This window comes from Dicentrarchus labrax, unplaced genomic scaffold, assembly GCF_905237075.1.
Source record: "Dicentrarchus labrax unplaced genomic scaffold, dlabrax2021, whole genome shotgun sequence".
NCBI classification, from domain to species: domain Eukaryota; kingdom Metazoa; phylum Chordata; class Actinopteri; family Moronidae; genus Dicentrarchus; species Dicentrarchus labrax.
The window spans coordinates 14068177-14139504 of record NW_026136719.1 but is presented as its reverse complement, the minus strand read 5'-3'; the positions used below and the strand labels follow the sequence as shown (position 1 = coordinate 14139504).

General features: G+C 38.6%; 6 protein-coding genes across 11 annotated transcripts in view; 3 read left to right on the top strand and 3 right to left on the bottom strand.

Moving 5' to 3' along the window:
• nae1 (nedd8 activating enzyme E1 subunit 1) overlaps nucleotides 1–1242 on the bottom strand; it is a 6180-nt gene extending 4938 nt beyond the window's left edge. The window contains exons 1-5 of the mRNA XM_051379846.1: nucleotides 1132–1242; nucleotides 608–711; nucleotides 462–522; nucleotides 331–361; nucleotides 98–169 (exon numbers count right to left, since the gene is read on the bottom strand). Coding sequence (XP_051235806.1) covers nucleotides 98–169; nucleotides 331–361; nucleotides 462–522; nucleotides 608–711; nucleotides 1132–1181 — 318 coding nt within the window. The 5' untranslated portion in view covers nucleotides 1182–1242. The remainder of the gene's footprint in view (nucleotides 1–97; nucleotides 170–330; nucleotides 362–461; nucleotides 523–607; nucleotides 712–1131) is intronic.
• A 636-nt stretch (nucleotides 1243–1878) lies between these two features.
• On the top strand, nucleotides 1879–8703 carry ca7 (carbonic anhydrase VII). The gene is made up of 7 exons (XM_051379854.1): nucleotides 1879–1993; nucleotides 2648–2845; nucleotides 4334–4452; nucleotides 4873–4968; nucleotides 5233–5295; nucleotides 5391–5546; nucleotides 7266–8703. The coding sequence occupies exons 1-7, from the start codon at nucleotides 1957–1959 to the stop codon at nucleotides 7383–7385; spliced, it is 789 nt and encodes a 262-aa protein (XP_051235814.1). The 5' UTR covers nucleotides 1879–1956; the 3' UTR covers nucleotides 7386–8703.
• A 15177-nt stretch (nucleotides 8704–23880) lies between these two features.
• cdh16 (cadherin 16, KSP-cadherin) lies at nucleotides 23881–59293 on the bottom strand. Of its 6 annotated transcripts, XM_051379839.1 has the most exons (20): nucleotides 59164–59257; nucleotides 58976–59063; nucleotides 49160–49189; nucleotides 48578–48628; nucleotides 48389–48487; nucleotides 46010–46144; nucleotides 45697–45826; nucleotides 44700–44858; nucleotides 43174–43370; nucleotides 37948–38073; nucleotides 36427–36577; nucleotides 35390–35602; nucleotides 34357–34433; nucleotides 32084–32275; nucleotides 28588–28829; nucleotides 28366–28496; nucleotides 27624–27863; nucleotides 25576–25692; nucleotides 24823–24939; nucleotides 23881–24576 (listed from the first exon to the last, which is right to left on the bottom strand). In XM_051379839.1, exons 2-20 carry the CDS (start codon nucleotides 59009–59011, stop codon nucleotides 24476–24478), a joined length of 2544 nt encoding a protein of 847 aa, XP_051235799.1. In that variant the 5' UTR covers nucleotides 59012–59063; nucleotides 59164–59257; the 3' UTR covers nucleotides 23881–24475. The 6 variants fall into 6 exon arrangements, with proteins under 6 accessions (XP_051235799.1, XP_051235798.1, XP_051235800.1 ...); XM_051379838.1 differs by having other exon boundaries at nucleotides 58976–59278; XM_051379840.1 differs by lacking the exon at nucleotides 49160–49189 and having other exon boundaries at nucleotides 58976–59278.
• Nucleotides 49438–54811, bottom strand: rrad (Ras-related associated with diabetes). Its single transcript, XM_051379852.1, has 5 exons — nucleotides 52581–54811; nucleotides 51923–52313; nucleotides 51116–51189; nucleotides 50803–51007; nucleotides 49438–50394 (listed from the first exon to the last, which is right to left on the bottom strand). The coding sequence occupies exons 2-5, from the start codon at nucleotides 52293–52295 to the stop codon at nucleotides 50117–50119; spliced, it is 930 nt and encodes a 309-aa protein (XP_051235812.1). The 5' UTR covers nucleotides 52296–52313; nucleotides 52581–54811; the 3' UTR covers nucleotides 49438–50116.
• LOC127351882 (ATP synthase F(0) complex subunit C3, mitochondrial) lies at nucleotides 55498–58299 on the top strand. The gene is made up of 5 exons (XM_051379859.1): nucleotides 55498–55589; nucleotides 55889–55988; nucleotides 56583–56654; nucleotides 57219–57418; nucleotides 57916–58299. The coding sequence occupies exons 2-5, from the start codon at nucleotides 55950–55952 to the stop codon at nucleotides 58028–58030; spliced, it is 426 nt and encodes a 141-aa protein (XP_051235819.1). The 5' UTR covers nucleotides 55498–55589; nucleotides 55889–55949; the 3' UTR covers nucleotides 58031–58299.
• Nucleotides 59294–59312: 19 nt separating the features above from the next.
• nsun3 (NOP2/Sun RNA methyltransferase 3) lies at nucleotides 59313–66111 on the top strand. The gene is made up of 6 exons (XM_051379851.1): nucleotides 59313–60343; nucleotides 61702–61805; nucleotides 61894–62411; nucleotides 62906–63060; nucleotides 63670–63791; nucleotides 64292–66111. The coding sequence occupies exons 1-6, from the start codon at nucleotides 60203–60205 to the stop codon at nucleotides 64626–64628; spliced, it is 1377 nt and encodes a 458-aa protein (XP_051235811.1). The 5' UTR covers nucleotides 59313–60202; the 3' UTR covers nucleotides 64629–66111.
• Nucleotides 66112–71328: the final 5217 nt, after the last annotated feature.

Here is a 71328-nt window from a genome sequence, read left to right as displayed (position 1 = left end):
ATCTTTTAACGTGTTTGAATGTGATGTAAATACTATTAAACATTATTATTGCTGTGAAAACATCTGTGGCACCATGTCAAACCTTGATCATACTAACCTCTTCAACATAGTTTCCAGAGACATCACTGTTCAGTTCTTGTAGCAGCTCAGTGGCAGCCTGTGCTCTGTTCTGCAACATAAAAACTAAGGTCAGGTCTCAAAAATATACAAATGATTTTCATTCAACAAGAAAAGTAACAATGACTATGAATAACTGAGGAGGAGTCATGCAGACGCAGGTGGAAAAAAAGAAAATTGTAACATAAATGCATTTATTTTGTGAAAGCATACCTTCCCAATGTTGTTGTTGCTTAGGAAAAAACTGCAAGACAGGATAAACAGGTCAGCCATGAATACACATAATAAAACTAACACATATTATTGTATGCTTAGATCAACTGTCAACAAAACTGTTGTCTTACTTGTTTCCAACATCTTCCCCTGACACTGTGTGTCCATCAACTATGGTGAATGCTCCAATACCTGACGAAGAGATCAATTCATTTAATCAGATGCTTTGATCAGCACCTGCTTCAGAGCAACACAACCCAGAGCCACATCTGTTTACCTGGAAGTACGAGGTTCTTCAGGATCTCTGTTCCAGTTGCTGTGGCGTTGATGAGGCAAACATGTGCATTCTCCAGTGCTTCTTGACCGTGGTCACCCCACAACCTGAAAGCACACAACGGAAAAATGGACATGTGTTACATACAAGTCATCCTCAACCACAACAAAGCACTTTGCAAGAATGAATTAGCTTGGCTTGTGGTATGATAGCTTCAATTACATTGACTGCCATGTATTGTTACACTGGTTTAACCATCAAAAGCAGTCAGGATAAATGATGCCAAGGTAACGGCAGTCATTAGAGCAGCTGGTAGTGTTGATGAACCGTATATCTGATGTGATAGCTCGCCGATGCTGTAATAACTATAAGGCACAGAGCAAGCTAACGCTAGCTGACGTTAGCAGTCCAGCCTCACCACTGTTTCTGCTGCGACCGCTCAGAAGAAATGCACAGAACATTTAGCTGAAGATATTTATGGGTTTTTTGTTTTTTCTGCGAAATGTAGAATTTAGTTTAAATTTTACCTGAGCTGTCTGTCGTATTTCTGTTCTTTGGAGGCGTTGGTGGCTGCCATTGTAGCTTTCTAATGAGTGACGTCTCTTGGCACAGTTTTATTTCCTCATCGACAGATTCGACGCAAACGTGCCCGCGAAATTTTAATTGCGCACTTTCGACACAAATTATCACCGCGATTTCCAAATTATTTTAGACCTTTCACCTGTCATACAATATCGTTAAATTGTGACATAAAATTGTGTTCGTAGTAAAATAAGTCAAGCGACCCTTTATGTGCACTGAACATATACAGTAAAAACATGGTCTAAATCTAAATCTTAAAGAAAATAGTGAAACATTTCCTAAAGCCCAACATGCCTTACAAACCCCAACCCATTTCAATGCATTTGTAGCTATTGTTTTTTCCTCTCTAAAAGGTAAAACTATAGACTATTTTTATAACATGGTCGGCAAATGTATAGTTTGTATAATGAGGAGACGCTTCTCATGAAACACATGGTCATAATATGCAAAAAATCCTTCATCATTTTAATATAGAAAAAGACATTGTTGCAGACTAATTATCGAATATCTTACTGAAAGCATTAAGTCATAAGAGGGCTGACCTAATGCAGCAACATTAGACAAGATTAGCTTTAAACCCTTGGACAGGTGGACAGGTGTGTGTGTGTGTGTGTGTGTGTGTGTGTGGGGGCGTGAAGGGGCGTGTCAAGAAAAGGGATAATTGTCCTTCCCCTTTGGCCACTACATAAACTTCATCAATAGCTGCACCGGCTCGTGTCTGTGCTCCGCGTGCGCACCGGAGCAGCTTGGTCAGACTTGAGACAGGGACAATGACAGGGAATCACTGGGGATATGGAAAAGAGGACGGTAAGACCTTACAGCAACCCAAGCTCCAGGAGCTCCTTATTGCTTTACAATCCAGAGTGGAGGCAATCAGCCAAACTCTCTATGCTACACTCATTTTTAGTTTAGTGTTTTTCCGATTTGCTGGTGGCGCTGCGCGTTATCCAGGAGAAGTAACGCAGATGAGTAACGCTGTTAATGCGAGATTAGCCACATGCTTAAAGGGAAGTCTGCTGTCACCTTCACCTTACCTCCACTTGATCTGTCCTGGGCTCTCGAGTCAGAAATATTACATTGCATCAGGGTTGTGGTCAATATATGTTGCTTTATGTAATGTGCTACATTGAGACAGTCTTGAGTGAATTTCCCAAATTTCTTTTTTTTTGGTTCTTTGGGTCCTAATTTCATGTTGATGGTCCCATATATTCCTTGACTGACCTTGATCAGTTAGTGGTTTGCAGTAGCTTTAACTAAATTAGTTGAGTTAAATCAAAAACCATAACTTTGTTTTATTACTGTGCTTTTTAAAGTATTTAATATTTGTCTTTGCAGGTGACTCAATTCATTATTTTGTTTTAATTTAAGGCACATTTGATCATCACACAAAATATAGCTGAAGGCATAAGTGCAAAAGCATTAAAATGATCTGTTTATTTAATGTTCTTCTTACATGATAAGGTCCCTCTGTATGGCACAAAAACTTCCCCGTTGCCGAGGGGAACCGGCAGTCTCCCATTGACATCGTCCCTCAACAGGCTTCCCATGACCCTGGTCTGGGCCCGATTGTCCTAAACTATGATCAGTGCACCTCCATCAACATTGCCAACAATGGACACTCTGTTGTTGTGGACTTTGATGACTCTGATGACCGTTCAGGTGAGAAAAAAAAACTTTATTTGCATTCACCTGTAATTTCAGCTGTAGTTTCTTGAGTTCAAGTTGATGATTTGAATGATAGTAATGTCTTGGCAGGAGCTATGATCACTGATATGACATGACCTATGGTTGTATTAAAAGATGACTGCCTTGCAGTTATTGACAGGGATCACAGTTCAGTGATAATCTGGGCACTGATATGTTTGTCAGCCACATGCAGTGGAAATCTGTGCTAAAAGTTGACTTTTCAACAATCATATGCTTGAAAGGTGGGATTACCTTGGTTTTTAGAAAGTGCAAACCATGTGCATAACTGGCCATAATCAAAGGTTACAAATAAGCCCCTGATTATGCTGCAAGGAAATGCAGCCAGCAGTTAACTGTATGAGTATCCGTCTGCTGGACAAGAGAAATAATAACCTTAGATGATCTTGGTGGTTATTATGACCCTGTTTGCTTCTATCGCTGGGTGGATCCACGTTAACCACCCCATCATTACCATGAATGATAACCTCAGAAATGTGGGGCGCTTTGGCTCAGACAGTTTCCACAGAGCAAGCAAGTAGCCATCACTGAAAATAATTAATGAAAGAGGAGACCTGTAGGAAAACAAATGCTCTTCCTCAGCATTTTTCCATAGTTCAAATGAGGTGCACAAATCCCCTAAACCTGCTGTTGTCAGTTTGCCATGTGTGGCTTGGTCTGGGTGCACCACATGCATACATTCACACCTGACTGCTTAAAGCGTCACTGTTTGTATGGTAAGAAAAAGGAGGATAGAATAAAATAAATCAAAGTTTATATGAGGACAGATTTGCACTATTCAAGTAATTCAAACTGATCATATTTATCATATCAAAGATCTGGCACTAAATGTCAAAATAAAAACATTATTTACATGATTTATTTATCATTTTCACCATACGGACCTGACCAGCATCAGTTATTTATAATTCTTCATACCTGTTACTATCACATTATTCCCCTTTCATCTATATTGCAAGATGGCAAGATAAGTGTTTTGCTTTTTTTCTCCCATTCATCCATAGCTAATCTGACCTGGACTGGAGTGGCCCGTTTTGTCAGAAGGATGTCAGCAGCATCACAATGAATAACAATCAGATTAGATACCCAGCGGTGCAAGCTGTAGGCTCTGAAAACAGGCTGTACTATCCTGATAATGGGCTGAGTGTCATTATTCAATGTACTGATGCTTGTTGGCCAATGGACCTGAACTGAAAGCTAAGCCAACCTAATTGTAGCTTTAACGTTCATATTTATCATGGACTTGACTATTTGTATACCAAACTAAAGCTTGTGCCATAGAGCTCTAATGATAGATTTCTTGATAAAGCAGACTGTCTGTCTGCTGGGTGTTACCAGGTTTACTATGGCTATGCAGTATTGGGCTAGAAAGCAGTTTTGACACCCACAGAGAGTAGGGTTGTGGGTGTGTGAATGTCTTTTAACATCTCTCATCTTCTACAGTGATCCAGGGAGGACCTCTTGACAACCCCTACAGACTGAAACAGTTTCACTTCCACTGGGGTGGAAAGGGCTGCCATGGCTCTGAGCACACTGTTGAAGGAATTAGCTATGCATCTGAGGTCAGTATGGATCTGTATACTTCAGTACATCAAAACATGGGATTAACCTATGGTTTATCCTATTTTTGGCAGGTATATTGCATGGGGTAACGCATTTTTCTATAAAATAAAATCAAAATACGGATTTGCTGCTAATTACTGGCCTTTTCCCTCTGTGTATGTGGACGTAGGCTTTATTTTTTACACTGATGTCAAAATAATGAATCTCCCAATATAATCATAGATATTTGAGCATTGGTGTGTCATTCCTACATTCAACCCAATTTTAAAAAGATAATGTGCACTATATGAAGAACAGGATGTAGATGTACTATAATGTAGTATGCATGACTTGAGTTACTTTATTTGACCATAAAAGCCCTTTTTTACCCCCATTCTGTTTCTTTCTATCTTTCTTTTTCCTTCTATGTCCTCCTTCAGCTTCATCTAGTGCACTGGAATGCTGTCAAGTATAAGGCTTTTGGGGAGGCTGCAGCAGCTCCAGACGGCCTCGCTGTCCTTGGAATCTTTTTGGAAGTAAGATGAGTCTCTTCAGCACAATACCATTTTCTGTGCCCCCCTTTTTTTCCGTCCATTTTGTATTAGTGTAACCGTTTTTGTCATGGTAAGCTGAACAGAAGCAAAGGCAGAATGAGTGTTGTTTCTGCACTCATTTTATGTTGTCTTCTACATTTTTTTGTGCCATTGATATTACATTTGTGAATTAAGAAATTATTTGATATGCATTCCCTTCAAAAGTCAAAAATTGAATTTCAAAAACAAACTTGTCTGTTGCGGAAGACAGGTGACGACCACAGATGGCTCCACATGATAACAGACGCTCTGTTCATGGTGAAGTTTAAGGTGAGTACTGTGATTGCTACTGGATGTAGTTTATTATGCTATCGGCATTACTGCACTAATAGCAAAAAACTGTTGTCTTTGTATTTCTGTTTCAGGCTAGTGTCACAGATTTCAAAGGTTTCAACCCAAAGTGCCTCCTACCCAGCAGCCTCCACTACTGGACATACCCGGGATCACTGACCACACCCCCCCTACATGAGAGCGTCATCTGGATCGTCCTTAAGGAGCCAATCATAGTGTCTGAAAAACAGGTTAGTATGTGATGCAAATATGTTCCTTTTGACTACAATAATTTGCCAGATTTCCATCATGTATAACTCTATATTTATTTACTCATTTAACAGTTAGTTTTCTTTATTATTATTATTTGTGGAACATTTACAGTAAACCAGATTATACTTTACACCACCAAAACAGATAAAGTACTACTTTATCTGTAGTACTTTATTAATTCCTACAAACAAAGCATTAAGCCCAATTCTGCTATCATGGCTGTAAGCCAGTAGTGGGCTACACCTATATCACATATTTTCCCATCACTGCTTAAAAAGAGCCAATTACAGTACCAGAAATATGCACCTCAAATTCATAATGAATGAATTGTGGCTCTTTTTAAACCGAGAAATCATCACTCAAATAGATATTCATGTCTAAAATAACATATGATATGATTTTAAACAAAACTGACTTTATATTTTCTTGATTTCCTACTGCATGTGCCTGTTCAACTCCAGTATTAATGATTGATTTTGTTGTAGTGTAGTGATCTTTTCTCCATGTGCAGTTTTTACCATCCATGTTTTCTTGCCTGCAAATCATTAGGCTGTGCTGTGATCCCCTGCCTCTTTTGTTGTCAAACCAAAGTTCAGCATCCCTGGATCACTATGCCAAGTTTGAATAGTTGTGGGGGTGGTGGTGGGGTTTACCTCTGTGCTGTAGCATGTCCAGAAATATACTGTTTGGCCTAAGTAAGATGCTATATTTAGAAAACAAAGCATGGGCGAGCATCATTCTTGGGGGATGCCGTGTGTTGGGTTGGCTTGTTTTTATCCACCCCTCTTCTTAGGACTGAATGTAATCAGAAAGTTTAGGTCTGATAACCCCAGGTTGTTGACAAGTTAAGCTGACTAACTGGATGTCTGCAGCACATGCCTTCCAGGTCCCCCCTGTGAGCTGGCCCTGTGTCGGCTGGATTATACACTTTGTTGATCTTTTCTAGTCAAATTTTTAACACCAAAACTACATGAGGAATCTGGATTTTTAGGGATGGTGGCACATGGAGTGTATTCATAAACAAGCTGCCTGTAAACCCATGTGTGTAACATAGCTGGGGGTGAGGTATAAGCTAGGCGACTGGCCCCACAACCTATGACTCCAGGCCACAAGCCTTTGATCCCCTTCAGCTGATTATCCTGATGGATGGATGACTGGATGGGTTCAGGGCTTTAATTGAGAAATGCTTGCATGGAGACTCGGCAGGGGAAAGCCCTTATATAACAGGGTATTATTTTGTTTTTCATTTCCCCTTTTAATGCTAGACATAGAGCTAAAGAGGAAAGACAAAAAAGATGGTGGGTTGTGTAAGTCTGGTAATAGTCAATGTTGGTCATTAAAATAACATAACGCCAAAAGTATTGTATGTGTAGCCAAAGCCTGATAATTCATCTGTGTGATAGAGCTCCATTGTCCAAAAACTGTTAATCCTATCAGTGAGTCACACAGTTGCACTGGAAGATGTGTTTCTTCATAACAAATAACATGGGCACTTTAATTTGTTCTGAGTCGATCTACGTGCACCTCCTGCTGCCATGAATACTCACTATCACACCAAAGCTGTCACTAAAATGACTCCCCAACAAATGCACTATTTATTCCTGTACACTACAGAATGGAAGTTTGGGTAAAACCCATTTTTTTTTGCAAAAATATTAAAGGGAAAACTGTGTCTTTCTGTCTCTCTTCAAATGCAGCTGGGAAAGTTTAGAATGCTCCAGTTCAATGGAGAGGAAGAGGATCAGAGGATGCGCATGGAAAACAACTTCAGGCCTCCCCAGCCTCTCAAGGGCAGGAAAGTGCGTTCTTCCAATTAATGTGACCTCAAGAGATGTGAAGTCGTAGATAACAAAAGCTCTTTTAGACAACAGTGAATGCATTAATTTGAGTGTCCTTTTTTTGCCTCATGGTAGCTTGTCCTGAGGATTTCTGATTTACTTTCTATAGAAGGAAAAAGTTCAAGGAGTAATTCTCATCACTGCCAGCACATTGAGATGCACGTTTCCCTTTACTGCTCATAAGCTTCAATGGCAGAAGGAGGAATCCGATTTTGAACAATTTAGGGAAAAATAAAAGGGATATTATGAAGCAATATAATTAGTTTGTTTAATATTTGACTACTATGTGCTATTCAGTGATATTATTAAAAGCAATATGTTAATTAAGATTAAAAGATTGGATGTTTAATTGTACCTCATTTGTTGTTCAAGGAAAACAAGTATTACTGAGGCAATAAGGTGCTACAATCATCAACTAGCAGCAAGCTCTTTTAAGGTGCTATTATATGTATCTTAAGTCCGTATAGCAGTGCAGTCTGTTGCTGTTTGTAGACTAGTATCGCACAACTCAGCTGTCTGCAGATTCACAGCCTCAGTCTCCTTACTGATCTCGATTGATCCCCCGTTCAGCCGGCCTATGGCTGGTGGATCCCCAGCCCTAGTGGCCATAGATCCCTTTTAGTCCAACAATGCCAACTGGAGGTGGAATTGGATTAGTGCTACGTTCGCTTAAACTGCTCTGTTTGGCCATGACGGAGGGCATGAAAGTCTCAGGTCCTTTTTAGAGCTCAAGAGAGAGATAATCACCCACAGCAGACTGATTTATCATTTTTAGCATGCTCTCCAGATTTAACAAAAACCTGTGTTCCCAACTATTTCTATTTCGAGGACCCAGTGAATTCAGTAGTTCAATCGAACTCTGAATCTTTGGTTTTATGCACATCATTCTTAGATTAAACTGCATCTTGACTGAAGTGTCACATTTCCTGGTCGAGTGTTTCTACTATGCAAGAGGTAATCTGCACTGTTATTAACAGCTCACTTCTGAAGCTGCACTTTTAAGAAAAACAGTCTAGTATGTAAATGCCTGATAGAGGCCCCGTTGTCGCACTAAGCTGAGTTATGGCAGCCTTGTCTAATGCTGGTCCTTATTTAGATGTACATGGATTTTACTAATTCAGAGGTATTAACTTATTTTGTTCCCATACAACAAAGCGCACACGAAGAACGGTTCCTCAGTTATGACTGTTTGTTGATGTGAAAGCACATTACAAATGTAATTTATGGGTGGTTTGAATATTTTTGTAATGCATTCAAAATCTTGTCATGTTTGCTCAATGAATACATTTCAAAATAACTTTGTTTTGCAGTGGTTTTTTTTCTATTTAAAGAGGTCCTTTCAGATGCATTAACTGAAATGTACATATACAGAAATACGGTTCTGCATTTGATGATTTAGGATATTCTAGCTTTTTCTTCTACTCTTACCAAAAAGCATTGTTCAGCTTTTTTGTTGAAGTAATTGAACCTTGCACCTGGTGTCTACAGTATATTCCTTCAAGCAAATGTTTAAACTGACTCTCACTAATCAGAAGTAGCAATACCGGGTTCAATGTAATAAGTAGCCAGGCTGTCGCCTAGAGGACTGAGGGACAAGAGAAGGAACATGGACTGTGATCACAGTCAATTATTTACCAAGCGTGTTCACTGAATGAGTGAACACTCATTCAGTGAACACCTTTTCAGCATGGTAGAGTGTTTATAGTTAATTTTGTCATTAAACTAATATATCATAAAGGTGTGGCTGTAATGTAGATTGATGTGGAGGGTGGCTACTGCATCTGTTGGCTATATGTGTGTTTCTTGGTTTTCTGAATGAGAAAATAATAATTTTATGTGCCAATAAAGTATTATATCCAGTATTGCAATAACGTAGATAAGTGGACTCTCATGTACTTCTGACCTTCCGGCCATTACGTAATCATCGAAAGAACCTCTCAAACAAGATACTGTATTATAAACGGAGAAACCCCTCATTGTTTCTTATTCACGCTGGAATTTGGAATTCATAAGGAAATTGCACCTTTAAATCAAGGTTGAATGTATTTCCCAAAGGAAAGGTTTAGACACCAAAAATCAAGATAATATTGAAAGTTCAGAGAGCATTTACAATTGGTGGGGATGCAACATACAATTTAATATTTTTTTTATTTTTATTTTATAGTTTTAAAATTACCATAGAATTAATGAAAGCACAATTTCTAAAAAAAAAAAAAAAATCAACTGACATTTTTACCATCAATTACAATTTTGAGTCATATCATTTGAATGCATAAAAAAAAATCTACATTCCTTCAACTATGTGGCTTCAACATGTAGCTACAATATTTGTCCAACAGATGGCAGGCTTGAGAGCTCTTTGCTGGCTAAAAACCTTGATTGTGTATTCTCATATTTGTGCTATTTGAATTAGATTTACCTGGTGAAAAGAGTAACTAAATCTTTAACTGAAAATGAGTTTATTAAATGTAATTAAATTTAATAGGTTAAATAGCAATGTGATCTGTCTGACGTTGGAAGTTAATGAAAAACAACAATGAGAGATTTAGTTTTTAAAATCTAGGCCCAAATGTTACACAAGGAAACCACATTCAAATTTACATGTACATAAGGCAGACACAAATTATTATTATAATTACACAATTTATTCAATTGCAGTTCAAACACATTTGAAGTTAAATCTATCTTCATGTCTATACCTGGCTTATTTTCTGTGCTGATGTTTTGACATTAATTTTCTTTAACAGACATATTCAAATTTTATTTTCATTCATCAATTTTCTTATGCTGTTTTTGTGTCACTGACACAATGTGTTCAGCTTGTTTAAGTTTCCCTGTAGGTGGCAGCATCTACTGTCTTTTGTATCACATGCAAAGTAAACTCTGGTTTGCCTTTCACCAGACAAAAAAGATTGAATTTTGAAAAAGTGCAAATAAACCACAGATATCTGTACAACATCTTGGATACACATTGAAATGACTTAATGTGGAAATTAAATAATGGCTGACTGCAGCAGAAACATATCTTACATCCAAGGAGACATCATATTTTTGTTTTTTTTTTTTTTCGCTATCAGTAACACTTGACCTTGTCTCTGTCCATCCTCCTTGTCACTGTGTTCCATTACAGCATCTGGTTTCATTTCCCTGTAACGGCTGATGGCTGTGGAAAAATGCAGTTTGCAGGTTGATGAATAAAGAATGAAAGTGGGTGTGTGTGAAGTATATTTAACACATATTCTCAAATAATCCTTCCAAAATAGCATCAGGGCGCTTTATTGAGACTGAGAATACCTGAGCGGGCACATCATCCTCAGCCACAATCGATGTGCCATGTAATAAGATATTACAGGCAGGCCTCAGAAATAGAGTCAGTCACATGTATTTTTAGCATCAGGGTATCTACTTGCCTGTTGTAGTGATTTTTGCCAGACACAGCAACATCTGAGCAACTTGTGAAATACAAACCTGCGGGACGAACGAGCTGCAGAAAAAGTTGCTGGTCAGACAGAACAATGAACTAAGTTTTTTTTGCTGAATGATCTGCATGTTGTCAAAGGGACACTCATTTTACATGTCCAAGTCAATTTAATAGTCATGAGGAAAAATGTCTTCTGTGGCTCTGGAGGACCTTAGAATTGTGAGAAAAATTGCCACATTCACTATTCAAACATAAAATTACAATTGTAACACGTTCATTTTACATTACGTAATATCAAAATTTACCAAAAGCATCAAAAGTGAAAGTACTTGTGCAGAAAAATAAATGACTCCTGTCAGTGTCATCATTATAGATAGATAGATAGATAGATAGATAGATAGATAGATAGATAGATAGATGTAGATCGATTGTATTTGAGTAAAAATACTTAGTTACATTCCACCACTGCTGAGGGCATGACGTTCGAAAGATGTAGGATAGAAGGGGATTAATATATTCAGTGTTTCTGGAGCATGGCCTACATTAAGGACTAAAAGTCAGAATATCCTGGCCTCTGCTGCTTTGATTTTGACCTTTAGGTTTTTAATTTGTCTCTTGAAAATCCCCCCAGCTTATGCAATGCAATACTAAATTGGTGTAGAGCCCTTTTAAGTGAGGTCTAATTGTCTGATTTCATTTTTACAAAATATAATAAACTTTTGTTGAGTTTAAAGAAAACATATTATGTTTGACAGTCAGAAAACTGCAAAGGCTCAAACCACATGTGTAACTAAACCACAATCACTACTTTATCTGGACCAAACTGCTGTGTCTAACCATGTAATCTCATAGCTTTTATGACTCTGCAGTCTACACAGACTGAGTCACTTCTTCTGTTTCCGAATTAAGGCCTAAAATGGGATGCTCCACTCTTAAATCATTTTAAGTTTCTCAATATTGTCAAGGGCAGCGACTCTATCTAGCAATCAGGGGACATGGCCATGGTGCAGTTGCCATGGATACAAACAGCACATGTACCACAACACAAATGCTTGGCCAGCTCATATCTCCCCTACTTGTCTATGAGCCAGTGATCCATCGCCATCACCCTGTCAGAAAATAAAACCATACTGCAAAAATATCTGATGCTTCTTTCCCCTAAAGACCCCTCTGGTGACACGTGTGTGTTTCTGTATTCATTAGAGAGCTATATTTAGCATCATGTTATCTATTTTGTGTGAAGGTTCAACGAACAGGCCTGTGATCTCCACCTTATTCCAGCCAAACCAACCGCACACACCACCTGTCTTTACTGGATGGCTGGTGTTTGGCCTTCACCCAGGTTCAGGGTCAGGTTTAAGGCACAACTATTACAGCTTGCCAAACAATATACACCTCTTATGGGTTGTGTATATACACCAAATTACATTAAGGTTAGTTGGCCTTGGTTCACAGAGTGGATTATAAATCACAGCAGAAGAGATGAGGTTCCCTCTCTTGGGCACTCTGTTGGTGGTCTGTTATGATAACTAAAGAAAACAGTGCTTTGCTGTCATGGGAGTGAGGTCATGATCAGTAATTCTATACATGGCTGTCAACTCATATGACATAAAGGCTTTGATCTATGGACTATTCTACAGAAAATATCTGCTAGCTTCCTCTGGCCTTGGTATGTGATTTTTGGGCTTATATTTTACTTGCAGTAAATGTTGATTGAGATTCTGATACTAACAGAAAGAGTCACACCCTGACCCCCGACATCTGATCCTGACAGTGTGAGGTTACCCAGCATTGCGCCAGGACATATTCTGAGTGGGCAACAGACACCTACGCGGCCTTCAGGGAACTCATCTGACTTTTACTCAGCAACCCTTAGAGTCAATCCAAGATCCACTGTTTGCACAGGGTGTCTATAGCAACACACACAGTCAGCACCGCATCACGGCTCAGTCAACCCCTATTTATTTCATACAAGTCTGTTTAAAATCAGTGTCATGCATTTGGCTTGCTGAGTAGATACGTACAACTAATTCCAGTAAAATTTGCCAAACTATTTTTTTGTTTTTGTTTTGCCTAATTTGTGTAATTTCCTTGGCGTGAATTTATAATAGACCAAATCATTTTCCAGGATTGAGTGTTGAAATTATGCATTTTAGAAGCATCTTTTCTGGCACTGTTGCAGATGATTTTATGGTGCACCATCAAGTTGACACACCGTATAAACTTCATTATGATGCCATCTTCTCAGCTTATAAGAGTTCCCAGAATTCTACCATTTGTTATGAATGACTGTTGATCATTAGACATCATGTTTTCATAAGTGTGACCTACTCAGTGACTTTTTAAGTAATAACAAGTGGAGTCTACAGCCAAGCTAGCAGCTCTGTGAGGCTGTACATAGGCCCAGTGATGCTTTGAGCTAATGTTAGCCTGATAACAAACAGGCTGACAATGACAATGCTAACATACTGATGTTTAGCAGGTATTATTCACCAGATTGACTTTATTTTATCTTATTTCATCCCAACATGTACTAATTAGCTCTGAACACAAAGTATAACTGATCGTCATGAACAGAAGTACTGGGCTAATTGAAATTCTGACCTGATAATGGTGGTAAAACACAAGGGGTCACTGCCATCATGAGGAGGGAATGAATATGCGTACCAAATTTCAGCAATCCATAGTAGTTCAGACATTTTACTCAAAATCACAAACATCAACCTCATGGTGGTGCAAGAGGAAAAGTCTGTAGATCTCTGAGGTCAGTACGATGCATCCTCTGGGTACCATGAATGTCCGTATAAAATATGACTATCCATCCAGTAGTTTTCTAGGTCCAGTCTGGACCAAAGAAAGCAGAAGAGGAACATCATATCAAAGACTGGACATAGACCAATTGGTTTAATATGAGGGCTGCCTATCTTAATAGAGATGTTTCTGGATGGTAATGATGAATGAACTCAGGTATATACAGTACTTGGTCCTTGAAATTCAGAACAAATCATATATTTAATTTCAATTCACGTGAAGCAGAGTGGATCAAAGTTTTATTTAAATTTCATCCCCAGACAGACCAATTAAAGAGTGATCTGATAACCTAATGGGTTTGACTGGGAAAGACCCATGTGATCATGTCTCTGTCTGTTTCTCTGGATTGTCTCCAAAAACATCACAGGCCTTTGGCCAGTTTGATCCCTCCCGCATCTGCTATCTGCTACAACTCCCACAACCAACCACCACCGACACATTCAAGTCAGTGGGGTCAGTCATGCACCCAGAAGTGTCACAAGTTTCCAAGATCCCTATCCCCCAAGCCCACTGGGTCAAAAATAGTCCCTGTTAGCCTTTTATAAATCAGAGTGTTACTATAAAAAGCATTTGGCTGACCAGAAACCTGGGCTGAAGCCACATCACCCTATCTTTAGCTTTATTTATGTCCTGGTGTTGACAGCACCACTTGCAAAGCTTTCCAGTCACCGTTCAATGGGTCACATGTGTGCCGAGCCCTCGGCCCGATGTTGGAAAGCACCGTCGAGTAAAAACGGTAATCAGTGGGCCTACAGTGCTGGTCAGCCTGCATCCCTTACAGAAACAAACCGCCTAACAGCTGCTGAGTTAACGGCTTGATGATTCTGGCCGTCAGATTCTTTCCATCCACTTAGTGTTTATGGAGCTCTCTTCTGATGACAGATAAGCATGTCCACTATTGTAAAATGATGATTGGCATTTTTACAACTGTCACATGACAAGAACTATTGTTGCATTAGAGCTGAAAAATAGAAAGATAACTCTGGTTTTATTTGACCAGTGTAGGTCAGGCTTCACTGTCTTACTTTTTTATTCATTGCATATAAACGCTCATCCCCAGCTTTAGCAGTGAGAGCCTCCCTCATACAGCCTTGTCATGGGAATAACATCTTAATCAGGAGTTCAAAAGAGCAGTCAGCATTATCAGGAAGCTATCAGATATGAAAAGAGGAATATATGCAGGATCAGTACAGACAAAGATGAAATACAGATGAATATAGGGTGAGTACAAAGGAATGTGTTTTACTTATACACTATTATGTGCACTTTAAGTTAGAAAATGTTAAACAGAGTAGTTAGATGAGTCATTCAGTATATCTCAGCATCGTTTTTCATCATGTTTAGATAAATTAAATGTGTTTTTTTGTTTTGTTTTGTTTTGTCTGGAGAAGAACATATGGACATATTTTCAGGAAATATGATTATGATCTGGCTGACTGGTTATATTTAGAATATAAGTCTTAATTCAGTGCCTTTATTGTGGCCTTGTGTGGTGAACTGGTGATCTGTCTGGGATGTATATCCCCTCTCACCCAATGCATGCTGGGTAGGCTGAAGTTCCCTGTAATCCGGAACAGGATAAGCACTTCAGAGAACGGACACCTTTTATTGTTCCACCCATCCATCCGTCAGTCCATCAATTTTTCTACCAGACTGCAACGGATGAAAGGCAGCAAAACACATTGGACACGTTTTAAAATCTATTAAAATGTACATCACATTGCCACAAAAATAGCAAATAGCCTAAGCAATTTTAATAAACTCCTTACATTATACCTGCAGATCCAAGCTAAAAAAAACAAGAATCTTCATGCTGGTGGTTCTAGTATTGAGGTGTTTTTCTTTGTAACTTGCTTCTAGAGATTTGACCCAGACAACCTACTTTCATTGAATGTGGTTGTATCAAGTGATCGCAACATCCTATTCTTCTGTCCAAATAGAGGTTGAGATATGAAAAGTTTGATCTTGTATGTATCATGCATTTTAATTATCAGTGTGGTATGATAAACTATCAAAGTTTACCTACAGGAGATTTCAAGACGTTTCAGATGAGTTTGAGCATTTTTGTGAATGGCCAGCAGTAGTCTTTACTGGCCAAGAGTGGTCTTAATGAGGCTAATAAGCATATTATGTTTTGTGTGTTTTTGTGTTGTAGCCCTTTAGTATATCTTCCTCTTTGTTTCTGTCTTTTTAAGGGAGGAGTTTCTGGGCTTGCTCTTGTTTTAGGTTGTGCAGGTGGGATGGTAAATATGGAATTTGTATTTGTATCCTTTGCATAAAATCTGTGTAATGTATTGTAGAAATTAGTACATGCTAAGGAGTATGTATACTTAACTTGATTATATGTATATGCTGCTTCTCACATATTTCAGTGAATCATCTGGGCAACTTAAAATCATTCATGGCAATACACTGTTTATGGACATACCGTATACAGTATATTGACATGAATGATTACACAACATCGAAATGTGAATGATGCAGCACTCTAAGAGCGGTGTCTGGCTTGCTTAAATTGAAACTGCTAAAAGTCTAACCCTTTTGGGAGTTGGGGATCAGTCAGCTTGTGCACTTCAAGTTAAAGGAAACTCTGAGGAGAAGGACACAGGACCTTCTTTGAAAAACTGAGTGTTACTCCTCCTCCTCAACTGTTTCTCTTCTTCCTCCCTCCCCCCAACCCTCTCTCTCAGGTGTTTTGCCGAGAATATTTCAGAGCAAGTTTGCCCACACAAGGACGATAGGTCTCATCCCACTAAAGCTTCAGTTCATGACTGATGGCAGAGGCCACATTCATAGTGAACAGAGCCGGTGTAGGTGGACTGTGTGTATGTGTGTCTGCATCTGTGTCTGTGTCTGTGTGTGTGGGCTTGCTACTCTCCTCTCAAGACGACAGCATTGTTACACTAAAACCTTAAAGCTTCCAAATGTGTGGGCTGCCATGTATTCATGTAGGAGCGGCTGTTGCTCTTTCAGTGTCTCCATGAAACAATAATTTCAACCATACAGGAGAAAGATGGTCATCATGTCTATTTTTAATCCCTTATTGAACCTTGCATTGATCTGTGTTGAGTCTGAGGAGTGCAATCATGCAAATGCTTGTGCCAAGATGGAGACGTGTCAGTGCTTGTAGATGATGTGTGTGGGAGGAGTGGGTCTGAGAGGAATGAATGATTGGAACATTTTCATGTAATTGTTTTGCTGCTAATTTGCAGTTTCTGCTGCTGTCACTTGTCAGGAGATGTAGGTCTGTGGGTGCTCTATATTGGTGTTCCTATTTATTACAAATACAAACTGAATAAACAAGTATTTTTATATGAAGATAAATGAGGACAGAACTAAATGGACTTAATGGATCTTGAAGTGAGATTTAAGCCGGAACTTTACATCTCAAAATTTAGGCCAATATGGACAAGAACATCTTCCATGGTTAATCTGAGATCATGTAGGCTAGAAAGCCAATTTTTCAATTGAAAATTTAATATTCTCACGAATGTTATTGAATATTCAGCAAGAAATAACGTTAAAATCATACAAAGTGGGATGCAGTTCTGCCCATAGCCTTTTCTGTTACCATAGAAACGGGTTGCTGGGTTATAAAAGAGAGGGAAGTATGATTAAAATGAATTAATGAAGATGATGGGAAGAAAGCTCATTTTGTGTGTCATCTCCCTTTGTTTCTTTTTCTCATCTCAGACTCATTAATGGTACATTAACAAGTGCTCTAATTTTTCTCACATAAGCTGCCCAGAATAACATGTATTCAGTCCTGCAGAATAGTTTTCATAATGCTTTCATTAGCACCTTCTGGATATTGTATCATTCAGCACCCTTTGTCCTGATCCCTGATGTGAGTCTTTTGTGATCTTCTCTTTCATGGTGCCCTCCAGTTATAGAGCACACTTTAGTGCACTTCTTAGTGCCTCTGTCACTCTTACATGTTTTTTCTTTTCAAAAGTTCCACATGTAATATATTAAAGCAAACATCATACTTAATGTGTTTCATCCTTCAGTTTGATGAATTGAGTTGTGAGCTTATTTTCCTGTGCCATAGTTTCAGTGGCTCACACAGTTGCACTGGGTGACATGTTTCTTGATTACAATGAACATGGGCACTTTAGTTTATTATGGGTCAGTCCAACATGTACAACTCTGCCGCTGTAAATACTCACTAGTGCAAGTCTGGGGCTGAAAATAGTGCAATTTCTACTCCTGTTTGAGTAACATTAGCTAAAAACTACAGTGCCCAACCGTTTTAAAAAAGCGACTGAGCCTAAAAAAAGGATATAAATATATACATTCATGACACATTTTTAAAGAAATGTCTTCAGTGGGAACTAATGGTCTTGGGCCACATACAGGAAATATTGTTGGTTTTGGTCTTTTTGTGTGATTTGTTGAAAAAAACAATACACAAGTAGAATATTGCCAGACTTCTACATGATGCAGTATGATTGCCAAGTATAAGTTGACTGAGAAATAAACACTGCATTCTAATATTTGTGTTGCTCTATTGTTGTGTTATGTCAGTTGTCTGAGACTGATAATTGCAGTGTAGGTAATTTCTGCTAATCATGTCACATCTAACAGCAAAAGGGATAGGACCCAAAGGCAGACAGAGGAGGCAGCAGGATAACTTCACTGATTTATTGATGATATAGCATACAGGCAGGCAGATGGAAATGAAAGGTAAACATAAAGAAAATAGACACTCAAACACAACGGCACAAAGCCAGAAACCAATAAAGCTACTAGGACTGACAAGGAGTGAAAAATGAGCTTATATGTGGAGGACTGATGAGGTAAGTGGGGACAGGTGAGCAGGTGGGCAGGGAAGGTCAGGTAACTGCAGAGCAGATGAGGAGAGTGGGAGCAGGTGTGTAGAAGGGTGGGGCAGTCAGGTGACGTGAAGAGAACCTATAGTCGGAGGGCATCTAGTAGATGGACGGACAAGGGCAATGAAAGGCCCTAGGTAACCGGTATCATGGCTGGTGAAGAGGACTGTGACCAATCAAATAAATGTATTTCATTAATACGCTGTGTCCATAATTGTAGATACAAGGAAGGGGGACAGTAGGAGTGCATTCTCCCTCAGTGATCAGATGGGACTGAATTGTGTTTAAATAAATCAAATGATAACATTTGCGAGAAATAAAGAGGAACACGTTAGAATATAAAAATTACATTGGTCTTGACAAAAACGTATAAACTGATGTTTGTCTGAACACCTAATCCCTCATGACTGTATGAAGAATATGAAAAAATCTAAACAAGCAAGGCATGACTGACAATTCTGCAATCTGTAATAATTGACTATACAGCTGTTCTACTGCTGAACGCTTTTCAAACCCCATATATTCGAGTCCGAGGGCAGCATTTTCACAGTGCAGTGTGGTAGAGTGTGGTTTGCTTTTGTGTGCGTATATTCCAGCTGCTTCTTGAATCAAATTGTTGATTTCCAGCTTCCTGTCTTGATAGTCTGAAATGTAAGAGTGATTACAGTCTCTGAAATACCATAAATAGCAGGAGTGACGCACATACTCTGTCAAATGTCCATATGACAAGCAGTTTAAACTGTTTTCCTGTTCAGAACATCAAATTACTGTGTTAAATGAATAACAGAAAATAGAAGGCAGAACTATGACCCTTTCTCTCTCAGGGCCTTCTGTCTAAACATTTAAATTCTCATGTGTCTTCTGCCGCACACAAAACCCTTCATCCTATTTATTTGGTGGTTGTTATGCTGTAAACATCATTAATAAGCTCTTTACAAGTGATACTGTTTCAAAAGAGCCTTGCAAGAGTTTAACAGGTTTTGAGAATGTAAATGAGTTAAGAATCTGCTTCTATTTAAAGAACAGGGGTGTAATATCAATACTGCAATATAATAAATACTCATACACAAATACATACAAGTATAAAAGTATGTAAGTACTGTTGCCAAAATGTAGGCCTGCTTAAAGTATCAAAAGTGAAAATTGTCATAGTTCAGAAAAATGTGAGTGTTAACATTATATGTAGCTGTTTGAGGTGAAGCTTATTTTAACTACTTTATATACTGTTTGGAAGTTTAATCTATAACAATGCATCATATTTTATAATATCATCATATGTTCTGTAACCAGTAACTATAAGCTGCAGTTTATTCTAGTTTATTTCTCTCCAAGTATAAAATATAAAGTATGTCAAATTTGTGCTTTATTTCAGGTTGAGTAAAAGTACTTATTTACATTCCACCACTGTTGGAACAGAACTGTAGCAAACAGGATTAACAGCTTCTCACGCTGCCAGTGACAGTGTTATGTGAAACAAGACAGCTTGGCAGCCTCCTACAATCACTGGTCAATTCCACTCAATCTAATTTTAAAGTTAAAGGAAGGCTGGATCATACATAATAGTTTATTTTCATTCATGATTCCCCTGCAAAAACGAACGCCATTTGTCAAAACTCCACAGTGAATCTGAAGTTTCTGCCAAATCGACTGTTAAAGTGAGGTTACAGTAAGAAAGGACAGCTGGAGCATATCAGTCACAATGATGCAACATAACGCACCAGTGAGTTGTGTTGCTGTGCAGCACCATTCCTGTCAGTGAATCAATTTATTGTGTAAATGGAAAACCCTAACAGCCCCTGACCTTTCTCAACTGCCAGTAATTGCAGACAATTTATGTTAGTCAAACATAATTTACTGAAAGAGCAGGAGATGCTGCAACAACTAGCAGCAAGTTTATTCCCACACTCTACGGGCCATTTATTGCAGCATTTCTGAGGTCATTTTAAAGGGAAAACGTTTTCAACCTTTTAAGATTTCAGATTCCATTAGTAAAATATTAACAGGAAGCAGATGTCCTACATACGCCACTACCTTTGTTGGTGGGAACTTTTATAGCTGGTATTCAAATGAAAACCTGTATGCTCTGAATGCAATCAGTGGTATTAAATAAGATGATAAAAATATATTTGGCTCCAGATTAAATGTAATCAAACATATCACAATCAAAATGCTAATGAGCACTGTATATGAATCTGCACCTGATCTCCACACCTCTGTAATGTTTGAAGATACGACAAATCACTCAAATGAACAAAGAACTGGTCTCTCACAGAGACGTCTTCCTCAAACTCTAAGGAGATCTGTATCACAACAAATACAAATTGGATTTCGTGCCTCAACTCTCCCAAACCCACAAGAGAGGGAGATACTCAAATCCATTAAATATGCACCATATCAGGACAGTTAGACGTTTCTAATATTGGAAAAGAGAGGTAGGCACTCTTGTTTTTTTTTATTGAACCTTCTGTTGATACAAATATAAAGTTTAATTGTTGCAGCCTTATTTAATTGATCAGGTTGTAGAGACCTCTTTAAATAGTATGGTTATGAATGGTGGTCATAGCATTGAAGTCCTTCCAAGGAGTCAGATTTATACTTTATCTTCAAAGTAATTTGGCAGCTGGAGTTAAGTTTTGTATTTTTATTGAATTAAAACAAAAGTGATCCACTTCTGGTATGACAGATGTATTAAATAATAAGATGACTATGTGCCTAGTGGTTATAGGAATATTCAGACATTTGGAAAAAATCTGCACATTTGCAGTCTAGCCAAAAGTTTGATGAAAAGATAGATACCACTGTTATGTCTGTACAGTCGGCAAGCCATTAAATACGTATATTTTTCACAAAATGTTGACCCTGAATATCTGCAATAACTTTGTCTCTAGTCATGGTAATGCAATGCTGGTAATGTAATATAGGTGTGGTAAGGTAATGTACAGCTTGTCTTTAGAGCTTTTTCATTGTAAACAGCTGCCTGCTGCAGCCAAAAATGACGATGATCAGAAAAAACAAAGACAATGAGCTGAAAGAAGCAAAAATACTAAAATAGAGAATAACTACTAATAATAAGAATAACTTCAGAGGTGATAGACATTTGTGAGTTCACATCAAGTAGTCATGTTATCCTTGTTAATAATATAATAATTTTTAATACAAAATATTGATTATAGCTGTTTTAATGGTTAAGCAAGATTCAGGTGGAAAATTTGATATTCAGGGTATTATAATGTTTATTAGTGTCATATTCACACTAATGGAACACTTATCAGAAATGTCAGAAGTACTGGACGCAAGCCTCTAACAGCTGGAGATGTGGAAACTGTCAAGTTTGGAGCCAGAGTGAAACTACTGGATCTTGAAACAAGCTTAAAATAGCCGAAGCTGTGGGGAAACACAGAACAGAGGGAGGAGGGATTGGGAAAAACACTTGTCTGTGCCGGTAACTGAGCAATGGAAAACCGGTTGGCCTCCTGGGGAAACCGGCCACTGCTCCACTGTTCCTCTCCCGGGATTGTCCGTCCATATGTGGTGAATTATCTCTCATTTCCCAAGCTACTTGATGTGATTGGAAATCTCACGCCCATTTCTCTCTGTGGCCTTGCACCCCATGTTGGCCAGCTGAACCATCCCTATCCTCGGATGATCTGTTGGGACACATCAAGGCTAAAGTTGGGGGCTCATTACCTCCCAAACGTAATGCTTGACCCCATGTCACAAGCTAATCCCTTCCCCTCTGCTCTCTCATCTCCCTCAGGGTCCTCTTCAGTGTACTTTCTTGTACTTGGAGCTATGCTGTGCTTTGATTGGAACCGATAGCTGGAGATAAAAATAGTCTAATATAAATGGGCAGTGGGTGCGTAGGCTAGCAGCAGCATTGTCTGTATATTTGGTGAGTCATTGCACATTGACAAATACACACATGTACAAGTGAATATGTAAATGTGGTTATTTTTAGATTTGCCATCTAAATTTTCCATTGCTGTTTTATTTTCCCCTCCGTTTCATACATGTAGGAACATTACAGATTGTTGGTTAACTCCCTAACAGTCTACTAACTCTAACCTGGGAGATAAAATACTGCCGCTAACCTTCACACAAATGAAGCCTGCTCCTGCGTAAGTGTGTACGTCATCATTATTTCCAATCTGTGATTCTTGACTCTATTTTTAAAAAAAGGCCTGAATATTTGTTGATAGTGTGCTATAAATTATGGAGAAAACATGAGCACATTCTGTCTATTACTGACACTAAAGTACAATGTGTACCTAAAAAAACAGTTGTTCTTCCAGTGATGGTCATAACATTAATATAGCTGTCTCTAGATATTTAGTTTGGGTTAATAGGCCTTTTTCCGTGGAGTATATTTCATGACGCAACAGAAAAAAACACAGATGTAAATAATAAAATTAATAATGTCTGAGTTCCATTTAGCTTTAGTTTCAAGGTCCTGGTATTATGAATGCTGGCTCACCGTCAGACAGTCGTGACTTACATTGGGGCACTTGAATAGAACAGAGTCATTGTTAGTGTTATTAGTTACACCTGTGCTTTTATTCTTTAGAGGGGAATATGATTTAAAAAAATAAATCTGATACAACAACACAGTCCTGGCAAATAATCATGTTATCAAGTTTTAAGGGTAATGTGTTCGCAAACAGTTACATCCAGCAGACACGTAGAAACTATTAATTGGAGTTATATTTCTGTTAATCAAATATTCCGCCCATCTTGTAGCTCTGGTTTCATCTCCACCACCTCCTGAGAGACACATCTGGGTCTTTATCCTTCCTGATGCTTAGTTTTCTTCACAGTTAGTTGCTCACTTTTTTGTGTAGTCTGCCCTTTTATATTGATTTGTTGAATTTTATATGTTGGATTCATTTCAATTCTAAAGCAAACAGCTGGCAACAAAAATATCAGACAGTCAAATATGAGCGAGTATCCAATATTAATTAAAGTTGTCAACCTGTCACAGCAGGCTAATGGATGAGCATGTAGCATCTATTCAATTTGTAAAGCTTTGTCTTGTGAATGAGATGTGACTAGTTTGTTGGACACTGGTGGGTGAGTGTCATTTAGTGGACCTTCAATTGTTGAGCTATTCATAGCAACACTTTGGTCTGAATATAGCTTTGCTTGCCTGTTAGGTCGTCTGGGTCAGCATTTATGAAGCCTTAATCAGAGACTGGAGCGTGCTGCTAATGCAATTATAAACACAGGACAATTTCAGGCTGTCTCATTAGATTAAAAGTGTTCTGGTTTATAATGTGGAAGCTAGTTAGAAAAGAAAATATTTTGTGCAGGGAAATGTTGATACAGGTATGAGAGGCTCAGATGTACAGTGCAATTTATACACATATAAGACATACTTTTGAAGATACTTTTGAATTTAAATGAAATTATGCAGTTACAATGCTTGCAAGATGTTTTAATTTTTTTGATGTATTAAATCACGTCAGCATTTACAAGCATGTTACTTCTGATATATGGTTTTACAACAATCTTCTCGTGTCAATTTATCTTAATTAGGAATCAGTGTGATAGCAATGAGCAGATGTGTTTAACATAAATTAATAACAGGTACATGCAGTGTAAATTACGACGAGTACTGAAGCCAAGGTTAGAAAAAAATAAATCTAAAATTTACAGGAAAGAAGTCTGCTTTTTTTAAGTTATGACTTGAAACTTGAAATATTAAGACTTGAATCTAAATTACAGCTTTTCTTGTAAAATGACAACTTTTTCTGTTCATGGCCCTACTGCTGTTGAAATAAATAGGCACCATTTTGCAACAAATAAACAGGTCTACAGCAATAAAAAAAATTACAAACATCATGTACCAGACACAGGCCTACACATGTATTTAACATCTGAAAGTTGATCCAATGACTGAAATATACATTCATTTTTAGACATTCATGGTCACTCAATGAATTCAGTGCCCTACATTGGTCCATTTGGCCAGGGCAGTAAGCAGGACAGACATCACAGTATCGTCCTGATTAGATTGAAATCTTCAGGGGAACTCTCTCCTGGTTAGTTTTGCTCGGCTGTTTGGGGTTCTGGTAGGACAGTCTCACAAATACAACAATGAGGATGGTTCCTGGAATTAAAAAAAGAAAACAAAAACATTGCTATATTCAACAACATCACTATGTCAGTGCTTATTTCTTTGTAAAATATAGTGAATAGGCACAGTATGACAACGCCTAGAAAGATCTAATGCAATCCAGTACAATGGCCGTGCTACAAAGACTACCAAATACTACTTTTGTAAAGCTTGTAATAAAGCTTGTAATGCATATGCATATGATGCATTAATACAGTACCCACCAACCTCTCTGCTTACCTATGACTGCAAAGGTGCCCAGCAGAATGCCCACTGCAGATTGAATAGTTGGCATGCCCTGCAACTGCTTGGCAGCCATTTTGCAGTTGCCTCTGACGTTGCAGGGACACACTGTCACTAACAGGACAGGAAAAGAGCAAAACAACTCACAGATCAGTGCTTTTTATCATCACACAACAGAGAGGTTCTGACTGAACAGGAAATACAATTTATAGAATTGATTTAGGATTGATGTTTGGTGCAGAGATTCTTCACAACAATTTAAGTTATAACCCTTTCCTCCAACCAAAAACACTGTTCAGCTTATAATGAATGAAACATTTATAATAATTCATATAAACTCTGTACAGTGATGTGAAAGGCATAACATTTTTAACTGCCCGTATAATGACTATTTGTTATATTTGATTGTCATATAGAAAATTACCTAATTTAACTGTAAAATTGCAGGCAGGGAAAACCAAAGGACAACACCTTTTTGACACCCCTCATTGTAATTAACCATACAGTTTATCGAAATGTTTTATTCATATATGGTGTCAGCAGGCTGTACTGGGCAGAACACATTCTTAAGAGAGCTGTGTAATCACAAGCCTGGAAAAATCATTTGTAAAGCCCCATTGCATCAGTATCAAACAAGAACAGTGCTAGGACAAGCTGGCACACAGGGGTTGATCCCTATTGATTGTTCCTATGCTCTTGCCCCATAACCTCCCTGTGCTCTCTTTAGCAAATCTGCATTAAAGTCATTACCTGGCAAGTTTATGAAGGTGCTCCTGGGAGGAGAGCTGCTGTCAGAGATGGTGAAGGGCACAGTGTAGACCTCAGGAGCCAGGTATGGGATGTTTAATGACAGGTTGGTGTGAGTATCTGAAGGACAAAGCACTTGACACTTAAAAATGTAGCTGCTATTAATTAAAAAAGTAAATAAATAAAATTACACACACAATTTACAGTTTTCTACTACAAAAGGAGGAAAAATCAAGCAAAACCACATCCATACAACTGCATAACTACACAGCACAGAGAATGAGAGAGACTGATGGAGTTGTGTATGCAGAGGTCTGGAGTCTGTGACTCTTTATCTTATCTCTGTAAATCGGTGTAAGATACACGCCTGGCTGCATGACGTAAAAGCCCTGTCCTGAAAAGAGAAGTGTTTTATCAAGCTGTTTGAACCCTTATCTGAGAGTCTTAAACTCACTTGTACCTCACCATCATTCCCCTTCATGTTTCTTTTGTCATTCAGGAAAACACAAGCTGTGCAGCACTTCTGTAGAGGCTGTTAATGCATTTTATCCACTATTTGCACTGCTTCACCTCTTATGTGACATTTTTCACAGGTTGGATCTGTGACCACCTGCCTACCCAAAGCTATTTTGGATGATTGTGACACCAGAAAATGTAAATGGGTAACAGTAAGACAGGATGTATCACATTTCTCTCCTCAATGCTGTGAACAGCCATTGAGAGTGGACGTAAAAGGAATAAGAGTGTGCTGCCTCATTAACTGAATTTCTGAATTGAAAAGAACTCAGTTATTATAACATGGTAGATTTGAGAGTCTCTGAATGACTTGGGATGAATAGCCATGACACAGACACAGACACACACACACACACACACACACACACACACACACACACACACACACACACACACACACACACACAGGTGTTCTTTTTTTCATGAGAGGTTGTGGTTGGTGGTGCATGCAAACGGTGCAACTCTACAGCAGACATTATACTGGCACAAGTACACATTATTGGTACAACCATTACTGGCTGCGACCAGGTGCAAAGCATTCTGGGAGATTCCTTTTTTTAGCCTCCATTAAGTGGTGACGCCAAAGAAATTACACACAAGATATAATTACAACTGGGCTCAATCAATACCGACAGGAACAGGAGAGTGAAAGAGGGAGATTAAAAAAGACCTGAGAGGGAAGTGGTTGAACTGTTTGAATGACTTAATGACAGACGTCATAGCAGTGAATTGTTTGCATTAAATGAGCCCAACACTAGCAGTTTACAGCTGCAAAAAAGGATAATTACATTGTATCATGCCAGATAGGACTGTAGAAATTATGCTGAAAGAAAATAGAACAGGGCAATTTGCACATCTTCAGGACCAGATCACTCTGTTTCTTTGGCTGTCTGTACTCATGGATGGCATACTGCCTTTTTTAATTCATACAAGTCAAAGTAACTAAAACACTTAGCACACTGTGACAAACTCAGTGCCCACTCACTCTATTTAAAAATCTATTTATCAGTAATGTCACATTGCACCGCCTTGTGTTTGGATGACTTCACTTGTCTGATAATGTAATGTAATGTAATGGCTCCAGTCTGACGCTTAAATAAGAGGTAACCTAGGTCAAGATTCACCACAACTTGCTGTTTTCTGGCATTTGGGTACCAAATGTAAGCCACACTGTACCTGCATATGGTTGTCAGATTTGGTCATGATTTGTGGGCTGATTTGGGCTAATACCTACATCCATTTAGCAGCACTCTGGTTGGCTTTGAGGCTACATTGGCCCCCAGAATCAGACCAGAGTACTTAGGCATAATTGATACTTGAAAGACCTGATTGAGAATCCCAAATGATAATCAAAAGACCCAATAAATGTATGTAAAAGATTGGCTACAATTAATCTCATCTTTTTTAGCCTGTAAAATCAATGTAGAAAAGTAACTTAAGATAACTTCTCCTAACAATGTGCCCTTAAGTCACTGTCCTCTCTTTTCACCTCTGCTATGGATTGACTGGGTTTATCTAGATTGCATTCACCTCACCATTAATAGGTGTTAGCTTCCAGTTACGTCGGACTGTGGCATCACTGCGCAGAGAGAAGTTCAGTCGTCCTCCATGCTGTGGCCCATCACTGTCCCGTGAAGCAAGCACCAGAGCTTGGTCCTCCCAGCGAGGTGTACACAGGTATTTCCAGGAATAGTCTCCAACCAGCACCGGACTATTATCATTCACGTCCAGTATTTGGACAGTCACCAAGGTGGACGCAGATAAGGAAGAGTTTCCTAAGGGGAACAAAAGAGACAAACACAAATAGGCTACAGCTGAGGTGCTGCATCTTCATTGCCATCTTCATCTTTTTGAATCTTTTGTGCAGCACTTTGGAAACCTTTGTTAAAATAAATATATGCTATATAAATAAAGTGGATTGGACTGGATTGGATCTTAATGTTGTATTTTTTTCTTGATGATGATACTCCAGCATCACAGTTCTTGTAGCCTAACCTTTTGCTGGTTGTTTTCAGTTTGTATTGCACTTAAACTGCTTTGTCTTGAGCTTTTCTGTAACTTTGTCTCTTCTTCTGTACTGTATTCTTTAGACACTAAGTTTATCTGTATAGATGTGCACGGACTTACAGTATGTGTGTAAAGATAATTCAATAGAAAAAAATTAATAAATGGGACTAATGACCTATTACATTTAAGATAATGTGTATAAAATACAAAGATCAAATCATACAACATCTTTTATGCTTAGTATTTATGAAATAATGAAAGGGATCTTACGTCCATCTACTGCAATGACCTCCATGGTGTATGTGCTGTTCTCCTCTCTATCCAAGGCCTGCACAGTCTTTAGTTCACCAGAATACTTCCCTATTGAAAAGTATTTCTTGGTGTCCCCTTGAAGAGAATATCTGCAAGAAAACAAGTGCAACCCTGTAAATATGAACTGTGATACTTCACGAAGTAGAGATTCTTGCAGCATTCATCAGTTCTTAGGCTTACCTGATTGGGTGAGAATCAGGGTCATAACCTCGAATAGTAGCAATAACCCGTCCTGGTTCCTCGCCCTCTCTGACAGTCACCTCGTAATGGCTTTGAGACAAGATTGGACCTTCATTCACATCATCAACATAGATGGAGACGGTTGCTGTGGAGGCAGGTCCATATCGGCCACGGACCAAAGCCACTGGGTTCTGAGCACTGAGCACGAGGATGTACTCACTTTCCCGCTCAAAGTCCAAGACCTATAAGAACATACATACACAAAAGTACACAAACACACGTTTTAACAGTTCACAGTGTTAACATCCTTCAGAGTTTACAGAGTTTTGTTGATCTTGTAAAATACGATATATGAATTATGTGTAATGTGTAAAAAGAATGCCACAAAGTGCAGGAATTGCATTAAAGGGCAAGTTCACCCCAATTGTAGATAACATTTTTATCCCTGACACTTTTGACAATTCTGATGACATTTTAAAGCCCCAATACAATAAAAGAATATTTATATCCCCAATTTCCCCCTATACTTTCTTTGATGGTTATTTATTATTATATTACTATATACAATGTTTAACTTAACTTAACTACAGGAAAGTGGGTGGGACTAAGGAAGGTTAAATTGAAATAAATTTAAGGGAGTAGTTGAATTTCTATGGATTATAGTTAAATATGGGCACTCAAAGTCAACACTCACACGTTAAATTAAACAGCATATTGTCTGTAGACACAGTATAGTCCCGTGTCCCTCCATCTTACTCGAAGTAAACTGGATTTACTGGCAGAGTTTTGCTGTATTTCCAATATGAACCAGACACTGGTCACTGGGAAATGAGCCGATTGATTCGCTGTGTCACTAATGACAGACTTTCCATGATGATATACTGAGAGTAATTGCTATGTGTCAGTGCAATAAATACCCCTATATGTTGTAAAACACATTTGACTTCTCTAGGCTGTACAGTATTATATTAGGCTCCAAAGTTTTGCAGCAAAATTGGGAGTAACAGATTTCAAGTGTTAGGATTACTGTAATCTGGACACTAAAAATAGTAACTGTGACCTGTTGACTTTGTTTGAAGGATTAAAAATGTTGTTTCACAGTGGAGGTATGAAAAGATTAACCACTGTTAAATGATAGTAAAGTGCAGTCAGTGATTTAAATACAAATATTTCACAGATTTTAGAGGCAGAAGAATCCAACATAAAGCAAAGGAATCACATCATATTGTAATCTTTAATCAAATGTATTTGATCATTTTATTGCAATCTTCTGAATCCTGCACTGTATTTGCTATCAGGCTTTAACCCTAACCCTTAAACGTGTTCTTTCTGCCCATGAAACAAGACATTATTAAACCAGTGTTGCCTGACATTGTGTTGCTCAGGCTGAGTACGTCTCTGTTGCCAGGGAGAAGAAACGCAGACCTTGGGGTGTACATGAGTACTGCGGTTAAGTGAAAGTGACGCATCAAACTACTCAATGTGTTCTCAGTGCAGCAGAACATGTGCATGGACTCTTTTGGGGCCACAGTCATCTGAACCACTATATCATTACTCAAAGTCCTCACATGATGATACAACTAATTCACTAATAAAAGCATCAGTGAAATGTTATTATCAACCTTCACTATCTTCTCTACCTTCGTTATGTTTTCGTTATCTTAGAATGAGCCTTTTATATCTACAGACACTCGCTTTTCTCGTGTTTCACAGCCACAGATGCCATTCGACATTTCAACTTTCTTTCGAATAGGACTTATTTGACCATATACTGTAGAATATTTTAGCCTCCTAATGATAGTGAATAATCTTCATTCTAGATATATAAAATATATTAAATCGAATATCTCCAGTCTTGCCATTGTTTTCTATGGTGGGCATGGTGAATAACCCCAGTTAAATTCACAAACTCAGTGAACCATTTTGTTCGTAACATTTTTGCTTACCTGCCTTCTTACAAAACAACTTGTCCTGTGCAGCCTCCATTATAAATGCAGCAATTCAATTTCCTCACTCAATGCATTATTATGTGAGCAGCTTTAAAGCCTTTGCATAAAGTAGTCAACGATATAACAAATCTTTTCTGCCATTGAAGTTACACCATTCTGACATCATTCTGATTCTTTAAACTGATGACTCATGCATTCAGTTAATCATGGATTAGTGTGTATGAAGGAGGATTTATCACTTTAAATTAATTAATTAATGGTAACTATTACATTGGCACAATTAATTAAACTGTTACAACCAGCTCCAAGTAACATAAACTACAAATTAAGTTTCCTTTCATTTTCTTCTTTAACAAAATGCTTTTACATTTGATGTGATGTCGTATTTCTCCTGTTCTCTTCATCATGATTAGATTCCCCTCCCTTCCCCATGTTCATTATACATTTACCTCAGTCGGCAGCCTCAAGCCTGTGTGGTAAACTGCCATTAGTGTCTGCTCATACAATCTAATTATTCACTTGGGCTGTGAGCAGTGTGTAATTTCTAATAATGAAATGTGTCTGCCTACTGGCACTGACCTCACACTGTAACACGATGAATTAAGGGATTTGCTCAAGTGCATTTTAATCCACTGGGATTTTACTTGTGAAGGATTTACTTTTACTAAAGAAAGCTTAATAAACAACAGCATCCCTTCTAGCGATACAAAGTTAGTTACAGTGAAATCTCACTGAGCTTTAAAAACAGCTGTTCAAAGAGGCAATAAAAAAAATTAAGCTGTATCATTTCTAAAAAAAAAACAGAAGTTCTTATGTGTTAATCTGAAATAATACAAGATCCATTTTTAGCCTCTCGACATCTCCTGCTTTATGTCAGCGGAGCGTGTGCAAATAACAGTTCAATCACATTTATCAACTCCCACAGAGAGGTTGAAAATAATAGACTGTCTCCTGCCTGGCCCACTTAGAGAGAGCAGACCATTAGCGTATACACACACAAACATGCACACATAGATAGACACACACTCATTCCCCCACGCCTCCCTAAAACGCCCTGCTGGATTATACGAGGCTGGCGAAGGGTGATGAGCCCTGGGGACAGGAGAGATTATTTGGCTAAAACATTCCATTGTCATCTGAACTCTTTTTTTTTCTTTTTTGAGGCATGTGGGACTTAAGTATTGACGTATTGGAATATTATTTCTAACCTTACTGTCGGTGCCTCACATATACACACTGGGATATTAAAATCGTGTCCTCATAAAAATGACTTGAGGTACATGTGCCTGCTATTTTGATACGTACTGCTACTAATGATCTCTTAGGACTGCACAGACACCAAGGACACACACAAGCCATCATGCCAAAAATTGTCCTTGACATTTGTGCTCCTGAGGGGAGAAATATGTTTGTACTCTCTCATACCCTGAACAGGATAAAGAAAACACAGCGTGCCAGTTTAATTTGTAATGTTCTCATCTGTATCTAATCAATAAGGTGGTCAAATGTGTGTGTACAGAGGTTGCAGGATGGTTTGTGTTGTTTACCTTTGAAAGTACGAGTGTAACCTCATTGGTCTGCTTGTCTGTCACTAATGTGAAGACCTCCTCCTCGTTTCCAGACTCTAAGCGGTAGTCCACCTGCCAGCTGTCTCCTCCTCGAACATCTGCATCCCCTGCCAGCACAGCTGTAACTGTGGTGCCCACTGGAGCGTTCTCTGGGATGTGAAAGGGCCCATACTGAGGAACAGATGGAAAATGTATAATTACCTGGCAGGAACCATTCATTTGTTGACAAGATGCAAAATGCACTTAAATGTATAGTAAATATAAATATATGTAAATGACATGCTCACACCAAGCCCAACTGACTGATTTTCCAGAAAGATCTTTAAAACGCAATTATAAGGTTGTTCTAAAGATATACTGGAGGAAAGATAATTTAAAGTCAAACAATAAACATATTATTCTCAACTGACTTTGATGCAAAATTGCAACGTCATCAACAGGTTTTTTGTTCTGTTGTTGTGACAGTATGTGACAGTATGTGAATATAAGTTTGCCCCCTCTTGCCCTCCCGGTGTTAGCTAACCTTTATTCACACACTTCTGTGTGTTTAGACAGCCGTTTAATCTGCCACTCACAGATGTCCTCTAGTGAAGCAGCCATGCCTCTGATCTGGCTGCCCCATCCACAGGGTCGCTGAACCCAGCCCTGTCACCACTCGCCTCCCACATCACCCCCTATAGCGCTGCCTTCACATCGCCATGGAAAAAGCTGCACTACTCAGGCGTGACCTGTTCAAGAGTATTTTCCACCTCTGTGTTTGTGTGTGTGTATGTGTGTGCGCGCACACACATATTTGCTTGTAACTGCTTGAAAATGAGCATTCGGCAATGTTTGAAAGGTTAAAATCCTAGAGTGTCAACTGGAGCAAGAGCATGAAGAATACCATAATGAAAGATGCTACATAAACAAATACATATTATTTGATCTTTTTTAAATCTGTATTCAACAATACTGTCTCCTGTTATTGGTCTGTATAACCATGCCAATTTCATCTGTTAATTCTCCCAATCCATGCATCCTTTTATTTTGTCACTATGGTCTGACAGACAGAACAGCCAGTCACTGGTTTCCCATTATCACAGCATAATGACTCTCCTGCATAAATCCCAATCCTCATGGCTTTTCTCTCCTCTATTATGCGGCACATGTGGGTGAAAAGTGTGAGTATTTTCTCTAACTGCCTATCTTTAGCCTATTTTTCTTTCATACCAGCACCTACGCCAAAATGAGGGGAACCACTGTCCCATTTCATGCTGGGCCTGTGACTATAGCAGCGATGATTGCTCAACTAGATCATACAGGATAAAAATAGACATTGGAGGTAGTTCCCAAAGAAATTTTACTATCACAAATACTCTATGTGTACAGTAGGAAAAAAAAGTAAATAATTGTGGGATTTACTTAATTGCTAATCTTTTTTTATTATGTTTTTGTGCATTTTATGCCTTTATTAGACAACTCAAAGTAGTGGGACAACAGGAAATGAGGGGTGTGGGGCCATGGTCGGCGCCTTAACCCACCGGGGGACCCCACAATTGTTTATCATATAACACTTTTTTTTTTTCTGTATAGACTAGAATTGAGAAATGTCTTTTGATGTTTACGTTTTTGTTTTCCTTTGTCAGCTGAGAAAAGACTGTGCTGGAATCTATTCTAACTAACATGGATACGCTAATGAAAGAAAGAAAAAAACTTTGTACAGCAACTTTTAAAACAGGGAGTGTATATTTAAAATATTTTGGCTGGAGAGTCCCTTTAAGTGTTCTCTTGTGTGGATTCATACCAGTAAGAATTAAAGAACCACCTGATACAGACATTTTTGTGAGAGTGTAATACCTATCACAACATCGATTCTTATGTCATTTCTAACAAGTTAATGGTATCATTGTGTGGTTGTGATGTAGATTTGACCATAAATAAATGAGTGGAAACTACTCTTAAAGAAAGCTTTATCAGATTAAACTCTAAAAACACAGTCCACTTAGAGTACAAAGAACTGAATAAAACTCCTCTAGTAACATGGTGCCATCGCTATAAGCCTAAGATTAGAGGGCATATCTAGTTCCCCGCCAGGAAAATTAGATCAGCAACCTGCTGAGCGGATTCACAGTCCACTGTCCAATAGCCACCAATGATGGCCTGCCTTTTTTCCCCCCAAAGGTATTGTTTATCATGCCCTGAGCAGACTGTTGTAATCAGAAGTGTTTGTGTTTGTGTGGGATGTGTGTCCATTTTAACATGTGCTTTCGTACCTCATGTTGGGAGAAGACTGGTGGGTTGTTGTTCTCATCCTGCACTGTCACGACCACAGTGCAGGAACTGTTTAGACCTGCCAGGGACATCATCATAGCTTCTGTTAGTGACTCAGGGTCAGCCCATCACACAAATAAACTATGCTGAAGGAACGGCAAGTACCTCATCTTGCCTCCATCCCACCCTGATCCATGAGTCAGACAGATCACATCATCTGTAGCATACATACATCTCCTGGATGCTATAGAGGCAACAAAGCCACTGACGCACAAGCTTACAAAGCTAATATGTCATGCTACTTCCTGGCACAGTAACTGCTTTATAATTGTTTTATCACTGCTTCCTTTTCTCTCTCTCTCCTCTAGATGCACCTTAAAAATAATGTCCTTAGAACAACTTGCAACTCAATTGCCACCTATTTCTTCATTATGACTAACACTGTGATTGGCCATGCAGTCCACACCATCACCAGTAAAATAACAGGGATGATGATGGGAAATCTGGTAATGTAATGTCTATTTTAGGGATGCTATTTTTAAACTGGATTACTTAATTTAGCTTTCTTCCATAACTTGGATTTGTGCTAGCTCCAAATGTAAGCCAGGAGAACCAAAGCACAACTACTGTATCTGCCTCCAGACTGTGTAAATATGTGCCTACATAATATAAGTAAATGGGGTGGAAGGAGGGGAAATAAGTAAGTATAAATAAGCTTTCAGCCTTATTTGTTTTTGTGTACAAAGATATCATCTAACTGATTTCCTTTACTTAAGGGGATTATTTTAAAATAACATTTGTGGGAAAGCAACATAGATATTAAAGTAAATGAATCATCTTTTTGCTAATAGTATTTTATAAATACTATAAAAACTAATAAAAACTATTCCAATCACTTGATCAAATTATCTGATTCAACAACAGGAAATACTAGCACCAGTACTCTACATTCCTTAAATAAGTGAAAATTGCATTTGTGCCTTTTTGTGAGACCTTGTGAGGTTGCAAAAGAAAAAAATCATGAATTGAATGAACCTTTGGCATCCTCAGCAGTGATTGTGAGGGTGTATTGAGGAGCTGTACCCTCCATACTGTCTGCCTGGACAGAGATGACCCCTGAGTCACGGTCCACTCTGAAGAGGGCACGAGGACTCTCTGGAATTTGTCCAACTAAACGGTAGAAGATTCGCACATTGTCCGTCTTGGGATCATCGTTGTCGGCTGCTTGCACTGTCAGGATTTCTGTCCCTAGGGAAAGACACCAGTAAAGAACAGTAAAGGTAGGCTGAAAGGCAAGAATATCTAACTGATTTACTGTGATAACATCTTGGAAGATACAACAATTTTTTTCTCCAATAATCTTTTTTTTAAATGAAAATCTCAGCTTTACAAAACACTTCAGGCAGATTTCTGTTATACAGCCAAAGAACATGAAATCTTTTTTCTCTTCAATATGTTATAGCCACATAGCACAGTAAATGGGAATAAGGGGGAGGAAGGATAAAACAATGGCTCTCTCATTTAATCCTCACTCAGTGATCCCATTTAGATTAACAGATTGTCCTGTCTAATGCATTTCCCAGAATCAACCGTTTTAAAGCATCAACAAAAAACCTTTTATGCCGGGACCTGATATGTCACAGCACACCATGTGCTTTTTATGAGCACGGATAGAAGTGAGGGTGCTTTTCCCCCTGTGTCCTGGCAAAAATCCCAATCTGCTTTCACAAAAGGTATCTGGCACTCTCGACCCTTTCATCACTGTAACATCCCTTCCAGCCAGTGTTTCCTCTACCTTGTTGTGAAACAATATTCCCATTATAGTGTAAATGTGACAATGGGTTATTCAGTGGTCTCATTGTGTTGTATTATGATGATCCCTAACTTCACAAGCACATATAATTGTCATACATAGTAGAGTATATTAAGTATATGGTGGTTTTATGGTTTTTGGTCAATATTTTCTCATACATTGCAGTAGCAAAAGTGAGATTATTTATGCATTTTTTTTTACAAGAAAGTTCCCAAATATTCTTTGACATCGCTAAAATATATAAAAAGCTGTCAGCTACCTCGGGCAGCCAGTTCCTTGACCACGGTATGGTACTGTGCCTGTGGAAAGGTGGGTCTGTTATCATTGGCGTCGCCTACCATCACCCTCAACTCCACAGGTTTGGCAATCTCTCTGCCATCTGGACGCTCAACCACAATGCTGATCTGGAACTGACCAAGCAAAAATAGAAACACAATATTTGCCTGAAGAGTTTTAAAGAAACAGAGTGGTTCGACATGCATATCTAGCCCTGCAGGTGACTGGTAGACCAGTGCAGGATGTGATGGGATAGGATCCTGCAATACTGGTAAACTAGTAAACAAAATGATGGATGGATGGATGGAAATGATAAACAAGCTGCCTGAATCTTAATGTTTATTATTCTGCACCTCTGACAGGTGAAGGCACAACGCTGACAATGTGAAAAGGCTCCACCATCACTCATGCAGAATACAGACTGATTGATGAAGCCAATCCAGACAAGAGACATTTGGCATTTAACACTTCTACAGATTATCAATCGTTTTTTTGAAGTGATGGTAAGTATGCATCTATAATCTTTCAATCACTATGGGTAGCAGAATAGCGTATGTCAGCTCCCTGCTTTTTCTTCACAGCGCGTTTCGATCAACATTATGTACCCTTTAAAACTACTAATACATTTCAATGTCTTGAATAGTGTTGTAGCACTAATAAGAAGTTGAGGTTTTCCCATCTCTTATTCCTTTCAGCTAAGAGTAAACTAAGACATAATATGTCATTTTCAACCTTCCATTAAATGATCACTACAGAAGACAGAAAATACAATATGCTAGAGGCATGTGTTTAAACACTAATCAGGTCCACTGTTATAGCTCAGTCTGTCTGTGTTGTTCTTTGGCTACTTGAACATTTGTGCCAGAATCTATCTCTGTTCAGTGAGCCGTTCAAAGCTCACTCACACCGTTCAAAGGAGATTAAGCTGTGTGTAAAATCCAAACAAATGACCTTTAATTTGTAATCCTATCGTGAATAATGATCCTTCTCTTAGCCTAAAGTGAACAAAGCTTTATAGTGCTTTATTATTATTTTTGCCACGTTCAAGGAACATACTAGAGCTGTGCTTTTCAGGTTTTGGGACTGTGCTCAGTGCTGTAACAATAATGTACACCAGGGTGCGTTTAACTAAAAGATAATTAAGCTTTAAGTAATATTACAAAATTTAATTAAAACAGGAGCTTCCTTTCAATTACCTACATGAGAAATTGTTTAGTGCCATGACAACATATCACGTGTGGTTCTGTTGGTTTTAATACTGAGAATCTTTTGAGAATGATAACACAATGAGCTTTTAAATCAGATCAAACTTTATAAAGATTATAACTGCACTCATTTACTGTCACGTGTGAAACAAACAAAATATAAACACAGACATAAAGGCTTCTGTCTTTCATAAAGGAACAAAGTGGCACCTACCTAGTGTTTACAAGCTTTCAACAGTAATCATAAACTCACATTTATTATTAGGGGCTTGAGATGTTTAGCTTGCAGTTATACAGACCTGGTCTTGTGTCTCTCTGTCCAGTGGGGCGTTGAGATAAATGACTCCTTCTCTGCTGATGGTGAAAAGCATCTCTGGAAACTCTCCCTCCAGACTGTACTCTGCCTGACTTCCACTCCATTTGACCTACATAAACACACAAATAGGCACACACATGCAACAAAAGTTTTCCAAATACAAAGTTTAAAGTAGATACATTTCAGTGTCTTGGTTTTTTTCCTGTTTTTTTATCTGGGTGCAACAGGAAAATGATCATGCAGTATAAACCTAAAAAGCTATTCAGCAGGGCCTGCCTCATGTATGAGTACAAAGCTAAGCTACCATTTATTTAAATGATAAGGAGCTGACCAAATGCACTGACAATGATGTGGAACAGAGAGCACAGCCAAAACTAACTATGCAGGCTGAAGGGGATTTTCCACTCTGCTTTACAGTCCTTGACAGAGGGCTTGTGCAGTGAGGCTGAAAGGGCCCTAGTAGCCATCAAACAGCACCCAACAAGGAGAGGGGCCCAGCCACAGCACAGCTGATGCACACCCAGGGCATGTGTATCTCCTCAACACACTGTCACACACTCCTCCCTTGTTTTGGAGATGGCTGCCCAAACACTATGCTTTTGTATACACAAAACCGCTTTCACACAGCTGGCTGCCTCTCTGTGTTATGGTGTGTTTCTAGACCTCAGAACTTTAAAGAGATATGTTTAAAGAGCTGATTAATAATCATAACTGCTCTATATAAAGTTCTACACAAAATGATCAATGAAGTCATCTGTTTTGCCTCTGTCAGTGTTTGAGCTTGCAGAGCACGTTCTGTCTCCCCCAATATCTTGTGTTTGAGCTACGTCAAGAGGGCCTCATGTCTGCGCCTGTTTTTCTCCCAGTCACTGTGGACTGGAGAGTAATCAGTTGCTGAATTACAGGAAAGAGTACAATGGCCTGCATTAAACACAAACTCAGTAAGTACAAAAATATCTGAGATGAAACAAGAGGCATTTTTATTGAGATTTTATAAGATCATCAGTACCCAAATCTAGAAATAACAAAGTATGTCAACTTTACCAGGTGACAGATAAAATTACAGTGTGTATTTTGGGATGGAATACAAAGTATTAAAAAGACAGAAGCAAAAGGTTTTCTCTTTGGGCCACTTGGGGGCAGCTCAAACAAGCGAGCAGATATGGAACAACCTTAGCATTTATTTGGAGTTATTCACTCTCCTTTAAGCTGTTTTGTCTCCATCAACTCCAGAGGGAAATATCTGTCTCTTTAGCTGCTAAATGCTAAACTTTCCTCACCATGTTGCCAACTTTATTTCACCCTACCCTTCAAAGTGCCGAGGAGAAATTATGGTGGCCGCAAAACACGCCAAAACAGCAAACAGCAAACAGCCCTATCTAGAGCCAGTGATTGGTTTGTCCATTATTGGCTACTATAGAAACGTGGCGGTTCAACATGGCAGTCTCCATAAATGGTAAACTGTGGTGTCTGTAGATATATCAAAGGCTCAGGTGATTATACACTAATGAAAACAAAGTTCTGCATATTATATATTTTTTTGTTAATAGATCCTCCTGGATTTAATGGTGGTGTTATTCACCTTAATATGAGATCACCTCTGATGACTAACGTTGGCTGAAGCACCGTTGATACAAGTGTCATGTAATATTGTACATTGATTATGAGGCCATGACGAAGGTCTAGTGGGGCTCAAACTAATTCTGCAACAAATAATCAGATTTCATTTGACTGTGAAAACTGACAATTCAATGCAGTTAAGAGCCTTGACTCATTCATTCTCAGGCTCTGAGGCCCCTATTCCACTCCAAAGTCTCAATAGATTGCATTACTAAGTTCAAGTAGTTCTACTGATTGCATTACATAATCAAAGTTTTAGGCAGGCAATCAGAAACATGAAATAGATAACAGTTTGAAATTAACCTCCCTCGCCCCAATGACGCAAAAGTACTGATAACAAATGCCTGGATTTTATATTTAAAATTAGACCTAGAGCTTGTTTTGATCTGATTGGAGAATCAGTCAAATTGATCACAACAGCCAGTCTCGACTTAGTGTTATAACTGACTTTTACACAGATGAAGACAGAAATTCATGAAGTACTCCAAGCAGCAGAGGGAATTCAGCGTTTTGTCAAAATGTTGTCACACCATGGACAATGTCAGCACAAGTAAAAGACAACATTTGTTACAGATGAGTGGATTTGGATATGACTGCTCCATTTATCGAAGACAGTAGGGGAGGTGAGATCTATAGAGTGGGTCCTTCAGCATGACTATCTCTGTATGTGTCATAACAGTGGTTAGTCCCACCACCGACTGAGCACAGCAGTGCTATCACACAGCGTGGGAGAAAGGAGGCTTCCCCAAAGTAAACAGCCGTGTTAAACTAATCCAGTTTTGTGTGATATATATTCTGGTTGGGAACAAATGTGATACTGTAACTAAGTGGCTTTCACGTGGAGTGATGGAGGCTTCATTTATCACTCTCTTCACACATTTTTCATTAGAAATTAAAGTGGATTCACTGAGGAAATCTGCTCAGTGAAATATTTTCATTGCCTCATTTACATATTGAGGCACAGATGCTATTTGTTGAAAATTATGGAAATTAATTATCCTTTCAAAGTTACCATGATGTGTATTATAGCACTGATTATTAGGTATTAAACCTAAGAGACAAAAAAGATAGATTTCTTTGTAGATTTGAAGTGGCGTTTGAAAATATGACCAAAAAAATATAAAAAATCAAATGTGCCTACACTTGTGAATCCACACGTTTTCAGTGGGTGGAAGGGGCTGTTAGAACAGGAGAGATGAGAGGCTGAGGGCGAGTGTGGGGGAGGTGGGAGAAAACAGGAGGAGGGGGGAGGTATTGTGATGTACCTACTGGCCACAGCGACTCTCAGCAGAACAATGCATTTAATTCAGCTACAAGCCTCTTTGTTTCCACAGTTCTCAGTAGTGAATGAATAAAGTTTATTTTTTACCGTGCAGGCGTACAAAATTTCCTCACAAATGATTGCTAGCTGTTTTTTTTTCCCGTGTTACAAAACCTCCAAGGGCTTTTGAGTTATTTATAGACATGTAACTGATATGGCTAATATTATAACAACCAAAAGGTTAAACAAGTCCAGGGACATGACATGATATGTTACGAGAATCTGAGGAAAACTTTAAAACTGTATTATGGTACGACAATGATGTAGGACAGTTAACGCCTATAAAAATTATGTCTGTCTCTTTTAACCAGCACTCAGTGTTGATTGATGATCAGATGTTATCAGGTGACACTTTTTGGAGTTGGTCCACAGTGGAATGCTGACTGACTCTTGGGGCTCATAGGCTTTTACTGAGGGAGAAACTAAATCGTTAATTGTATCTGAACGTAGGATTTCCAGCTTTAGATCTGAAAATGTGCCTATATCCTCATAAAACCACCTTAAGACTGTTCTGTCATGTTCAGTTCGAATGTTCAGTTTCAAAAATCTTTATTGGCATGTAGGGCTTCAACTAACGATTTTCTTTTTCAACTGATCTAGCAAATTATTTTCTCAATAATTAAATCATTTTCCATTTGCTGTATAATTACAGAAACTAGTGACAAATGTTCATCACAGTTTTCCACAGTCCACAATAATGTCTTGTGTTTTTTTTTTTTTTTTACTGTTTTAGATATGACACAGCAAAAAGCAGCGAATCCTCACAACTTTAGATCACTTGAATTATTGATTGATTATCAAAATAGCTGTCAATTTGTTTTCTATTGATGCTTTAGTAGATATTTTTTGATGAAGCTGGACTTCACTCTTTTTAAATGAATTGCAGACCACATTTAATTTACTTTCATAATTATTTTTACCTCCAACTTCATTCCTCCACGAAGGCCTGTGGGGTACCTTGAACCACAACACTTACTATTAACAAGTTACATAAACTACTAAATAAACAAGGTCGGACGAAGAGCTTAGTGTCAGAACTTTACGCACTACTGTTAATTGCCACCTACAAGCCCCTGCACATTTGGCAGGTGTTGTCTATGGACTTAGGGGTACCCTTGGAAGATGGAAGTTGGTAAAAATTCAGGAAATACTGTTGAATTATCTAGGAACCCAAACCATCAGCAAATACACTTCAACTTCATTCATAGAACTTATCTTACATCTAAAAAATGATATCTTATGAAACTTAATACCTCTCCTCGGGTGATCAAGTTGACTTATTTATGCAGATGTTCTGGGACTGTAGAGAAGTCACCCAATGTTGGAGCAAGTTTGTCTTATTTTGTCAGAGATACTAAATGTTGATACACCTTGTTCCCCTACTACTGTACTTCTAAATGACATGTCATCTCCAACATTGACATACAAAGACGTATAATGTTAGCTGGTCTGACTGCTGCAAAAAAAGAGGTTGGCCCTTTGCTCGCAACCACCACAAGTGCTTAATATGTCACAGTTAATTAATATTTACCTTGAAGTTATTAATATGGAGCTCTCAGTTGCTGTGGACGTTTTGGTGTAATACTACCATACCCTATATAACACAATAAAAAATAAAAAGAATGGCCAAATGGCCAGACTTTAATGTATGTCAAAAATGCCAAGAAGGCTACCGAGTCTACTGAGTTGTTCCAGGATTTTTCTCTGTTTGACATGAAATGCTAAAATTTTTATATTGAGCTGTACAATATGATTATTATGATTAAAATAACACATATGGAGCCTATTTTTGGGTGGATTATGCCTTCAAGCTGTTGTATAATACCCCTCAGAGTGGTGATTGGTGGTGGGTGGTGGTGGTTAGTGGGTGGGAGAGTGAGTGATTATGGGAGTTAAAGTGACTCAGTCAGGAGGTAGCCTGAAAGGATCCATGGCATTTGAACAGCATCAATAATTCAGTATTTGGTCACTTAGAAGGACCCAAGAGACACTAAAACAGCAACTGGCAATATGATGCCACTTTACTCAGCCCGGGCTATTGACAGAGTTTGTTTTTTATTGTAATATGATAGTTGGCCATTGAGAGTTGGAACTGCGTTAACAATAAAGTCAGCACTTACCCCAAGTTGTTTGCATGATTTATGGTTAAAAAAAAATCTAATAAGTTTTAGTTCTACACTTTAATCTAGACTTAAACACTTTACATGCTAAAGTGATGTTTAAGTGTTTCAGAGTGAATATGTGCTGATCAAAGTTTTGCTGCCTCACCTGTGAGATGGGGATAGGATACGGGCCTGGGAGGTTCTCCTGAAGTCGCACAGGGTCAGGTGATGCCCAGGTGTTTCCGGTCACCTCAACAGTAACGATGCCGGTGGTGAAGAAAGCGTTTGCCTTCCCAGCCATATCCTTCACCATCACAGAGAGCTTATAACGGCCGCACATCTCTGGGTCCAGAGTGGAGGCTCCTGGTGTTCACAGTGGGACAGATGAACAGTTTTTCAAAATTATTCTTTCAGTTTCATTTCAGAATGAATCAAGAACAATAAAGATGTCTACAGTATATATTATGCTTCATTTAATGACATGATACTGTATATGCAAGTGACACAAAGAAAAATAACACATTTAAAGACACACGAAAAAGGAAAAAGTATGTATACCGTATAATTATGTGACATAGAAACACATAATGGACTAATGGACTATATTTCCCCTGAGATAACGGAGACATTAAACACGCTGCCTGTTAAATTTAACATGTCCATGCTTTTCTACGTCATCTCAGTGCTGTATTCATCACTTAATTTTCAATTTCTTGCTAAAATGGAAAAGAAATGACATAAACACCCCACTAGAAAGGTAATCATAACCATCAGTTACAGCTAGTCTGAAAATAAAGTAGAAAATCAAGGAGGTAATTGTCAATTTTCACTGCTCCTACGAAGCTTTGTGGAAACCAGGAGCAGCAGTGTGGGCCGGAGGGGACCGACAACCGTGAAAGTCATCTAGCTGCTGCTGAGCCGTAACAAAGGACAATACCAGAGCTACAGAAATAGCACTAGCATGCAGGACTGCATCTGTATGTGTGTGTATGTCTGCCTAAAAGAAGTATTATTGGCAAACCTATTTGCATCCATTTTGTATTGTATCTTAATTATTTGTATTTAATTCCATATATAATAACAATAACATTCAGTAAGGGTTAATGTCAATTAACTCTACCCTAACAAGACAAATGCTAGTTTTTCTATATCTTATGTTTGGCTTTTACAGGATATATTGATGCATGTTTGTCGTTTTCATAAAGTTTTTCCTATTTTGATCCTATTTTAACAACTGCAAAAAACATAACTAATAAGTATTAGACCATTTAAAGTGGGGGTTCACATCTCTGTGTAGCTTCTCTTTGGGACCACCAGTCACTGCTTCTCTTCAAAACACACATTCAAAAACTCAATTTGAGCCAGAGCTTGTTTCCAAATGATTACACTAGATTTATTAGCCCAACCAATACTGAATTTCTTTAAGCAGATACCTGTAAAGACATTTTAGATTTTAAACACATCAGCAAACTATACTTTGTAGAATTCCTTAATGGCTTGTTCAAACATTCAAACAACATGCAGCAAAGAAATGAGAAAGTATTCTTGAGTGTATGTAAAGAATAGTAATAAAGAGTTAAGCCTAAACTAAAAAAAGTTTGTTCTTAAAAGTAGCTGACCCTGCATTGTTAGCTCAAAAAATCATGAATACGAAAACAAATACTTTCCCTACAGTCACTAGTTGGGACTGACCTTCATCAGTGAGGGAAACCTCTCCACTGATGGAGTCGATGAAGAACATTTGGCTGGAGGGAATCCTGGGTGTCTGTTCCATCAGTCTGAACCGCAGCTCAGCGTGGGCAGTGTTGCGGTCATCACGATCCAGAGCCTCCACCTGCATGAATGGGATCCCTGGAGACACACGTGATGCAGAGTCAAAAATGTTACATTCTGTATCACAGACGTCTCTCCCCACCACTCAAAGCACATTCATTTTCTAAATGTAGACAAAAAAGGATAGAACATGGGTTGTACAAATCAAGAGGACCAATACCAAAGACACACAAGCAATTAAAGTATGTGTTTTTGTACCCATGTTAAAAGATCATACAGCTAAAAACTGATCTGATTTACATGTAAAAAAAAACATACAGTGCAATAACATCGTCAGCCATTATTAAAAAGTTTGAGAACTGGATTAAGGAAATGACTCTGGTGAGCAATCAATCACTTTTTTTTAATTAAGTAGCACATAAAAACATGATGAGGTTGTTAATGTTAGCTTCAATAAGCTAGTAGTATAGTAGTTCACTGTTATGAACTCATCTTCAAGTCAGATGATATTTCTCTAACCACACAAAGGATGTTTTGTTGGGGGTTTTGTGTGAGTTCTGCCATCCCAGTTTTCATGTTTTTCTAAGTAAAGGGAAAATTAATGAATTAGAATAAAATGCATTTGGAATATTGTACCAGACTCAATGTAATTGCTAAGCCTTGTGATAGTTTGTGAAAACGTTTTTTTTTTAGCATTATCAAAATCTAACTGAGCCAGTTTGCCACGTCATTAATTCTATTAATACTAAGGTTAAAGGTAAATTGCAGTTTCCACAGAAACATTAGGCATGTTTTCCACTATTTACGCAAAATTGAATGAGTTTTTGCATTCATTGTAACAGGACTGGCAAATGTGATCCAGACTGAAAGAAGAGGTTGTGCATCACAATGACATCAGTGCTCAAGGTCCTTGTACCTTTGAGAAGCCCAAGCTGCACGCTGCCCCTCATGCTCTCCTCTATAAAAGTGGGCACATTGTCATTCTTGTCGATGACACACACTTCAACGGTGAAGCTTTGGCGGTGCACTGATGTTCTGAAGGACACCTGCAGTACACACACAAACACACTCTGTAAGTTAGTGCATACATTTCTAGACTAAAGCACATAAAGAATGTTCAAACCTAATTTCTTATGCAAATATGCGCATAACAGAATAAAGGAATTTGTGACAACCATTCATCAGCTAAGACATGTATGGGAAATTGCTATCATGATGTGATATGCTACCTGCAGAGAGTAAGACGGCTGTTTCTCTCTGTCCAGCGGTTTCAGAGCATACAGAAACTGAGCGTCGACTCCGAATATTCCTTCATCATCCCCTGTTACCACCAGGTCACTGTAATTACCTGGCAGACTATGGAGCTGAACAAAACAGAACAAAATACATAAAACATCAATTTGTGTTACTCTTTAAAAGCAAGCCACGTGCACACACAATTAAGTATAAGGGGGACTGGAGCAGGAGGGTAGTTACTGTAGCCGTCAGTGATTTGATTTCAAGTCCAATTCAGACTTAAGAAGAAAATACTTAATAAATTAACTAATTACAGTAAACAGAGCATGAATGAAACATAAAATGAAACATAAATGTGTACTTTTTATGTGTACTGGTAATATTTGCTTACAAAATTAAAATACAAGCAAGACTGTTTCATATAATACCTATTTTGTGGTTTTGTGGTGAAAAGTCACATGTTCAGTTAAAACACTCAGTGTGGTGAAGTGTTGACTAAGAGACACAATAATACAGCGCCTATAATAGCTGCAGCTTATCTCCACTTGTCTCACGCCTTAAAGGATGAGTCTGGTGATATTTTATATACAGTAGTTCTTACTTTAGTCTTTTTAAGGGATTTGTTGACAGTAAAAAAAATATATAGGGTGGTGTCATCTTCATCCTTTGAAGTCCCCCTCCATTCAAAAATATGTTTTTGGTTTTGTTCCTAAAGTTGTGGTAAATGTTTGAGCTTCACTGTGCAGAATGATTTGTCTGCAGAGTTTAACACTAGAAGGATGTTTTACATTCATCTGCTGAAAGTGGAAAGTTTCTCTGTGTGGATTTTAAGGGGGCAGGATTTCTGACTTGATAAATAGGCTAATTTAGAAGTCAATCCCAGTCCAATTTACAACTCATACAAGTGTGATGTAGAAACCTGACTCAGCCAGTGCACATACACTGAGAGTGGACTTTAATGTGGGAATGATACTTTTTGGAGAAGAAATCAGACACACATTATTGTTCCAAGCAGATGATTTGTATATATCATAATTCATGTCAGAAGGGGATCTTAAAAGTTTGCCAGCATCCTACCACACAACTTATCTGATGCCAAAATTAGAATTATAACAATCCTACGATTCTATATTACTTTTCAGAAAGGCTCAGCCTAGAAAAGTAGACATAAGGTTCAAATGTTTTTAATCCCTAAATCAAGGTCCTTTTCAAGGGCCAGTGTGTCTAGCAGTGAAGTTGCAAGCTAGTCGGAAAAACGATGATGGCCGTGAAAGGCCCTAACTGCAGCCAGTGTTTGTCTGTTCTGGGCCACTATAGACACATGGCGGTTCAACATGGCGGACTCTATAAAAGAGGGCCCACTCCCTCTGTGAATAAAAATGGCTCATTCTGAGGTTACGGAAACACAATGATTCTCATTTTCAGGTCATTATAGTCCAATAGAAACATAACTATGAATATCATATTCAATTTCTGCCAATAGATCCTCCTAAATGTTGGACACCGCTCGAGCTTTAAAGCAAAAATATCTCAGGATCCAAAATGTCTACCTTTAGAGCCAGTGGTGTGTCTGGGCTGGCCATTTACAGTATTCACAGAAAGATGATAGAATAACTGACAAGTACAGCCCTCTCTCATGAACAGACCATAATGAAGCACTTTTACCTTGAACAAATCTGGAGCAATTAGTATGTCTTTTCCATTTATAACAGAAAGTGGGGTTATTATCCAACTCCTCCATTCTGGCCATTAACCTGCTATTTGAAAAGTGTTAATGGCACCAATTTCAGCACAAAGACTGAAAATATGACTATGTGTCATACAAGATGTGCTGACGTCACAATACAACCAATTAAAGTGCCAGATACTCATGCTGTAGCACAATCCAGAGGATGTCTGAATGACATGTATGAACAAAACACCCTGCCTGCTACCCAGCTGGACTGAATGCAGAGGCTGGGTCTGATGCATGAAAAGCATTGTGAGCACTCTAATTATAGTCTAGTGATGACGGCAGCGTGTTCATACACATCACATCTTCAAACTTAAGAGAAGATGGGAAAGAGAAAAAAAGAGACTGGTGAAATTATGGCTTACTATCTACCTTCATGTTTCACAGAGCAATCATGGTCTTTTCACCACTTTAATCTAGAAGGAAATTTAGTAATTAAATGAGAGAAAGATCACTCTCATGAGCAAGATTTTAGACCTTTCCAACTGTTGTTGATGCTCGTTGAGTTGCTGTCTGCATCTCAAATGACTATATGTATTACTGTGTATAAGAAGACTTTCACCTCTAATGTCTTATCAGAAGGCTGTGAGAGTAAGAAGAACACTTGTTTGGTGAATTGAAGTAAATTGAAAAGCCTTACCTTGGCTAGATACCATGGGAAAATACCATCATAGTTTTCAGGGACACCAATTTTAACATTTACCCCAGAGCATGGTGCAAATGTGTGAAGTATCACCAACTGCAAAGACATTTAGTGACACTGTTGAGGCAGTTTGCTCTCGTACATGAACAAAGTATGACGCTTTAAGACTAATAAAAAACATCTTACTGTAAGAGCTATGATGAGCATTCGTGTAGTTCCTGTGTCAGCCATGTGTCCCTGTAAATGTGGCATATTCACAGCATTTCAAACCACATGGCCTCAGCCCAACAATCAACACAATTTCTGTCTTGTTACTGATTCACTAACATAGAATTCCTTCATACACTCATATTTCACAGTTCTTATGTGTCCGACAGTCTGATTATCAATGCATAACCACCTACAAAGCTGTTTAAAGCAACATCTGAGCCCCCACTGTAGTCAGGCGTAACGCTTTTGTCTATTAAAATCAAGTTAGATGCAAAGATTGTGTCACTTTACTGGAGCCTTAATGTCTGTTGAATAGCTTTTAAGTATACATTGCTTTTTTTACCAATACCAAATCACAAAATCCCATGCTATGGCGCAGTGTACAAGTAACAGTATACTCTTTATACTCCATTAACTACAATCCAAGCCTCTAAAGTACAACAACACATTTGGGTATACTGTTGCTGTATAGTAGATGATGGCAATGATAAAAGATGGCAAAATAGTACCATGATTTAAGTAGCAACACCATTTTAAACTAACTGTTTTGAATCTTACCTTCTCCAAATGATGTGTGTGCTCCGAGAGCTGTGAAAGGAGTTTAAATTGGGTGGAAAAATTGTGTACTTGTACTCCTTTGGTGGATTAATGGTTAACACGTTCAGAAAAACATGCTTAACTACCTTGTTTCCTTCCTGTGAAAACCAATGGCCAGTGAGGTTCCATTTAACTGATAAAATCAAATGAATATCCATGAGGATGTAAATCATCTGAACAACATCTACTTATTTTCTGCTGCATTCTGTTGAATACTTTAGGAAAAAGGACAGAGAATATTTGATTGATTTGATTTTATATTTTATTGAAAAATGAAATCAACGTAAACAAAGAATTTCCAAATGATGTCAAGGTTCACAAGAATAATATAACTTATTGCTTTACTCATACATTCACAACCTGAATTCAGTGTTATGGAACAATATAGAATAGCAGAAGTTTTCTCTCATCTTTGATTTATCCTCAGTAACTTGGCCGAGGCACGAACCTGCGTACCACGTTTCAAGTAAGTATAACTCCAGATGACCTTGTATTGTGATCCTGTACCGTGTCTTTTAGGATAATGAGATGTATGTCACATTCAGCATCATTCATGTTATAATATATACATCTATCCCCTCCGGGAAAGGAGCACAACAATAACCCAACAGCAAGGCAATCTTTGCAACTCATTAGAAATAACAATCCTTTGTGGATTTTTCATACATACTGATCACATTATGAACATGTTTAAGGCAAACAGAAAAAAATGAAAAGCTTCATGCAGGTTATCACCATTATCATGATAATGATATCATTTTAATTAATTAAGTCCTTTCTTTGCTTTTGGTTGGTGTCTAGAAAATAAAAATATATTTCTGTACAGCTCTATTAGTCCTTTAGGGTTAGTGTTAAAACACACACAGCGTCTGGTCTTCACAGGCCAAAGAAAAAATGTCTGTCTGTCCCATTTGTTCCTCAGAGAACTGTTAGGTCATGGCAGGACTTTGACTTCTGCCTAAAAGCCATCTTCTTGTTCTTGCGTGCAACCATGCGGCCAAGAAACCGTTTAGCCTTCTTGCCGATGCTCTCCCTACGCCTGCAGTTGGCCATGCGCCGTGCATTCTCCTCCTTGCTGTCTTTCCTCAAGCGGATCTGTCTGACTATGCCCTCAAATAGGTCCTGCACATTGTGGTGAAGGGAGGCAGATGTCTCAATGAATTTGCAGTCGAATACCACTGCGCAGGCACTTCCCTCTGCAATAAAGGAACATGAGGAGAAAGTAGAATTAGTACTTTTAATAGACAGTACATTAAGAACACAATAAGGTAGGGGTAGATTTTAAATGGTATCCCTAGATAGCATAAATTAGCACTAAGTGATAGTAGTTTTAGAACTGTGGCACGTAGCTGTAGTTTGCAGTAGGCCGAGATTGAACCTGAGCAGTCAAGTGAGAAATGTGACCTGACCTTACAAAAGCCAGTCAAGCCCAGCCAGTTCTGTCAGATTTGATCACAAATAGCTTCAAGAATAGCTTTTAAGCTTCAAATGATAAATATTATATTTTTATAAAGTAACCAAATTTCACAACCCACTACCCCCTAAGCTTAAAACTGTCTGTGGCATATTTAAGTTTCAAATGTTAGCTAATCATACTGACTTACCATCTACAGACACCTCTCTGGACCGCACCAGGTCACTCTTGTTGCCCACGAGGATGATGGGAATGTTCTCTGACTGCCTGGCCCGGCGCAGCTGAATACGCAGCTCTGACGCCTTCTCAAAGCTTGATTTGTCTGTCACTGAATACACGATGATGTAGGCGTCTCCCATCCTCATGCACTGTTCCTTCAGCCACTGGCTGTTATCCTTCAGGAAAGAAACAGAGTGAGATTAGCATCATACATGGCTGATTCCATCTTTCACTAATGTAATATCCATGAATCAATGTAGATGGACAAATAATAAATAACTCACCTGCTCCCAGATGTCATACAACACAATTGATGCCTCTTCTTCATCCACCACGATAGATCTGTCATAAGTGTTTCCTGAAGAGAAAAAAAAAAGAAATATTATGTTACACACTGACAGAGAGGAGCAAAGCATATCTTATCTGAACAGTTGTGTTTGTTGTCAGTGTGTGTTGTTGCTCTTCTTCACACTGGTTCTAGCACATTCTTTTTCTTCTGTAGTCTGCACATTGAAGAAGAAAGTTGATCACAGCCTGTGATCAAGCCAGCGCTGGCCTTTTATATTTCCCCTTCACATTATGCTATTGGATGTGTTTCTGACAGCTGTACTACTGAGGGCAGGGCTGGTGCCTCATTGTTGATGGAAATAGCAATAATCAATGCATGTACACTCCTGCGTGCAGAAATAAGAACACTGTTGTTTTTCTAATCCATCAGCCAAACTTTATGACTGTAGTCATAGATAAACATAAATCTGAATTCGAGAGCTTATAAAATAATCCACTTCTTCATTATTTTTAAATGTGTTTTCATGTTTGAGCGTTGTTTCTTTTTAGAGGTTAAGGTTGGGATTATTCAAAAAGTAGAAAGCAGCCTCCTGTTTGTTAATGCTTAATATCTCATAAGTGCATTTTATTAATTGAACCTTGTATATTCAAGCATAAATTGGTAACATAACTGTATAGTGTATTGTTCAGTATTAACCTCTGACAGTCCAAATTATCACCTGCACTCTCATAGGCAATGGAAATCTCAAGTGTATGTGTGGGTTGCTATAGGTTGATGACTCATCCTCAGCATCACCATTTACCTGCTTCATCGCAATCGTGACCAGCATCCTCAACTCCTCCAAAGACGCGCGCCAGGCTGGACTTGCCAACGCCGTTCTCCCCGAGGAGAACCACCTTGTACACCTGGGACTCCGCTTCGCTGCCGGTGGAGATCACGGAGTCGGAGGAGTCCGACGCGCAGCTTCCTCGGTGCTGCTCGGTCGGGGAGTAGGACGTACAGCGCAGGAGGTTCGACAGCTCGTCGGTCTGCCCAGTCTGTGGCATCGTGGCGCGCAGGTCCCGGTCGTCCACGGGCATGCTTCTCCGGTGTAGGTTTGGTAGATTCATGGGGAACGGCATGCTGCCTCTTCTCTTGTCCATGTTCCGCAATTTGTCACCCTTGTTGAGAGTCATTGTGTTTGTACCGATGATCTGGAGATAGATGTGACACGCGTAAATTGGTGCTCTTACGTCCAATCACATTTAAAGAGGCATAAAAGAAACGTGTAGAAGTCTGTACAGGGATGCACTGGAGGATAAAGCCATATTTTAACATAATTGTAAGTCATGTTGTAAAATTAAAACATCTATTAGGGTTTCTGAAATGTCCAGACCACATGTTTATCCAACTCTACTCAACATAAAAACACAGAATAAAACTACATTTTAAAATGTATCATCATTGTTAAAGACACTTACTCGGTGCTGGGAATTAAATCGAACGAAGGCAATCCAATAATCCTTGGTTTGAAGAGTTGTTGTAGCCCGAAAAAGCCGTTTTGCTTGAGTCTGATCAGAGTCGGTGCTCAGTCTATTTATATGGGACTGGGAGTGACGTCGGCAGGGATTCGCCCCGGAGAATCACGTCTCCTCTTATTATAGTGGTGCGTAACGGTAACATCATACAGTGGAGGGGGTATGACTGGAAGAGCTGAGGAATCTCCCTTCCGCTTCGCCAAATGGAGAGCTTACCTCTGAGGGGGCGGCCAAAGATGAATCCTTGAAGAGGGGAAGCCCACTTAAAGCTGGAGTGATATAAATATTTAATATCAATTTTAGAGAGATAAATTTAGAGATGGTGGAAGGATGTCTACATGGTGAAAGATGTTAAGGTGTATTGTCATGGAGCGCAATCCGTAGACCAGATGAATGCTTTTATGCAGATTTGATCGCCTATCTTGGTTAAATTGATTATTAGTTTTGAGGTTCATGGTCACTGCAAGGTGGAGGTCATTGCTACAATTAAGGAATATCAATGCACAGGGGGGAGAATTAGCCTATAATATGTGAAATATTTGTTATCTAGTCTGTGCAACCTAGGCCAACATCACAACTGAATTCTAAATCTGGCTGTGAAAATGCTGTAAACACATAAACATTCTAGGCACGGTGGCGTTCATTGATCATGCACCCCTCGCTTTCCACCCACAACCTTACTCTCTGAAAAATGAAGGCTGCAGTCCATAACTCCTTGCATTTGCAGTTGTAATTCTTCATAGCAGAAAAACCTGACCTATGCAATAATGTCTGGTTTTACTGATCCACGCCTTCCCTAAACAATGGAAAATGCTTTACATTGAAAATATCTGCGTAAAACACAAACTGAGGCAATCTCGTTATACTGTCCAAATGAAGCCTGAATCAGGTTTCTTTGTTTTGCTTCTGCATGTGTTTTTATATTTAATCTTGCATCCAGTATATTTTACATTTATTTTCTCGCACACAATTTAATCTACAACATGAGTTGCTACAGGCAGAATGTCATTTTCCTGTTTATATCATAGTACTGTATGATGTGTTGCAGCCCCCTTGTGGCTTTAGATGGCGTAGGTGTGTCCAACATAATATTGTATTTTCTGCTTTGTCCCTATGGCGGAAATATGAATAGATCAACAATACGATAATAAACAACAAATAATCATGTTATGTGTGTTGTATTTTATGCTTTTGATGTAATTTCTTCTGAATGTAATATTTTTCCCAGAATATCTTCTTTTTTTCTGTTTTTGTTTTTTGGTGCAAATCTGGATCAAGTGAAAATCTGAATCTGTCTTAAGAATATGTTTTTTCCCTTGGGTCCACATATTATTCAGACCTGAGTAGCTTATTGAAATACTTATACAAATATTTTTGCCTAAATACTAATACTATTACTCAGAGTATGTAAAAATTCTGACCACACACTTTCCAACATTAGATCAGATTTGGGTCAAACATTACTCGATTTCTCAACAGAATATAAATGTTTGTATAAAAGGTAAATATCATAAGGGCTTACTCGGTTTATTTGCAGTTCAATGATCACTTCTAATGTAGGCCACCTTCAATGTGAGTGTTCCCAAAGTGCAATGTCAAAGTTAGTGACACTGCAAAATCTGTGTTGGCATCTTTGGCATTTTATTTGTAAAATAATTTAAATGTGTGACTGGTACATATAAAGCACATCTGCCTTACTGGATGTGACAGTCAAGGCAGATAACAGCTTTAAATATTCACATTCAGCCAGAGTAAATAGGACTGCTTCTGCTGCTGCAAATTATTCTCTGTGTTCACAATCTCTTAAGAGACACCAATCAACAAGAATGGGCATCACGATAGGTTGAAATCATTGTACAATTCAAGGGAACCTTAAACTGCACAGTCTTGTTAACATTGTGATGTATCCCTTTACAGTAAAATGCTCACTGGTTTACATGGCAAACAGAATAAGGAATGCAACCATCAAACAGAAAAGACCCATAGCTTCAGACAGAGCAAAGCCCAAGATGGCGTAAGAGAACAGCTGCTGCTTCAGAGATGGGTTCCTGTTGAGAAAGAGAGAGGCAGCTGAGACAAATTGGAGGTACAAAGTGTTAAATGTACAACTGCCAAGACATTTCAATGAGCAGACAATCCTAACATCTTCCAAGGTTCCCCGTTAAGGACTTGATACTTGTGACCAAATCATTTTATCAGTAATTGTAAGGCATAAAAGCAGCATAAACCCTTGAAAATGTTTAATAATTCTCTTAATACATTTTTACACCCAAAGGCTGCATTACATTCATTTAAATGTAAATTAATAATTTATTGACCATGTAAACATTTGGAATCAAGCCTGTTAGTTTAATGGCTATTGCTATTAAAAAACAACCATCTAATGAAGAAGAACCACAACTTTAAAATCATCTTTCCAACAAACTAAACAGATATTAACTGACAGGTTTATCTGACAGCGCTGACAGACCATGATGGGCAACATCCCCTCCTTGGAAGATAAATACAAATGAGGTGAATTACCTAATGGCCATTATAAATACAATGATATAGATGTAGATTTTAGCCTGACAGCCTATTTAGCTCATAGTCATATTTAGTTAATTACTAACTAACCCTTTCTGCAGGCTATTTGACAAATAGACAGTAAATTAGCTTTGTGAATCACATTTTCTTGATAATGTTGATTCAACGTTTGGGTAATTTTGGAGGCTTTAGGCTCTGGTATACCGGATATAATTATATAAGTCTATATTTTGATCATTTGTCCACTTTATCTGTATGGAGGAATACATTCCGTTTGCAGGCAGTGACAGCAAAGGGTCCTTTAAACCTGCTGTCCCCATCTGGGCTGGGTAGAGAAGCGCCCACATCAGGAAACCGGAAGTCCTCCTCTTACGGTGACACTGCGCACGCGTATGCCTCTTGCGTCTTCGACCTCTACTACAAACGGTGAGAGCTAACCTCCTCCGCCACAAACTGTGCTTGTGTTAAACATATAAACGTGACACTTGTGCGTAACTCGGTGTCTCTGTAGCTCTTTTTGACCACCGCACTGCCGACGTCGTCTGATCTTTTTCGACTCGCTTGTGTTTTAGCGACATTGCTCGGCTTGCAGCTAATCTTGACCTTACTCGTGTGGGTCCATTTCACTTTGCACGCTTTGTACTTTACTATTCAGCGACCCAGTGACACTGTCAGCTAACTCAAGGTGTCCATTGTTGTGTTTCACGTCTTGTTTTTTGTTACAGATCGCAGACACTGAATCAACGCCAGCTCCTTTGGTTGACCTGACCGCTAAGTCCCTTCGTAATGTATGCCTGTGCTAAGTTCGTCTCCACGCCCTCTCTGGTGAGTCTTAACGTGAATGAATGGAGATAGCAGTTACATGTACTTGTCCTGTGTGCTGTAGTTTGTAAAAGAAAGAAAGAAAGAAAGAAAGAAGAAGAAGCTGTCATTCTGTGTTCAGGACAAACAACCAGCTGCTTTAATGTAGCCTGCTAACACTGGCAGGCAGCTATGTAGCCGTCTGTGACCCTCTGCCAAAGTCAGCCGGTGTTCACACATTGCAAGGGCGTCCTAGCTTTGAACAATATGAGGGTTAAGCTCAATATATGCATTAAATCCACGTGTGAAACAGTTTATCCACCCTTTGAAGTTAATATAGTCTTTATAATGGATATATAATATTGAGAAGCAGCCATATTCCAAGTTGAATAATTGAGCTGTTTGAGCAGAATTAATCCAAAACAACACTTTAATAGGTCTCTGTTGGTGTAGCCACTGCTGGATTTTAGCTGTAGTTTGCCAAATCTACTACAAGCCAAATGTCATTGTAGGTGAGGTGGCATGCTTTTGAGCAGAGTATGTGTATTCTGAGCAAATTGAAAGATACACAGACAGATGTTCACTCAAAGACTTTTTTTTTTTCTTTACTTGGATCAGGTCCGTGCTGGATCTCGGGCTCTGTACAGACCACTCTCTGCAGCAGTAGTCTCAGATGCCAGGAAAGCAGAGGTAAGCTGCTATATGTACTGATACTTATGACTTATGATTTTATTGATTTTGATTGTCCACAGAGAGGCACTTTGAAGCTTTCTCAATTCCATTAATCTCATTTGCTGTTCTCATTACCTAATTTCTCACATACAAAGAGGGACTCGAATAATAAAAGATATTTGAAACTTCCTAATGCATTTTAAGTACATTTCAAAAATGTTAAATTTCAAGGTAAGGTTCAAGATAGGGCTGGCAATATGGCCTAAAATACTATTTTAACAATTTGAATCATTTTTATTTTTCATAAAAACAAACTACAAAAGACACCATTATGTCCTGGTGTGCTGTCTTCTCATATGGAATAACATGGGCAAATTATTCTGCATGTTTTGTGTAGATGGGTGACTTGGGGCTTGTTTTACAGAATCCTTCGCAGCTTTATACCCTTGCATTATAACAAATATCACTGATTGCATCTTTAATATCATTGTTTGTAAAAAATTAAAAAAAACAAAGAAATAAAAAAAAACGTGTTGGTGCTGTTTTGTTTTGTACCAACCTGACTTTATTTCTGTATTTCAGACTGCTTCACTCCTGGCACCACAGAGTATTTTAGCCTCCCAGCAGCAGGTGGCAGTGCGGGGGTTCCAGACTAGTGCTGTGAGCCGTGACATCGACACTGCTGCAAAGTTCATTGGAGCAGGAGCTGCCACTGTGGGAGTGGCTGGATCTGGAGCTGGAATTGGAACGGTGTTCGGTAGCCTTATTATCGGATATGCCAGGTAGATTAAACACATCACCTGTTGTTTTAGAACTATTTGTATTTATCTTCCAAGGAGGGGCTGTTGCCCATCATGGTCTGTCAGCGCTGTCAGATAAACCTGTCAGTTAATATCTGTTTAGTTTGTTGGAAAGATGATTTTAAAGTTGTGGTTCTTCTTCATTAGATGGTTGTTTTTTAATAGCAATAGCCATTAAACTAACAGGCTTGATTCCAAATGTTTACAGGGTCAATATATTATTAATTTACATTTAAATGAATGTAATGCAGCCTTTGGGTGTAAAAATGTATTAAGAGAATTATTAAACATTTTCAAGGGTTTATGCTGCTTTTATGCCTTACAATTACTGAAAAAATGATTTGGTCACAAGTATCAAGTCCTTAACGGGGAACCTTGGAAGATGTTAGGATTGTCTGCTCATTGAAATGTCTTGGCAGTTGTACATTTAACACTTTGTACCTCCAATTTGTCTCAGCTGCCTCTCTCTTTCTCAACAGGAACCCATCTCTGAAGCAGCAGCTGTTCTCTTACGCCATCTTGGGCTTTGCTCTGTCTGAAGCTATGGGTCTTTTCTGTTTGATGGTTGCATTCCTTATTCTGTTTGCCATGTAAACCAGTGAGCATTTTACTGTAAAGGGATACATCACAATGTTAACAAGACTGTGCAGTTTAAGGTTCCCTTGAATTGTACAATGATTTCAACCTATCATGATGCCCATTCTTGTTCATTGGTGTCTCTTAAGAGATTGTGAACACACTGATGTATGAAACTGGCAAACCCAAATCATTTTTAATGATTGCTTTGCCATTTTATTGTATATTTAGTCAAATGTTTTTGTTAACAACATGCAACCAATAACAGAAGTAAAACCTGTAATTCATCATGTGTATTTGTACATTTGTTAATAGTAAATGGTAATGGGTTTATTTAGGTTTGGGTTATGTTTGTGCATTGACTGAGATTCAGACTAAAACTAAAGCAAAAAAAAAAAGAGGAAATGCTACACAAAATGTAGAAAAATTAAAACCGGAATAAAGAATAGCACAGTCCCATAACAGCCACAGCTCAAGTTTTAATATCGCTTGTGATATGTCTCTTTAAAGCTCGAATAGACCCAACATGATGGTCAGTTTCTGACATCCAGGAAAGATGCATTTGCAGGACATTGAAGGAATACTGTAGCTCGATAGCAAATACTGTAGCTAGTAACCACAACTCTTTTAACAACTCGCAAACACAGGACAACCACCGATGCTAATGCACATTTGTATAGTGTTCTAGTGTTAGGGATAGTATGTGAAGTGTGGTGCCAGTGCATAAAGCCATAAAAACTGGGTTTAGGATTTTTTTACTGGGTCCACAGTTTTCAGCAGCTATTTTCTAACATGTTACGGTTTAGAGAGAAATCTCTGAATTGCCTTTACACAGACCAAACTAAATCTGACTAGCTAATTCCCTAAATTAGAGTTTGCACGTGTAATGATGCAATGTGTATGTTACTCCACAATTCATTCACATAGTGTTCCCTACGTAAACCTAAAGAGAAAATGTCAAACCTTTATTTCACCAGTTTCCCAGCAGCTGTTCTTCATATAGTATTGCTATGATCCCAGAGATGTTCTCTATCTGCCTGAAAGTGTTGACCTATAGTGGAAACAACATTTCCAGCAAATTGTAGGGAAGAAGAGAAGAGTGGAGCCAGAGAACAGACAGGAGAAAAAATAAAATAAAGCTCATAACTCACCATTCAGAAACGTCTTGTTGCAGTCTACATTGAACAACTTCTTCGCTAGCTCCTTCTTGTTCAGGGTCTGACTCTGGTTCAAACATATGGTTGGTTTCTTCCAGCTGTCATCTTTCTCCCAGGGTTCACGTTCAACTGTTGCCATGGTAGCGTGACAACAGTGGGTGGATTGCCTGTGTCTCATTTGCATTTAAAGAAACAGGCACTCAAAACCAGAGCGCTCAGAACAGGGCTGTTCTTGCAGGGTGATTGAACTGCTATTGTGCTTCATCCTTACGGTATTTTGACCAAAGCATGTGACAGACATTACGTTAGGACACCAGGGAACTAGGTTAACTTGTTGAAATAGGGTATAATATGACTCCTTTACCTGAATCGCAGGTGTCACCCCAGGGAAAAAAAAAACATTTCCCATTTCACTTTCCCATGGGAATGATACCTATTTGTATTTCATCAGAGTGGAACTGTCTGTGCAAACAACGTCCTGTTGTCATGAACACATTTAAGTTAAATGCATGTGCACTTTTCTTCTCCACTGCTGCTGTCATGTTGTGTGCACTCAAACAACACGCCACACACCCTAACTCATTTATCTTTGCACTTTCATCTTACGGTAATACAAAAATGCAACAACACATTGGAAAAGCCCATTTGACACCGCATTTAATCATGAAAAGCATCGATATCGGCGATTCTGGCCTTGTATTACCTGGTATTTATAACAATATAACTATATAATCAATAAACATATCTTAAACAAACTGTCACATTGCTTCCTTATCCAGTTAGCACCTCTTACAGTCATTGTTTTGAAGAGGCATCAAGGAATGGTACACTGATACACTTATCACATAATTAATACCCGAATACTCACAAGATAGTCAGCAGGGCGGTTTGTTAGGCGGAACTAAAGGAATACAGTCAGAGTTCCGGCCGGACGGATTTGAATACAGTATGCGTACCGGAGCTTCATGACTTATGAAAGAAACAGAACAGTTGTGAATATAAGTAAAGTTATGTAGTAAAAATAGAGAACCTAATGTCTAAATACATGTTCTCAATACTCCCGTTTAACAGTACGTGGAGGACCCCACTGTGGTGTCTGTGGCTGTGTAGCTGCCACTCTGGTCCCGATGCTGTTTCACTACTGAACGAGCGAAAAGGAGCCCGGAATAAGCAGGTAAACAAATACAGGAGAATCTGGATAATATACAGCTAAGATATGCAAACTGTATGTTTTCTTGTTCATCACTTTATCAGATGTGCAAACGTTGCAATACATGGTAGAAATATGTCAGTATAGTAGTGGACCATTTTCATTTTGAACACTATACTATCATTACAGAAGATCTTTGAGTGTGGCCCCACTGTTAATGGTCTGGCCCTTCAAAGCACAATCAAATATTTCTTCATCCAAAACACAATCACTGTGGGGACTTACTTGGTCAGTTATTACCCACAGTCCAATTTCCCATTGCATGGATACTGTGTGAGAAACTTAAGTATTCCAAATTATGTTATCAATAATATTGGGGCTGCACAATTAATTAGAATATGATTGAAATCGCAATATGGCCAAAAGCAATATCCGTAGAAGCTGCACTATTTTGATTAAGGTAAAATGTGAGATAGAGCTGCATTATATATAAGTACTGTAGTTCTACAGAGATCTACAAAACTTGTTGCCCAGATGTAAGTTAATTTGTTTGTTTGGTACCCAGACCTTATCAGATGTGACAACATCATGATTTGTATAGGATTTCAGTGAAAATCCATCATCCCCTCTAATAGTGAATCATATAGTCGCAATATCTATCAAAATAATGGCGACATGATTTTTTTTTACCATTTTGTGCAGCCCTGAATCATCAGCTTCCAGACCAACAAAGTTAAAATCATCTTTTAACTTGTGTTTACTGCAGCCACAAACAGCAACTGGAAATGGCACAAACAACAAAAGGCACTGGCCGCATAAGGTCAATAGAAATACTGTATTATATGAAAACCATGGCTATTTAATCTGGCATGGTTTATGGATCTGTCATGTACAGTCAGATTTTAGCCATGTAAGGTCTGCAACTCATTATGCCTGCATTAATTCCTAACAGGATGGATTTTACACTCATTATCCACCAGGGGTAGTGCTTGTATAAGACATACACAGCATTTATTAAAGCCAGGTCCAGGAGTATGACGGGAAAATCCACCTTAAACTAGAAGGTATATATTACTCTTCTAGGGGTTTTACTCAATGAACTATTAACCCCAAAATTAGAATTTCTAGACTTGAATTGTTATTGACTAATAACTATACTTTTTTATTTTGGTCAATCTTTACTTGATATTTACTCTTAATACTGTGTCGATTTAGGTCTAAAAGATTTTAACATGAAAACAACACACAGCTTTGAATCAGCAAATGTCCCCATGAAATTAACTGAGGGGCAGTCAGAGTTTACTCTACGATTGCTGTCTTATTTCGTGCCTCTCCAGGATTTATCTCTAGACAGCATTTTCACTACAGTCTGTTTGTAACAGGTCACAAAATTGCACAAAAAGAAAAGATCTTCGTGTCAACCAGTACTGGATCACTTTGACCAGCAGTACAGTCAGGAACTTGGAGACTTGTGGCCATCTGCAAGGTAAATTGTGTCTGAAATATTTATTGCAGCCTACACACAGACAGTATGTGTACCCTTCCTTAATTGGGATTGCTTTACTCTCTTGCAGGGCAGTGCTCCTGGACCGTCACTCTTGGCAGTATGGGGTCATGCTCAACCGCTTCAGCACTGTGACAGACATCACACAGACCCTCCAATCCCAGGGTTTTTCCTTATTGCTGCCACAAACAAATGTCTCCACATTGCTTTGTAATGGCCCCTCGACAATTTTAATTTCTAAACACCAGGCAAGGAAAGACTCACTGTTGCCACCTCAATACATCTCTAAGTGCTCCCCTAATGACTCCTACGTCCAACCTGAAAGCCCCTCTCATGCACTCGGTCGGGACCTTCAATCCGAGGCACTCAGTTTGGCCTGTCCTTCATTACAATGTTACATCCACCCGTATCCACTGCGGTTTCCCTCTCAGGCTCACAGGCCTGGCCAGCTGAAGCAGTATTACCTTCTGAATGCTGCCTCCCTGCTTCCAGTGCTGGCTTTACAAGTCAGAGATGGGGAGAAGGTTTTGGATCTTTGCTCTGCTCCTGGGGGCAAAGCCATAGCCATATTTCAGTGTGCCACCCCAGGTAAACAAGTACTTTAAATGGAATTTGCAAACTTTTATTGGATTTTTGTCATGCAAAGAGGTAAAAGATTGTGTTTAGGGTGCACTGCTTAATGTATACATCAAGTTATAACTTAAAATAAAATGTTAAATACTGGCATTTTATAATGCAAACTTTTCAGTTTAAATAATTCAGAATGTTTACTTTTAAACATTGTCATATGTCCCTGTATCATTTTGCCCAATTTACTATTAATAAATATTAATGCTTATTCTTAATTAGATTAAAATGACCACAAATCATAACTTACTGTACTAGTAAAGGGATGTTGACAGAACACCAATTTACCTTTTCTAGGATAGCTTTTCATAAAATTATTTTATTGAAAATTGGATTTAAATATTAAAAGTGTTCTTTTGTTGCACTCAAATCTGAGGATTTTTTATGTCTGCTGTGAATAGCCTGTTTGCATTGAATACTGGTAATAACTAACTCTGCCCTTTGTTGTGTTCCAGCACTTATCTGCTGTAATGAACCAGACCCACACAGACGGGACTGGCTGGCCAAAACTCTGGAGTCTTTTGTGCCTCACTCACTAAACAGCAGAGTGATTGTGTCTGCACAGGATGGACGGTCTTTTGGGCAAAGAGAAGCAGGGACATATGACAAGGTGGGGAGAGTCATGTTTTTGGCAGCGTGTGATTAAATGTTTCTGCAGTGTCCAACCAATTCAGGTGTCGCACTTCTCTTTCAAGGCCGTGGTTTAAAATGAATGAGAACAGTGAGCCTTTGAACAAAAGCTAATAAGCCCAGCGGAAAAGAAGAAAACCGTTTATTCAAAACAGGAGAAAAGAAGAGGCAGACAAATGGCTGGAAGGAATCAAAGTGACTGATAATGGAGCAAAATATTGAAAAAAAAGGGACAGAAGCACGGAATGAAAAGGTTGAGAGTAAGACAGTGTGAACAATGACTGAAAGGCAATAGAGTGGTGCAAACAGACTGCACAGATTCAAGCCGTATTGTGGTAATGATATGGCTTTGTAAAATTTTCATCGAGGACTGAGGTCATCAGTCACCATAATTTGTCTCTTATCTCCTGGTGTAGGGAAAATATAACACATACTCTTTTCATCTGCTTTTAGTTTCATTAGGCTCTTTTAATTTTCTTACCTTCTTGCTTTTCTTCTTTCACCCTTACCGTCTCTCACTGCTATTACACTCTTGAACTCTCTGACTCAGACTCTGAACTGCTCACATTTCTTTCTCTCTCTGTTGCAGGTTTTAGTCGATGCTCCGTGCTCTAATGACAGGACCTGGTTGTATTCTTGCAGCGGCCAGCAGGGGGAACAGAGACTACAGGAAAGAGCCAGGCTGCCTATGCTCCAGGCTCAACTGCTTAGGTAAGCCCTATCCCCAAGCGAAAATAAATGCCAGCAATGTGTCCAAACATTGTAATTAAGCAGATGAGGAATTATAAAATATTTGCCTGTGTTATAAGTTATACACAAAATAAGAACAGCAAAACACAAGAAAAATGTAAATAGTGAATGAAAATGTAGTTTAATTAATCACAATTACAAACAGTGCTATAAAGTGCAATTACATTAGTTTGACTGGCAATTTATATAGTATAAATTATTTTTAAAAAAGTAAATCAGCTCTTTACCATGTGAAGGAACAGAAAATAACCAAGAGAGTTCTATATATGGTGAAATTGCAAAAATAGCAAATTATTTAGTGTGTTGAGGGAGGAGAAACTCGACGTGTAAATGGGAGACCTAAAGTATATACGGGGTGACAATTACTTAATACAACTTAATATTATGCAGCTTTGCAGCAGTGTTTGAAATGGTCATTTAGCCCCTTGTCACAAGGCGCAATATTTGTCTTCTCCCTGCAGGTCTGCACTGTCTGCGGTGCGTCCAGGGGGTGTCGTGGTCTATTCCACTTGCACAATGTCCAGCTCTGAGAACTACGCCGTGGTTGAGACGGTGCTGAATGACTGTCCTGAGGCTGAACCCGAAGACCTGTGGGAGGAGATTGCCATTCCTTTATCAAAATACTTTGCATTTAGTCCTGCTCACCCTGGTCATGGACAGACACTTCACAAGCCATCCCCGCAGCCACAGAATGGCAATGTGTCCTCTTATCACCACAGACTCGGCATTTTAGTGGTTCCTCAGCCTGGCAAGACCTGGGGACCCATGTTTCTGTCTCGGATTAGAAGGAGGAAATAGTCTGTATCATCCTGTGCTGAAAAGATATGTGAAAACAAATGGCTAAATATACACATTTCCTTGGTATGTCGTTTGTTACCTGTGGGTTTTATAAGATGCACAGGATCCCTTGGAACTGGCTTATAACCCACTCACACAAACAAACTTGCTAATTCACCTTTCGTGCACTGCAAACTCTGCACAGTGCCAATTTCGGGAGACAGGTAGATGTAAACATGTCAGTGTCACCACATGCAGGCGGAGAAACAACAACACTCACATCATTCAGTGATTCACTGACCTTCAATGATCTGAGTCAAAGAAAGACTTTCATTTAAAGCAGCTGAAATTTATATATTTATAATAACAATGAATAAAATGACTGTGATAACAATGTGACAGTGTGAAAGGAGTTGCTCGTAGTGATGAACTTACATAGAATTATCACCTGAATCCGCAGGTCCCTGAGCCTTATAAAGTTTATCTCATTGTTTATCTGTCCTTCCCACAACTTTACTGTTTTCGCTCACTCTTGCTGCTCTCGTACCGTGATTTCGGCCACAGCAGGCAGCTCTTTTCAGTGAAAACTTTCTAAGTGAAGAATTTAGCAGCTGAAGAGCCAGATATTTTCCACACGACTTGGTGGTGACCAAAACAGAACTTAAAGAGAGTAAATGTTGGTGTCACCAGGTGGCCAGAAACACGACTTCACTAGTTTAACATATCAGCTAAAGAGATGCTTATAAGTCAATGTTGTGTTGACAACTTTTTTCCACTGCCCCTAAGTAGACCAAAGAAAATCAATAATAATCAGGTTTAATTGTTTTCTTTAAGCCTCTGCAACCGACCCCCTTTTTATTTATTGTTTATTGTTATTATTATGTATTATACATTGTTTATGGCATGGACGATAAGATAAGATAAGATACTCCTTTATTTATTAGGAGAAATTCAGGTTGACACAGAAGCAATAGGGCAGTAGTAGTGCAAAACACAAAGAATATCACAAATAAAAATATTACAAAATACGAAATAAAAAGAAGAACTATACTGCTTCACATCAATAACACTGTGTCCACGTTGTATAATAAAATTGGTAATATATGGTATTATCAATTTTCTTGAAATATACAATCTAACAGAAATATCATTCACATTTTATTCTGGTGTTAGGAGTGAGTGCTTATCTTGAGGGTTTTATTTAAGTTAGTGTGAGCTTTAGTTTCTAAATACTGAATGAGAGAGGACATTACAAGACCTAGAGCATCTCCATCGTCCAAGCCTGAAGACAGTAAATCAGGTTGCTCTCATTAAAGTTTGATTATCTCTTGACTTAAACGATCACTGAATTTTCTATCTTAACACTCTGCCTGATATGTTTGTTTTTAAATATCTAATTGCCATACTATTGAAAATGTTTTCAGACATACTGTATATAAACTTCATTCCTGTCATTCCCTCTCTGCATTTACCTACTCTAAATTAAGGCGTGCTGTAAGTCTCACTATAAGTAATCTTACATCTGTCATCTCACCTCCCTTCAGTATGATTGAGAAGCCAGTATCATCTCTTATAGTGGCTCATTACCTGGCTAGACTGTTCTTGTGTCACGCTTCAGTGAGAAGTAGACTATTTCATGGCAGTCATCAGGCTATGATTGCTCAGACCGGAAGCCAAAGGTGTTTTGAAAGTAACTGTAGACAATAACATTCAAGAATTCACATATTTTTACCTTTTGAACATAACAGACCGACAAAGTACGCTGTTGCAAAGGCAGTTACGTGTGGAAACCATTATTTCTTCCTCCCAAATATATACGGCTGGTGGTTATGAGCGAGCCTATGAGACACTGTCAAGGGCATGATTGCTGAAATAGGAAAGCGCCTCGCACCGGTTTCATCTAACTCCTCTGCGTGGCCATAGACACAAGCATTATTGGGTGCATTTATATGGCTATTTTTATTGGCTGTCCTACTTTCGCTGCACTTCTACGTGTCTTTGAAAAGTAGCTCCAGTCTCTGATACGAGTGCATCCTTACACCACGACGCAACTCAAAAGTAACGAGATGTGGAGATGAAGTGGGGCTTCATTGGGGTTAACCATGTTGCTGACCTTTGTGTGAACTCTGGTTTGTTGATGTTCCCCATATTGCAGTGTTTCCTCAAGGGGAGAATCTCTAAGCAGCTTTTCCTCCACTTCAAAGGGAGAGAATGTAGGCCTGCTTTGCATAATCAGGTGGGGAACAGCTTTTTGCCAGAGAGGCAGGAATTAATTTGTGCCACCGCCAGATGTAATCATTAAAACTCTAGTCATTGACAATAAAGGGGGAGGAGGAGGGGGAAATAGAGGAGAAATTGTTAAACAGTAGATAGAATAAGAAAGAGATATGGAGCAAAATATGTTTCTGAATGCCAGAGGACACTAGCTAAGCAGGCTAATCTTGTCTGAGCTCTGTTAAACCAGAATGACATATTTTTCAGTCTGGATGCATTCAGCTCTGTCCTGACTTCTCTTACCCCTTTACATGTACTACGTTACTATTTCAGTGGTGTACAAAGGGATGAAAACACAACATGAGAAATGATTTGAAATTTAGAAAAACCACAGTTAGCTATACATGTCATGTCAGATTTCGTGGCATCTAGCAGTGTAGCTGATCTTCACTTCACCCTCCTCTACCGATCACGAAGGAGAAACTACGTTGGCTGCAAAACACGCCCCTATCTAGAGTCAGTGTGTTGGTGGACTATATGAAAGGCGACCCTCGACATCTGTAGGGCTCAATAAAAACACGTATATTCTTATATTCAGGTGATTATACACAATTTATAGTTTCTGCCAATATATCCTTCTTAATGTTACACCTTTGAATCTCACTCACAGCTTGTAAATGTACTGTATGGTTCGGTCTCACTGCTTTCATTAACCCCGTTCTCAGCAGCAGGCAGCTGTGAAGCTCTGAAACCCACTGTACTCTAGCTGCTCAGCACCAAACAGCAGACAGATGAAGTAACCCAGTAACTGGTGAAGAATTCTTAATGTTTGTGGGTTATATTTTAGGTAAAACATGTAGCGGATTCATTATTTGTGCTGCAAAAATCCAGACAATAATCGCACTGTCAAACTGATATTTTTTCCCACTTGTAAAAAATGTTTGACACTGAATGTGCCAGACAGGTAACAAGTGGGTCTATAGATTTAGTACCATTTGGGGTATCCATCATTCATTTCAAACGTCCTCATTTGTCAATATTCCATCAGTGGAAGTGAGTAACCAGGATTGCTGCACTTGATTGATTGTTACACAGCTAATCTCTGAGGGGAAGAAAGTCTGCAAAGAATGAATCTTTATAGAGGTCAAGTCAAACTGTTTGTCCATGTGCACACAAAAACTTGATTTTTGTTACTTAGGCTACAGATTTTTACCATAATAAGCGTGTAGTGTAATAAAAAAACATGGACAAGCACACACTCTTACAAAGAAAATGAACAAGCCTGCCAAGAAAATCTGAAGCTGGCAGTCTTGGATCCCTAAGAGAGAGAAAGACATTATGGACTAAGACTAGGCCTACTGACGACCATACACATGGGATGAAATGATTTAAAATAAAAAGCTACCCAAGTCATCATTTTGCTTCTGGCCAGATATATGATGAACTAGCATCAAATCTCAAACCGCCACCTGTGGCACTTCAGAGACGGTACAACTTAATTGTGAGCTTTGGTGTCATGAAACACATGAAAAATAAGCTTTATGTGAGGATTGACTGGATACAGAAAGAAAGATTCCTCTCATGTGTTTTATGACCTGGGGAGACATCAGGTACCATTAATGTCAGTGCAGACAGACAACGCCAGAGGAAAATTAATGGGGACAGGAGTGAAAGTCAGAGTGTAACTGAAACATCTTCAAGAAAAAGGAACGGAACACACATTTTCATCCTATCATCTGTTTGTCTGCCATACACAGACTCCAACTACAAAAGAAACCGGAGAGTACAGAGAAGTAAAGTTGGGTTTTGTTTTGTTTTTTGTTGTTGTTCAGAGACTTAGCAGATAGGGCAGTGATCTAGGTCTATTTCAGAGGATGGTATAATGGAGTGACAGGTGTCTTGGAGGGCAGAAGCAACTTGGATAAAACTGTATATCCAAGTTTCTTCAAAACTTGTCAACAGTTTTAATCTAAAATCAACTACACCAAGAAGAGATGTATTGTTGTTTCTCCTGTGGACCTCTGTGAGCCTCAGCAGCAGCAGGGAAGGAGACATCCATAACTACTGCACGAGAAGACAAAGCACAGGCTTAACAGACTGAAGGCAGGACAGATTACCCCAGCCTGGACGTTCATTCATCCTTTGAGGAAAAGACAGAATTGATCGGGAGATATAAAACTAAAGCCTTGGACAGTCTTGCAGCAAAATTGGATTTGAGAGAGAACTACCAGGTCTTTTCAGTTTTAAGGATCAAGTCATCATTTTTCCACAAATTAAATGCAAATTGGAACAGCAGATCAGTAAAACTGGACATGAATTATTTTAGAATAGTGACTGCTTCAAAGACCAGTGTGCAGGATTTAGCGGCATAGTGTTGTAGTTGTAGATTGCAACTCACTCGTTTCACCCCCACCTTCCAAGCACAAAGGAGAAATACAGTGGGACACGCACAAAAAACTTGAATGGCCCTATCTAGAGCCAGTGCTTCTGGTTACTGTAGAAACATGGAAGTTCAACATGACGGCGTCCATGGAAGGCAACCTGCAGCATCTGTAGATATAAAAGGCTCATTCTAAGGTAACAAAAACATAACAATTCTTATTATCAAGTGATTATATACTAATGAAAACATACCTATTAATATTATATTCAATTTCTGGCAATAGACCCTCCTAAATGTTACACACTGGATCTTTAAACAGTAACTATTCCAACAGACCCCTGCTGAATCATTACTTAATTTTGTCCTCTATGAAATATGCTGAATTTGTATTTTTAGGGGAAAAGTCTATTTATGCTGCCTTTCCTGTAGAATAAAAGCAATAGTATATATATATATATATAGTTTTTCATTTATTAAACAAGAAAAATGACACATACGCTTATTCAATCTTCATGACTGGCCCGGTGAGGATCCTTCTGACAGACAAGGACCAGTGACAGACCTGCAGAGCTGCACACTTGGACTTCAATCAGACTTGATTGAAACTTTGACTGCTGTAATATTTGATTCCATGTCATGATGTAACCTGAGGCTTGAAAGCCCAAATATTCCAGTCTCAAGTTTTGACCTTGTCCAGGACAATAACAAATAAATAAGACATTGTCAGACAGTCCTTGTATAGCCACATCCCATGCATTTTTGTACATATGCATTGGTATTAAAATGACATGGTCCCAATGTAAAAAGACATTATGAACACGGATTTGAAAGCTAAATGTTTAAATATCATGTCGTTTTAATTTAAAAGACCTTGATAATTAGTCTTGAAAAAAATTGAGGCTTGACACTGACTTACCACAAAGATTTAAAAATAGCTCCACCAAACTAATGCAGTTTTATTTGAGATGATTTTCTGTTTTAATTGGAAGTGCTATATTTTAAGTGTGCCATTTCCTTGCAATAGGAAGTATTATAAATACAAGATTCTGCTTCTTAACATTTGATAATTGACCCCTCTCTGTGCCCAGACCACTGCAGGTTCAGTTCAACTTTATGTTGCCATGCTTCATCAGTTTACAGTTATTTAATAAAATCTCTCTCTCATTCCAATACTTCTCATGTTAATTAACTCCATAGCTACAGTTCGTGTGAATTTGATCCTACCTAAAGGAACAACAATCAAGCCATGTGTTAACCCTTGTTTGACCCCTGCATGGATCCCTGCAGTACATGTGCAGAAGAATAAAATGTTCCTCCAGAAACGGTGTACCCAGATTGAGTTGCCTCATCTCAATTTTTACTTAACTTCTGTTAAACCTGCAGACTTCAAACCTTGTTGAAGTGGACACTCTCGAGTGAAGGAAACCATAAATAATAGATTCTTCACCCAGAGGAAAAAAGGGGAAAGGAAGTCAGACGGGAGAGGTATGAGGGAGCTGATTAAAACTAGACAGATTTCACACCAATACTTTCAGTTTAAAACTTCATAAAAACATTAGTGGGGGGATGTTATTCAAAGAATCAAAGAAGTGACACTTCCTCAAATAAAGAGCATATTCACAAAGTGGTTTGAGGTAATTGAGAAATAATAGAGCCCTCCTGGAGCCTACCTTTAAAATGGTAAGATTGGATATTCAATAGTCTATTCATAACATTTTATGTAAGCAAATAAGCACTTACAGATAATATATGTATTATTCATATTCAGCTAGTTGTAGTAGAATGCGTGCAGCTGTAAAGTGTTCCAGGATGTCATCTCGCTCCTCTCAATTTTTCACACCCGTTATTTCTATTTTGATCAAACTTGGGCAGTTTGCCTTTGAGAACCGGCACTGATCCAATTACACTGAGTATACTACCTGTGCTATAGTAATTAACTGTGCTTCTTTGGCAAATTTGATCCATCACAAACATCCAAAAATATGGGAATGTTTCTTTCTTTAGACTTTCAGCTGTTATGAAACAAGAACAGCTCTATGAGGTTGTACTGCCACAATCGTGCTGTGAGTTTTTCAGGTATTTGGTGAAAAACTAAAGCACTGGATGAAATTAAATGTTAACCTG

Coding starts and splice junctions, on each gene's coding strand:
- rrad (XM_051379852.1), bottom strand. CDS start 52,295: ATGACTCTCAACAAGGGTGACAAATTGCGGAACATGGACAAGAGAAGA. Junction 51,190..51,922: donor TCACGATTGCGATGAAGCAG/GTAAATGGTGAT, acceptor TTTTCTCTTCAG/GAAACACTTATGACAGATCT. Junction 51,008..51,115: donor TGTATGACATCTGGGAGCAG/GTGAGTTATTTA, acceptor TCTTTCCTGAAG/GATAACAGCCAGTGGCTGAA.
- nsun3 (XM_051379851.1), top strand. CDS start 60,203: ATGTCTAAATACATGTTCTCAATACTCCCGTTTAACAGTACGTGGAGG. Junction 61,806..61,893: donor GACTTGTGGCCATCTGCAAG/GTAAATTGTGTC, acceptor ACTCTCTTGCAG/GGCAGTGCTCCTGGACCGTC. Junction 63,792..64,291: donor CTCCAGGCTCAACTGCTTAG/GTAAGCCCTATC, acceptor TTCTCCCTGCAG/GTCTGCACTGTCTGCGGTGC.
- ca7 (XM_051379854.1), top strand. CDS start 1,957: ATGACAGGGAATCACTGGGGATATGGAAAAGAGGACG. Junction 4,453..4,872: donor GAATTAGCTATGCATCTGAG/GTCAGTATGGAT, acceptor GTCCTCCTTCAG/CTTCATCTAGTGCACTGGAA. Junction 5,547..7,265: donor TCATAGTGTCTGAAAAACAG/GTTAGTATGTGA, acceptor CTTCAAATGCAG/CTGGGAAAGTTTAGAATGCT.
- cdh16 (XM_051379838.1), bottom strand. CDS start 59,011: ATGAAGAACAGCTGCTGGGAAACTGGTGAAATAAAG. Junction 34,434..35,389: donor CACTGCTGAGGATGCCAAAG/GTTCATTCAATT, acceptor TGTCCCTGGCAG/GTCTAAACAGTTCCTGCACT. Junction 24,577..24,822: donor GGGCACCTTTGCAGTCATAG/GTAAGCAGAGAG, acceptor TTTTAATTCCAG/GAACCATCCTCATTGTTGTA.
- LOC127351882 (XM_051379859.1), top strand. CDS start 55,950: ATGTATGCCTGTGCTAAGTTCGTCTCCACGCCCTCTCTG. Junction 55,989..56,582: donor TCGTCTCCACGCCCTCTCTG/GTGAGTCTTAAC, acceptor TACTTGGATCAG/GTCCGTGCTGGATCTCGGGC. Junction 57,419..57,915: donor CTTATTATCGGATATGCCAG/GTAGATTAAACA, acceptor CTTTCTCAACAG/GAACCCATCTCTGAAGCAGC.